Raw genomic sequence first — 54920 nt, forward strand, 5'->3', positions numbered from 1 at the left:
TGTGTGTGTGTGTGTGTGTGTGTGTGTGTGTGTGTGTTCGTTCCTGGTTAGGATGGACCTGAGAGGGATTCCACGCCAGGGTGGGAGTGGGAAATGTGCCGGCGGCCCTGCTTGCAGCCCACGCTCACTGTGGCATGTCCGCTGACTCAGTTTGCCGGCACCAGCCGGGATGCCAAGGGTGCAACCGCTCCCCAGGCCCTCGGCCCACCTGCAGCTTCCCCACTCCTGGGCCAGGTGTCTGACAAAGGGGTCCAGCCTCTGCAGGAAGCCTTTGTCTCCCTTGGCAACAAGAGGGGACTTGAGGGGAGTGCCTGGGTGGCTCAATGGTTGAGTGTCTGCCTTTGGCTCGGTTCGTGGTCTTGGGGTCCTGGGATCCAGTCCTGCATCAGGCTCCCTGCAGGAGCCTGCTTCTCCCTCTGCCTGTGTCTCTGCCTCTGTATGTGTGTGTGTGTCTCTCATGATTAAATAAATAAAATCTAAAAAAAAAAAAAAAAGAAGGGTTTCAATCAATCCATGTGGGCTCCAGCCAGCCGGCTCTGGATCATCCCTTCCACTTAGCATCCACCTTCCCTCCAGACTCTCTGCCACATGGACCTCAAGCTCCGCCATCAGATGGAAGACAACAAACAGCCTTACAGCGATCTCTTGCCCAGCTCCCCAGCTGCGGGTTCTCTGATGAAACCCTGATTGATAGATAAAGGACACATTATATGCAAGAGAGTACAGAGCTCAGGGTCCAGCTCAATGAACTCATCCAAAGTGGACATGCCCAGTTGACTACTACTCATGTCAAGAGACTGAACAGTACCAACCCCCTCACCCCACCCCCACCATTCCATCCCTTCATCCCCTTCATCCCCGGGTTAGCCACTGATTCCTCACACTAGCTTTCTGTGGTTTTGTACTTTGAATAGATGGAATCATAGAGTAGATCCTCTTTGGGTCTGGCTTCTCTTGCATGTTTCTGAGATTCATCCATGTTGAAGCACGAGGCTGTCGACTTTTTCCCCGAGTATCATTCCATCAAAAGAATTTATCTGTTTTCCTGCTGAGGCACATTGGGTTGGTTTCTAGTTTGGAGCTATAATGGCCAGTGCTGTGAACATTCTTGTACGTGTCTTGACACACAGATATATGAATTTATGTTGGGTAAGTTCCCGGGAGCAGCACTGCTGGGCATGAGGCATGTGTGCGGTAGCTTTAGTAGATAATATCAGCTTTCTAAAGTGATTCTAACAGTTGACATTCCCCGGTAGGAACGTATGGCAGTTCCATTTTGCCATATCCTCACCAATACTTGGAATTGTCAGTCTTTTGCATTTTGGCTATTCTCATGGAATGCACCAGCATCATTTTGTGGACTTATTTTGCATTTTTTTCTGACAACCAGTGAAGCTATACGCCTTTTCATATGTTCATTGGCCATCTGGAGCACCTCTTTTGTGAGGTGCCTATTCAAGTCCTTTGCCCATTTTCTGTTGGGTTACCTGGGTTTCTCAAATTGATTTGTAGAAATTCTTTATTCTAGGTAAGAGTTTATTGTCAGTATAAATCCTGTAAATACTCTCCCACTCTGTGAGTTGCTTTAATGACTTTCACTGTTTTAACGACGTCTTTTGTTGAACAGAAGCTTTTTTTTTAATAGAAGCTCTTAACTTTAACGTAGTCCCATTTATCAATTTTATTTAGTAGCACTTTTGCGTCCTGTTTAAGAACACTCACCTACTCCAAAGTTATGAAGCTCTCCTGTGTATTCTGAGAAAAGCATTATTGCTTCATATTCATAATGAGATCTACAAGCCACCTGGAATAGATTGTGCACGGTGTGAGGCAGGGGTCAGGATACACGTTTCATGCAGATATCCAGTTGACTCAGCACCATGTGTTGAAACAGCATTCCTTCCCTCTGCTCTGCTGTGTTCCCTCTATCAGAGGTGAGGTGAGTCTCTCTTCTGTCCCATTGCCCAGTTTATCTTTGCGCCAACACCAAATTGTCTTACTTATCAATGATCTAATTACTTAATTACATAGCTTGCTCTTGATAGCTGGTAGTGTGAGTCCTCCATTTTTTGTATTCTTCAAAATTGCCTGGGCTAGTCTCGGTTCTTGGTGTTTCCACAGGAATTTTTTTTTAAATAAACAATTTTTAAAATTTGTTTTTTATTTTTATTTTATGATAGTCACACACACACAGAGAGAGAGGCTGAGACACAGGCAGAGTGAGAAGCAGGCTCCATGCACCGGGAGCCCGACGTGGGATTCGATCCCAGGTCTCCAGGATCGCGCCCTGGGCCAAAGGCAGGCGCCAAACCGCTGCGCCACCCAGGGATCCCTCCACAGGAATTTTTAGAAGCAGCTTGCCAATTTCCACCACAAAAAAATAAAAAATAAAAAATAAACTTTTAGGATTTTTATTAGGGTTGCGCTGTCTCTCTAGATGAATGTGGGGAGAATGGGCATCCTAGTCCATGAGCATAGTATGATTCTCCATTTATTTAGGTCTTTTTAAAATTCTCTCAATTATGTTTTATACTGTTCATTGTAGAGAGCTCACATACCCATGTTAGTTTTACCTTTAGACTTTGATTTTTTTAATGCTTTTATGATTTCAATTCCAGAAGATGTTTTCAATTTGTGGCTGGTATGTAGAAATATCATTGTTTTTGTGTATTTTCCTTGATTCCAGCAGTCGTGTGAAATCCACCTATTTCTAACGGTCTATCTGTAAAATAGCTACAGCTTTATGTTCTCCTTTTCAATCCTGTGTCTTTTATTTCTTTTTCCTTAATCTCATTACACTAGTGAACACCTCTCTTCCGCTAATGAAAGGAAATGATAACAGCCACCCGTGCCTATCTTGGTCTCAAAAGGAGTTGGTCTCCATCTCAGAAGGAAGGCTTTGTTTTGTTTTGTTTTGCCACGAAGTATGACATTTTCTGTAAAGGTTCTGCAGCAACAACTTATCAGATAAAGGAAGTTTCTTTCCATTTATAGGTACCAAGGATTCTTATTGTGAATGCAAGTTGGGAAATTTATCGTACGTTTTTCTGCATATATTGAGATGCTCAATTCCTTTTTCTTTGTTTTTATTCTGTTAGTACATTAGCATGACGGATTATATTGCTTGACTGTCTCTCGTGCAACCAATCTTGCACTCCCAGAATAAATCCTAATTGGGGGACATTTGGTTTGTTCATCTTCCATTTCAGAGCTTTACATTTCTGTCCATGAATGAAATTGCCCTCTACTTTTCTTTCTTTCTTTCTTTCTTTCTTTCTTTCTTTCTTTCTTTCTTTCTTTCTTTTCTTTCTTCTTTCCTTTCTTTCTTTTTTAGATTTTATTTATTTATTTGAGAGAGAGGAGAGCATGAGCAGGGGGAGGGGCAGAGACAGAGGGAGAAGCAGAAGCCCTGCTGAGCAGGAAACCCAGCTTGCCTCTGGATCTCAGGACCCTGAGATCATGCCAAAGCTGAAGACAGCAGCCCTATGCCCAACTGACTGAGCCACCCAGGCACCCCAGAGATTTTATTTATTTATTTTACAGGTGGAGGAGGGGCCTCTACTTTCCATTCTTGACATTTCTTTGTCAGGTTTTGTTCTTAGGATGATGCTGGCTTCATTTAAAGCACTGAGCAATGTTTCTTTCCTCTTTTCTGTTCTCTGGAAGAGTTTATGTAAGATTGATGTTTTTTCTTCTATCAGTGTTTGGAAGAATTTACAGAGGAAGCTTCTGGGCCGGGAGTTATTTACTTTGTCCCTGTGGGGGTCTCATTGTTGTTTTTATTGGCGAGGCTTATTTATGAGGGAGGTTGAGTAACTTTTTCTATGATAAAGCAGCCATTTGTATCTCGCTTTCTGTGGTCTAATGAGTCATATCCCTGTGCATCTTTCTAATGGATACTCGGTCTTCGACTTTAAATATTTAAGTATTTAAATATTAAAGAAACCAACCCCATATCGTATTATGTCCTGAAACTATCTTCCTCAAGTTTTTCATTGGTCTTTTAAATTTTATTTTTATGTTTTATTTTTAAGATTTTTAATTCCACCACAACTAACATACGGTGTTCTATTAATTTCAGGCATATTATATAGTGATTGGACAATTCTGTACATTACTTAGTGCTCATCACTGTAAATGTCCTTTCTAATCCCCACCACCTAGTTCACCCATCCCCACCCCCTCCTCTGGTTACTACCAGTTTGTTCTCTATAGCTAAGAGTCTGTTTTTTTGGTTTCTCTCTTGTTTTCTTTGCTTGTTTGTTTTGTTTCTTAAATTCCACATATGAGTGAAATCATATGGTATTTGTCTTTCTCTGACTGGCTTATTTTGCTTAGCATAATTCTCTCCAGATCCAGCCACATCGTTGCAAATGTTCATTGGTCTTTAAAGATGTTTTCTGCATCAAAATTTTTACTTTTTATGTGTTAGAATGCATCTGTCTTTTTTTTTTTCTTTTACGACTTCTTGTTTTTATGTCATGCCTGAAAAGGCTTTCTCCACTCTAAGAATGTAAGTAAAATTTCCTAGTGAGGTTTTATTTTAGTTTGGTTTTTGGTTTATCTACAATGGTTTCATTTTTAACCCTTCAATCTTGATCCGACTGGAATTTGTTTTGTTGTAGATAAAAAGGTAGGGATCCTGATGTAGGTTAGGTTTCGAAGCCAATGGCCAAGAAAGAATTCTTGAGACATCTTTGATGTAAAAAGGTGATTTTATTAAAGCACAGGGACAGGACCTGTGGGCAGAAAGAGCTGCACCTGGGGTTATGAGGGGCGGCCTGTTATACACTCTCAAGGTGGGAGGGGGTTAGGGAGAGCATGAGTCTCTAAGGGATTTTGGAAGCAAGGTTTCCAGGACCTTGAGGGGGCTAGCTATTTTTGGGAAAAGGTCACTTATTACTTACTGTCTAATAAAACCTGAGTCATGAGACCCTTCAGATGTATATCGATGGGCCGTATGCTCGGGGGATAATCGCCAACATGCATAAAGAGATAAAGGAAATTTCTAAAGGAATTTTTATTTTTATTTTTTAAAGATTTTATTTATTCATGAGAGACACAGAGAAAGAAAGAGAGAGGCAGAGACACAGGCAGAGGGAGAAGCAGGATCCATGCAGGGAGCCCCATGTAGGAATCAATCCCCGGACTCTGGGACCACGCCCTGAGCCAAAGGCAGTGGCTCAACCACTGAGTCACCCAGGCATCCCTCTAAAGGAATTTTTATATGGTAAAGTAGACTTACAGGATCCTATGGGTTGGGCTAAGGTTGCCTTTTGCCCTTAGCAAAGTATTGACATTGAGACAGTTGAGTCCCTAGAGGAAGGTCACTCTGCCTGTTTCAAGGACTTGTCAGTGGGCTGTAGGTAGTAAGGAAATTTAATAATTTTTCTTCCACCTTTGTTTCCCACATCAATCCCACTTCATTATTTTCCTAGATGGGTGCCCACTTGTTCCAATAGGTATTGCTAACTATCTTTCTTTTTCTTACTGCTTTGAAATGCTCCTTTAGCAGAGACAAGATTTCTGTATTTATTTACATCTCTTTGTGGAGTTTGTATTGTGTCTGATTTCTTAGGTTTATTCATATACTGCTTTAACAACTGTATATTTATAATTTGTTTTAAAATTTGATGGATTTGTTTACTTGATTTTTTTGTGGCAGAATTCAATGAGGAAGATAAAGGTCCTACTAATAATTAATGCTAGAGCAATTTCCCCATTTAGGCCTATGATTTGTCTTAAATGAATTTTTGAATTCGGTGTGAGGTAGTAGTCAAGATTCATTTTCTCCACCAGTGTATCCAGCGTTCACTTCTGGCATTTATTCTGCATGACCCTTGGTGCATTGTTACTTCAATATCCTCATGTCTGTAAAATTGGGATAATTATAGCTCCACTTCATTAAGGAGAATTATATGAATTGAGTTAATACACATACAGCAATAGAATAGTACCCAGCCCATGGTCAATGTCCAACGGATGTCGCTATTGCTGTTTTGGGATATATATTCATGTTAAAGAAATATCCATTCATTCCCATTTTATTCAGTGGGGGTGTTTTTTGGTGGGTTTCTCTCTTTGTTTCCTTTGTCTGTTTTTATCAGGAATGGGTATTGAGGGACACCTGGGTGACTCAGTGGTTGAGCGTCTGCCTTCGGCTCAGGTCTTGATCCTGGGGTCCAGGATTGAGTCCCACATCAGGCTCCCTATGAGGCGTCTGCTTCTCCCTCTGCCTATGTCTCTGACTCTCTCTCTCTCTCTCTCTCTGTCTCTCTCCTGAATAAATAAATAAAATCTTAAAAAAAAAAAAGAATGGGTGTTGAATTTTGTCAAATGCTCCTTCATTCTCTATGGTGATAAGGCTTTTCTCCTCTGGGTTAAAGATAAGAAAGAGGTAAGAGTCACACCCAGGGGCATACCAAGAGAAGACCTTCCTTGCAGTGCTGGTGTCCACTCCACTGGGGTAGGCAGGACATGTGATTGTTTTAATGTGTGGCTAGGGGATCCCTGGGTGGCGCAGCGGTTTGGCGCCTGCCTTTGACCCAGGGCGCGATCCTGGAGACCCGGGATCGGGTCCCACGTCGGGCTCCCGGTGCATGGAGCCTGCTTCTCCCTCTGCCTGTGTCTCTGCCTCTCTCTCTCTCTCTCTCTGTGTGACTATCATAAATAAATAAAAAAATTTAAAAAAAAAATTTTTTTAATGTGTGGCTAGATTCTCTTTGCTAATATTTTCTTTAGGAACTTTGTGTTGAGTGTCATAAATGTAACTGGTCTGTGGTTTGCTTTGCCAGGTTTGGGGTCAGTGCTTTGCTGGCTTCATAAAGTACATATGGACATTTTCCTTCTTGCTCCTCACTACAGGAACTTAACTGGCAGGACAGGTCTCTGGCTTTAAGGGCAGGCAGGACACACTTCATCTGAGAAACTTTCTAGACGGGTGTTAAAATAAGCTGATGTTCCTGTAATGTTCTTAATTTTTTTTAATGATTGTTGACACACCTAGATTTTTGCCCCTTCTTGGATCTGTCATCTATATGTAAACTTGTCAGATTTAGCAAACAAAAATTGCCTGATTAAATTTGAATTTCAGATAGGCAATAATATTTTTAGTGCATATCCCATGTGTTGTAACCCTACTTACATTGTTCTAGAAAGTAACTTATTTTCCTTCTTTTTTTTTTTCAGGATGTTGACATTTTTTAATAGTTCCTATTTTGGAACAATTTACATTTAGACAAAAATTATGACAATCACACAGAGTTCCAATATATAACTGCACACAAAAGTAACTTATTTTCTTGAATTTGCCAAATTTGTTTGGATGAATGATCTTTTACACTTTTAACTTCCTCTGTATCTTAGCTCATTTCCCCACTGTGATTTCTTCTGAGACAAGAGACTCCTGGATTTATCTGGATGGGCCCTATGTGCCCACAGGTGTCCTTACCCCCTCACCGCCCAGACTTTCCCAGAACAGAAGGAGCCTTCACAGGCACAGAGGAGAAGCCACATGACCACAGAGGGAGGAACTGGAGTGATGTGGCCACAAACCGAGAGACTCCAGCAGCCACCAGAAGTGGGCAGAAGAAGGAAGGATTCTCCCTAGAGCCTCCGGAGGGAACTCAGTCCAGCCTACACCTTGCTTTCAGCCCAGTGCTACTGATTTCAGACTCCTAGCCTGTGAGAGCATAGATTTCTGTAGTTTTAAGGCACTCTGTGGTAATTTGTCTCAGCAGCCACAGGGAAATAATATCCACTCCCATCCTGCTTGGCCAAGTAGGCCAAGCAGAGGGGGCAGCCATGGCTCAGCAGTGAGACCAATCCTCAGACTCTGACAGGGGGAGGTATGCCCCTGTGGGACATTTGGATAATACCCAATGCTCCCAGGAGCCAGTGTGGGGCAGGATCCCCAGGTCAGTCCAGTGAGGCACACCAGGAAGGACAGCCCACCCAGCAACTGGCAAAGCCTTCTCAGAAACTGTTGAGAATATCAGTTCTCAACTAGGGATGATTTGGACACTGGTGGTGGTAGAGGGGGCATCTTGCAAGTAGAAGCCAGGGATGCTGCTCGACATACTACAACGTGGGGATAGCCCCCCCACAAAGACTATTTCACTCAAAATGTCAACAGTGCTGAGGGTGAGAACACGGGCAATTGTTGGGGCTGGGGATCAGGGTGGAGTCTTAGGTCTGATTTCATCCAACCTTTTTCCAGGCACAGAGGACAAGATCCAGAGATGGTCCTCAGCCCTGGTAAGAGTCAGGGGCAAGTGTCCCCTGACCCCAGCCCTGCCTTCCCAGCAACAGGCAGGGCCCAGAGAGCCGCATTGTAGAGGCCTGGCAGGTGGTAAGGGTGTTGCCTCTGTCCAGGGGTGGCCTGGGCAAGGCCAGCCAGTCGCTAGGTCTGTTTCCACACCTCCGTGCTGGTGTGTTGTGGAGGACTGTAGGAGCTCAGTGTGTGTGCTTTCTAGGGGTCCCCTCCCACACTTAGACCCCAAATCAGGCTGAGGTCCACCCTGCTCTTTAATCTTGGACTAAAGGGTATACAGATGGGGAGTGTGGCCTGGGGGGAAGGTGGGCCACAGTCCTGGGTGAGAGGCTTAGTGAAGGCTTGGGGGGCCAGGGAAGGGCTGCAAGGGGCTCTGGGAGATGGCTCATCCCTCACAGTCATCCGACTTTCAAGCTGTCCACACCTCTTGCAGCCTCAGGCCAACCCTCTGCCGAAGGGTCCAGATCCTGCTCGAATGCTTGGTCCTGTGGCCAAGGCCAGCCTGCGCACAGGCTGATGGGGGGCCAGACTGCAGCTCTCAGGAGCAGTCTGCTCAGTAGCCTGAGGCCTCCCCACCTTTTCTCGGGTCCGCTGCGGCATACACACAGGCCCCGTCCTGGGACACGGCCTGGACCACGTTCAGGAAGAAGAGCCTCTCAGTCTGGTTGTGGCCCCTGTCCTGGAGCCCCTTCTGCACCTCCTGGAAGGAAAAGAAGGCCAGTGCACAGGTGAGGACAGCTTAGCTCCACCTGTCTAGGGGGCAAGGCCACAGGCAGAGACCTGAGCCCCAACGGAGCCAGCAGGACTGGGCGTCAGTGGCAGTGACAGTGGGACAGCACTGGAGGCAGGCCTGTCTATAGGGCATGGAGTCTGTGGTCTCCCACAGAAAGTTCAGTGGAGGAGCCAGGCTCCAGGGAGCACAACGGGGAGGACACCAGTCAGGCCAGAAGGAGCTCGAAATGCAAGATCATTTCTGGCCTGGATCCAAGGACACCAGGGCCTGAGCACAACATCTGAGGACTCTAGGGGCTTTGGCAGAGAAATGGCTGCTGGGAACTTAGGCTGACAGACCTCTAATTTTGAGGACCTTGAAAGCAAAGCCTTCTAGAAGGTAGAACCTGGGGCCTTTGGAGTAAGTCTCAGCTCCTCCATACATAGGAACTGCCCAACTCAACATCTGGCTCCCTGCCTCAGGGTCTCAGTGCCCAGGGACCCTGGGACAGGGAGGAGGAAGGTCCTGGTACCAGCAGCTGAGCTACATAAGACCTTCCACCTCAACACTGACCAGAGAAGACTAGAGACCCTGGCTGCCAAGAAAATGGTAAACTTCTTAGGGTCTGAGGCCCTAAAAGCTTAGGGCCCCATTGGTTGAGGAAGCAGCTGAAAGGAGGATCCAAAGCTTCAGATCCCATTTTCTCTGAATGCCTATGAGTTCAAGGACATTGATGCCCAGGTTAAAGGCACCAGTGCTCCTGGACGGTGAGGCGCTCAGTGCATGTGGCTCCGGTCTCAGAGAGCGAGTCTGTGGAATTTGAAGACATCAGGGACCTAGGTGTGGGTTTCTAAGAACCCACAGGGTTCTTAGAGTGTTAGGGTGCTCACATATTTGCCAGTCTATAACCTTTACATGGATTCTGAAGTGTAGAGGCCTGTGCTACTCGGGCCTCACATTTTCACTTAACATTTTGGACCAGCCCCAGGCCAAGGATCTCAGCCCACAAGGGCCCTAGGTGCCAGTGATTTCTATGTACAAAGACCCTGATGCTCTGCAATCCATAGGACCAGGGCCTCATACTTGATGTCACATGGGTAGGGTGAGATCTCCAGAGCACCCTTGGGTTATGTTTCTCTGATGCACTAATTGTCCAGGGTCCTTAGATTTGAAGGCCAAGGTCCCCATGGCTGAGACAACAATAGGACCAGTGGTCATAGAAGACTCTGTGCCTTAGTATCTAGTGGCCAAATTCCGAGGCCCTGAGGGAGGAGGACCCTTCTGGCCTTAGTCCCTGGGCTTGCCTATGAAGGCCTTTGGACAGTCAAGGCCTCCACCCAGATGCTAGTCATAGAAGGCCCTGGATGTACGGCCAACACTAACACTCCAAGCCAGCTGAGGATCTTGGCCTTACAGTTGGTCGTTGGCTTCTCCGAGTCCTCAGAGAATTGTCCACAAAGTAAAAACCTCAGTCAAGGTTCAGGAAAGATCCAAGATGAGCCCTGAGGGAATACTCTCCATCTTTCTGCCATGGGGAGGATCCCATAGCAGGGACTCTGAAAATCCTTCATCTCCAGCCCCCAAGACTATGGTTCACAGGGGCTACACACACACTCCTCTGGAGTAAAGGTTCCTCACACTGTGGTGCTCTAAGGGCCAGGGGAGGCAGCCTTGACAAGAAGAGCGCCTCACCACAGGAAAGGCAACTTTGAGGACCTTAGACCCCAGCTGGCTGAATCGATGCCAGGCATGAGGCTCAGGGCCTCGACATGCCGCCAGGCTTTTATTTTTACTTTTTTAAAAGATTTTATTTATTTATTCATAAGAGATACACGGAGAGAGGCAGAGACACAGGCAGAGAGAGAATCAGGCTCCCTGCAGGGAGCCCAATGCGGGACTCGATCCCAGGACCCTGGGATCACGCCCTGAGCCAAAGGCAGACACTCAACCGCTGAGCCACCCAGGCGTCCTCCTGCCAGGCTTTTAAATTAGACCTCAGCAAAGGGTACCTGCCAGCCCAGAGAAGCTCTGAGGGAGGTGACTGTCTGTTGGGACAGGGCCATGGGGGCAGGGAGTCAGACAAGAGAGTTTAGCTCTGGGGACCTGCCTGTGTGTGTGTGGAAACCAGGAAATGTTCCTAAGAACTAGCACTGATGCAACACCCATGCTGCAGAAGGAAATTGCTATGCAAACTGTCACAGAATACTCTTACAAATAAACTGACACATAAAGGTTACAAATTACACAGGGAAAAAGATCACCATGTGGGAGAGTCTGAGAGGCCACAGGAAGGAAAACTAGCTTCTAGAGAGAATAGGACAGAGCAGAGACCAAGGTGCAGAGGTGTTTGGCCTGGGAGAAGCATGGATAACACCCTGTTTCCTGCCTTGGAGGCCACAGGATTGGCCTGGTGCCTCCCCCGCTGAGCTTCTGAACTCCTGACAGCGCCAGAAGGGGAAGTGTGCCCAGCCTAAGACACTGGAGAGCTGAGACCCCATGGGGGGCTCTGAGCAGCAGGCACCAAGGCATCTGTCCTAGTGGAGACAGGGACAGTGGTCTTACCTGGCTGAAGTTGGGTTCATATTCCACTTGGCCATTGCTGTTGACATGTAGGATAGGGGCTGCAATGGCAGTCCTCAGGTCAAAGCCAAGCCACAACTTCTTTATAATAACCTAGGGGAAAAAAGGAAAACACAGGAGGGGAGGGAGGGGACACCAGTGTCCCTACACGAACACCTCCCATCCCCTGGAGGGGATGTTCCAGCCAGGAGCTCCCTGACTCACCTGTGCCACAGCAGAGATGATGAGCTCCCCACCGGCCCCGCCTATCACCAGCTTTGACCCCTCGGCTGTGTTGATGAAGATGGAGGGAACCATGGATGATGGAGGCCGCTCACCTGGAACTAGAGGCCGGATGGGTGTCACCTGCAGCCTCACTTCCACCCAGCACCCTCTAGACCACCCCTCCATCTGAGTCTCCATCCACTGCTGTGCAAACTGGGGCTGGCCCAAGGGCTGCTTTGTAGCGCCTGGCCTGCCCACTTTCCCTCTTCTCACCAGTGGAGTCCTCAGGCTCACCAGGTTGGGGGGTGACTTTCGAGCCCAGGGGGCGCCTCCAGCATAAGTCCAGAAGCTCGTTGTTGAGGAGGATGCCTGTGCGTGGTGAGTACAGCATTGCTCCAAAGCTGCAGACAGAGGGGAGTCTGGGCTCAGGCTGCAGGCTCCAGTCTCCTACCCCTCACAGGTGCCTGAGCACCACTTTCCAGGAGCCCCTCATTTTAGTGGCAGCCTGCTAGCGTGCTGGAGTCACTATTCTCTCCCTGTGTGCCCCCAAGGATCCACCTGTGCCCCCCATCAGGGTGTCCTTCTGGATAAAGCTCATCCCCAAGCAGATCCTGGCTCAGGGCCACCCATCGGAGGCCTTCCAGCCAGAGATGACAGAGTGGATGGTCCCTCTGACAGACAGGAAGGCCAGGGAAAAAGCAAGGTACTGCCCCATGGACACAAGCAAGGAGAGACCGGGTGTTTTGTAAAACAAGCTGAGGGAGCAAAGGAGTGGGGCCTGGGGACAGGCAGGCACATACGGTGTGTTGATGGTGCTGGTGGCTGCCACAGCACTGCCATCCTCCGCCAGCACAGACACATGCGACGTGCCCATCCTGTGGCCCGAGGGCCCATCCAGGCCGTAGTGGCTGAGCTGGTGGTCACCCCGAGTGTCGATCTGCTGGCGGATATGCTGGGCCAAAGCCTCTCCCAGCAGGTCCTGGGAAGCGTTCTGGAGTGGCCGGGCAGGTGACGGCACCCACAGAGAAGAGGGTCACCTTGGGAGGCCCTCTCCAGTCTGTCCTCAAGCTCGGCCACCCCCAGACCCTGCCCATCCTCCCGCTCCTCTGAGATACGGTGCCAACACTGTCCCTCTAGTACTCGCCACTGGCCTTCCCTTCATGTTGAGCCCTGGGGCCCGGAAGGGGGCTGGCCACTAGCCACAGACCACCTCACCTGGATCTCCAGGTGGCTGCGGGGGTCCCACAGCCGCCACCTCTGTCCCCCAGCAAACTTGAGCGTCTCCACAAGGTGATGGTACAAGTTCACACTCCCCTCGGGCCTGACCACCGACTCCGAGGAGAAGTTGAACCCTGGGGAGGGGGTGGGCACAGGTGGGGGTCACCCAGTGTAGTGGGTAGAAATGTTGGCCCCCCTCAAAAAAGATTTGTCCATGTCCTAATCCCCAGAACCTGCGACCACGACCTTGGCAAAAGAGTGAATTTTACCTTATATGGCAAAATGTGTGATTAAGTTAAGGATCTTGAGAAGAGCAGATTATCCTGGATTATCTGGATGGGCTCTAAACGTAATCACACAATTAAATGTAGTCTTATAAAATGGACACACAGAGAAGAGGAGGAGGCCGTGTGAGCAGGAGGCAGAGACGGGGATGATGCAGCCAGCCTGGGATGCTGGCCGCCACCAAGAGCTGGATGAGACAAAGAACACATTGTCCTCCAGAGTCCCCGGAGGAAGCATGGGTCAGCGGACACCTGGATTTTGGACTTCTGGCCTCCAGAACTAGGAGAAAATAGGTTTCTGTTGCTCTAAGCCACAAGTTTGTGTTGACTTGCTGCGGTGGTGACAGGGAACTGTCAGTCGGCCTCTCCCTGGACCCCCCAGGCCATTCTGCAGGCCAGGCACCTGGCTGCGCACTGGCGGCGCTCACCCCCTGCGCAGCCTGCTGCAGGGAGGATGTCTTGGCCTGCGCCAGAGGCCAGCTCCAGAACGCAGGGTCTTGACCCGGGTCCGCAGCCCCATCTTTGGAGTCGGGGGGGGGGGGGGCCGGGGCGAGCCAGAAAAGGAAGGCTGCCCAGAGCTACAGCTGGGCTCTGGAGTTCCCGTGGGGCCCGACTCTGGGTGGGGGGGCTGGGAGCCTGACCTCTGAGCACATTGAGGACGAAGCTGAGAATCGCGCCCCCTGCAGGCGGCGGCGGTGAGTATAGGGTGTAGCTCCCCAGGGGCATCGCCAGGGCCTCCACCACCTCGGGCTGGAACGAAGCCAGGTCCTGCCGGGTCAGCCGGCTGCCTGAGGAGAGACAGAGGAGACCCCGTGTAGGGATGGAAACACTGAGGCCGAGGGACCGCCCCTGACCCCAGGTCGCGTGGTGGGGCTCTCCACACCGCCCCCCCTCGCCTGCTAGAGCCCTAGGGGTGATGAAGGGTCTGTGAGGGATGGGTGGCCAGAGGCAGGCAGTTGGTGGGAAGAGGATGGGAAGGTGAGAGGGGAAGCTGGCCCTCTGAGGTTGTGAGGGTGGCCAGCTCCAGGCCCAGGAGCCCGCTGCGGCCCACCGTGGCCACCACTAACTCCCTCATTTACTGGGGCTCTGCTCTTCATGGGCCCTGACCCCTGACAGTGGGGTCCTTGAGGCCAGCAGGGGACAGGCCTGGATGCACGGCCCCCCCAAGTCCTGGGAGCAGTTGACATTCCCGCAGGGCTCAGGAAGGGTCTGCCCTCGCTCCTAGCACCCAGAGCCCACCTCGTTCTCGGGCAGGGCTGGGGGCTCCGGGACCTCAGCACAGCTGACCTTGGTTGGCAATGTCCTCCAGCAGCGTCTGGCCCAGCGTCCCCGTGTAGAAGGCCTCTGCACCCTCTGTGGCCACGGTTTCCAGGGTGGCGGCCAGTGCGGGCCAGGGGAATGGGTCCTGAGCCCTCAGGGGTTCTGTGCCGTTGAAAAAGAGCTGCCTGGGGAGTTGGGGGCAGCCTCAGGGTGGGGCCAGGCCCCGGAAGGTAGCCACACTCCTGCAGGGGCTCTTGTAGGTTCCTGGGGACCCTACGGGGAGGCTGTCCTGGTCTGGGGTCCTGAGGGGCTGGTGTAGACATCAGGAGAGATGGTTCCTCTAGGATTGGGTGGGTCTGAAGACTCTCAGCTCTCTCATCACCTGGGCCCAGGGAAAGCACACTCCCTACTCGGGCCTGGGACCCCTCCGGGAAGACACGGCCAGTGGGCTGGCAGGAGGTGAAGGGAGGGTGGCCCAAGCCCTCCTGCCAGCCCAGAGGGAGTGAGAAGGGCAGGGCCAGAGGGTGGCGGCAGAGGCCACATCCACATCCTGGAGCCCATCCTTTGGGTTTAAGCCCCTTCTGGCCTGAGCCGCTCTGATTAGGTTTTGTCCCCTAGCTCAAAGGTCTATGAACTGTGACAAAGTACTGGCCTTCCTGGCCTTCGGGCCCCCGACACCCCCACAGGGTCAACCCTCCAGCTCAAGGAGGGGCTGAGGTGGAACTGGGTGGGAGCCACAGCTCGAAGCCAGGAGCCAAGCGGGAGCCCAGGGGCCCCCTGGCGAAGTGCTCACCTCAGGGACGTCTTGGATAAGGAAGGCCTGAGGAAGTCATTCTGCAGGAACTGACTGAGGACGGAGGGCATGCGGTAGTCCCCTCGGAGCAGGGCGATGGTGGGCCGGAACAGCTGTGCCCAGGGCAGGCGGCCGTGGCGGCGGTGGGCCTCTGCGTAGCCGCGGAGCTCACCGGGCACTCCGATCCACTGGGCCCCTGCAAGGCACAGTGGCATCATGCCCCTGCCCCGGCCCGTGGCCTGCCCCAGGGCTTCTCCACCACCCCCACACTTGCCCCACCAGCTCGGCCCCCCTGGCATGGTAGCCAGAATGAGCTCTCTGGAGGCCACATCTGACCATGTCCCTCCCTGCTCAACCTCCCCCATGGCTCCCCATTGCCTTCCCTCAGGGCCCAACCCAAACTGGCCCCGGGATCCCCCACCCCACCCCCTACCCCATCTCCACTGACCTTCCAGCTCTTGGCCAGGCTGGTCCCTCTGCTTGGATCACCACTCCCTACTGAGAAAGCCCTGTTCCAAGGAAGACTCCCCCAACTCCAGCGGGTCAGGACCTCCTCCATGGGGGCTCCCCATTTGCTAGCTGCCGTCCCCTGGCACCGGGGTGTCAGCCTGTCCACAGAGCCCCCTCAGGGGAGTGCTCTGGTCAGCCGCAGTGGCCTGGTGGGGTGGGCAATGGTGGCTCCTCCAAGGGCCTCACCTGTGCCCAGTGGCTGGGCCTGCTCACACTGGTCCAGCAGATCTGGGATGTAGTTGGTGGGCACTGTCTCCCTGGCATTGATGACTTCCACCTTCCCTGGAGTTGGAGCAGGGCATGTGAGTGCTCAGGGACACTCCTGTGGCTGCCAGGCCTCCCGCCACCATAGCGCGCCCTCATGTGGCCCTGGCCCTGCTCTAGACCTCTCTCTGTACTTGAGCTGGCCTCTGCGCTGTAGGGGCCAACAGCAGGCCACCCAAAGATGGGCCACTTTGGCATGAAGATTATTTTTGAGTTAAAAGCAATTAAAACCCAGCAGAATCCGGAAGAGCTTTTTACCTCACCCCTACTACTGCCTGAGAGAACTTAGAGGACCTGCTCCAGGAAGAGAGCTATCGCCATAGATAACTAGAGCAGGATATGAACTAGGTAGGGCAGACAGACAAGGGCTTGGTCAAAGTCCTCTGTGCCCCATTGTTTCCCAGTGCTCCCCCCACCCCCCAGCCCCCCACTCTCTAGCCCTTCACGCATATTTGTTTAGCAAACATTTGCTCTTCTTTCTTTTCCTGTGAATTGCATTCTTTCCCTTCGAAGTTCCAGACCCCTACTCCCTTCCCCTTAGCTCATTTTGCCTGCCTGTCTTTGGGATTTCATGTCCCCAGATGTAGGGGACAAAATCTGATTTTGTTCTGTTAATTTATCTCGTGTCAATTTAATCCCATCCTCCCCATGGGGTCCCCTATCTGGACTTACCCGTGGTTGCATTGTAGATGGTGAAGATGACTCCTCCGCCCAGGCCCATGCTCTGAGGGTGAACGACTCCGGTGCAGACCAGAGCCGCGATGGTGGCATCCACGGGTGAGCCACGCTTCTGGAGGATGGCTCTAGGGGACACAGCACAGAATGAGAGGCCTGGCTCCCCGGCCACAGCCTCCCAACATGGGTTTGCTCGCCTGGCATTTACTAGGGAATGGTGACAGGTGGGTGACCATCTGCTGCCACCAAAGCCTGCGTGAGGTCAGACACCACACTGGGCTACCCCCTCAAGTCCAGCTGCTTACAGGTCCATGGCCCTCTACAGATTGCAAATTGTCACACCATTTACACCGCCCCTTACCTTATACAAGGTACTTCTCAGTTTGCACCGTGCTTTTGCGGCCATTAATCCCCGGGCCCTTCTAGACCCCCAGGTCCTCCCAGCAGTCCCGGAGCCCAGCCTAGGTAGCCCCCACACCCCATTTCATCAGGGACACGTGGGCCCCAGTCCTTTTAAGACTGGACTTTTTCAGGTGACCTTAGGATCTTGTCCTGCTACCACAGGCTTGGGCTAAGGGCCTCCTCAGCCCCACCTAGGGCCCCGTGGGCACCAAGGGGTGGGCCATTTATTTATTTATTTATTTATGATAGTCACACAGAGAGAGAGAGAGAGAGAGAGAGAGAGAGAGAGGCAGAGACACAGGCAGAGGGAGAAGCAGGCTCCATGCACCAGGAGCCCGACGTAGGATTCGATCCCGGGTCTCCAGGATCGCGCCCCGGGCCAAAGGCAGGTGCCAAACCGCTGCGCCACCCAGGGATCCCGGGGTGGGCCTTTTAGTTCCAAGGTGCTAGTCAGACTGGCCTGTGTTGAGGAAATGACCCTGTTCCTAGGGCACCGCCCTGCACAGTTCACTGGGTGCTCCCTCTTTCTGCACTCAGGAGTCCTCCCAAGCCCTCCAAGGAAGCAAGTATTTATACCAGTTACAGACAGGGAAACCAAGGCCCAAGGAGGGGGTGGGCCTGGTTCCCCTCCTCTACCCCATGGGACCTCTGACCTCAGCACCCTCCCTCAGCTTGGGCACCCTCAGCCTGAGCACTCCACCCTGGGCTCCCACTCTCCTCCGAGCCACATGTCCTTGCTCTGGGCTTACCCATAGGCACACATGGCTACAACATGGACACACATAATGTTGGAACAGGAAAAGGGGCAAAGGCCAGCAGCATGACACATTAAGATGGTCACAGTCAGGCGTAGAAAAACACAGATGCTTCATAAGATTAAAACACCCTAAGCAAAAACAAGACAAACTGGAAAATGATATATATTTTTTTAATTCCCATCACAAAAACCTCATTTTGACTGGCCCATTTTCCCCTGCATCTGGAAGTGCTTTCTGCATTCGGCTTCCAGAAGACAAGTTCCCACCACCGCCGCTGACGCCACCACCACGCTCTGGTTTCCCGGAACCTCCCTGACCTCATGCTTTTGGGGGCCTCTGGCTCAGTCTGCTGTTCCTTGTGCACCTATATCTTCTCTCAGATGACCTGACCTAGGCTCAGAGTTTAAATGCAACCTCCACAATGATAACCGCAAGTTTTATCTCCAGCTCATACTGTCCCCTAAACTCCAGACATATCCCCAGCCATCCACAAGATACCTCCTCTGGATATCTAAGAGGCATTTCACTTTTGTTTTACTTTATTGGTTTGTTTCTTAAGTTTTTATTTGAGGCATTTTACTCTTTTTTTTTAAAGATTTTATTTATTTATTCATGAGAGACACAGAGAGGCAGAGACATAGGCAGAGGGAGAAGCAGGCTCCCTACAAGGAGCCCAGTGTGGGACTCGATCCCAGGATCTCCAGATAATGCCCTGAGACGAAGACAGACGCTCAACCACTGAGCCACCCAGGCATCCCAAGGCATTTTACTCTTAACATGACCTAACCTGCACTTCCTTCACATCTCTGCCCCCCAAAATGGCTCCCTTCCTACCTTCACTATGTTGTGCCCAGATCCAAGCCACCAGCATCTCTCACCTGGGTTATTGCAACGGTCTCCTACTCGGTGCCCCACATCTGCCTTCCCCCTTATGTTTTAACAAAATTATCTGTCAAAATGTAAATCAGACATCCCTGTAATAGGAAATGAAATAGGGATCCCTGGGTGGCGCAGCGGTTTGGCACCTGCCTTTGGCCCAGGGTGCGATCCTGGAGACCCAGGATCGAATCCCACGTTGGGTTCCCGGTGCATGGAGCCTGCTTCTCCCTCTGCCTATGTCTCTGCCTGTCTCTCTCTCTCTGTGACTATCATAAAACAAAAACAAAAACAAAAACAAAAAATGGAAATGAAATAATTCAGATCAAATTTCCCAGACCACTAAAAAAGCCAGAAAAGAGAAAATATCTGCTTAAAGGCATCACAGGCAGAGAAAAAATGCAGGCCTCAAGACAGAGGAGCCTGGCATTTGGAGCTGCTCTACCTATTCAAGATGTTTGCCAGTCCTGAAAGAAGTGGTCAAGAAGCCATGCAGTACTTTTGACATCCTCATGTGACTGCGGCCTGGGCTTGCTGGTAAACCACACTTGGAGATGGGTCCTCACTCTCAGAGTGAAACAAGAAACAGACCAGCCCTGACAAGCCCAGTGGCCCAGCTTCAAATCATCACTGTCAATCAAATTGGATTAAGGCGATTCCTGAATGTTGGTATCCTGAGCCTCAGATTTTTTCCAACAATTATTTTTAACCATTTCAATACATTCTTCAAATGCTAACTTTAAAATAACCAAGCAAACAAGGCAGTAATACAGCATAAACAAAGCCCTAGAGAAAGCACAAACAATGAAGAAAGAGACCCATCGATCTCCAGATTATGAAACTGTCAGGCCACAGACTCTAAATAACTACATTTAAGGATATAAAAGACAAGATTAAGGATTTCCCCAGAGAAATGGCAACTATAAAACATGGAATTAGGAGCTCAGTGCTAACAGTGGATTAACAACAGATTGGACACAAGTTTTTTGGGTTTTTTGTTTTAGATTTTTATTAATTTGTTGAGTGAGAGAGAGAACAAGAGAGCACAAGCAGGAAGGAGGGACAGAAGGAGAGGGAGAAGCAGGCTGCCTGGTCAGAGATGATGCATGATGCATATGCGAAGTGACTCAGTCCCAGGCCCCTGGGATCATGACGTGAGCCCAAGGCAAATGCTTATTGGACTGAGCCAGTCCCGCACCCTGGACACAAAATTTTTTTAAAAGATTAATTCAATATAAAATATCAAAATTTAAGTATGGGGGGAGTATAGAACATACAAAAATATAGTAAGAGACAGGGATAAAATGACAATAAAACTATATATATATAGTTTTATATAGTATATATATGACATAGTATATATATGACAATAAAACTATATATATATCATGTGAACACTATGTATAATTACATATGTATAATTAATTCTGTATTAATACATATATGTATAATACAATATGTATAATTACATTAATTTTAGACCAAGTAGATTTTATTAGAGATAATAGGGACACATTAATATTATAAAAGGCTCAATTCAACAAGAAAAAAAATAGAAAAAGAAAAAAGAAAAAAATAGAATAGAAAATTCTATCCAGAATAGAAAAATCTGGATACAGGTACACTTAACAGTTTAAAAGCACACAAAGTAAAACTTGGCATAATGAAAAGAAGGAAGAGACAAATATACACAGGAGAAGATTTTAACATACCTCACTCAGAATCTTACAAAATAAGTAAGAAAAAAATCAGTAAGGCTATAGAAGATTCGATGACACCACTATCATAAGATGACTGAACTGATGTTACAGAATGCAGTACTCAACAGTCATGCATAGAATATTTATATAAACAGATCATTTTATGGACTTTTAAGCAAGTCTCAACAAGTTTCAAAGAACTGAAATCATATAAATGACTTAGAAAATCCCCATGTATTTGGAAATCAAGAAAAACACTGATAATTAGCCCATGGGACAAAGAAGACATTACAATGGAGATTAGGAAGTGTTCTGAAACGAGTATGATGAAAATACCACACATCTGAGTGTGTGGGGTTATCAACAATGGTGTAAGAGAAATGGGAAGGGAGGAAATGGGTCTGCAAAATTCCCACATCACCAGTGTCTCATAGGGAAGTCGGGAGGGCCAATCAGTCTGAGAACTTTCACTCAGATGAGTATTACAGACTTGGTTTGGCAAGCTCCAGCTTATGCGTGAGTGAAAGGTAGCCAAGGAAAGGCATGGTGCCAAAGAGTTTTGGGTTTTGAGGACTCTCAAAATGAATAAATGAACACTCTCCTCCAAGGCAGAGGGTCTGCCTGAGGAGAAGCTGCTGTAGTAGAAGCAAACTAAACAAGACTGGAACCACAGAGGGAAAAGAAAGAGAAAACAATTATCAGAAAGTAGGAGACGGGGCGCCTGGGTGACTCTGTCAGTTGCATATCCAACTCTTGGTTTCAGCTCAGGTCATGATCTCGGAGTCATGGGATTGAGTCCTGTACTGAGCTCTGCACTCAGCGGGGGAATCTGCTTAGGTTTCTCTCTCTCCTCCCCCTCTGCCCCTCCCCCTACTCAGGTGCACATGCACACACACTCTCTCTCTCTCTTTCAAGTAAATAAAAATAAAATCTTTTTTTTAATAAAAATAAAATGTTAAAAAAAAGAAAGTAGGAGACCATATATATTTTTTCAATCATTTTGTGAAAACAGCAAAAGGAATTCAAGAGCCATGAAGTGATAAAAACTATTTTGACCCACCTTCCAGCATAAAAGTATAGAAAAATTCATCTTGCTTGAATGTGAACAATAAAACATGTTGAAGTCACACCCCAAGCAGAGTTGTTATAAGGGAAAAAGATAATAAGGAGCAGAAAACTCCCAGGCAACCAGAAAGATGAGCCTATAAAGCAAATGTTAGGGAAGCCCGGGTGGCTCAATAGTTTAACGTCATCTTCAGTCCAGGGCCTGATCCTGGAGACCCGGGATTGAGTCCCACCTCGGGCTCCCTGCATGGAGCCTGCTTCTCCCTCTGCCCATGTTTCTGCCTCTCTCTCTGTGTGTGTGTGTGTGTCTCTCATGAATAAATAAGTAAAATCTTTTTTTAAATTTTTATTTATTTATGATAGTCACAGAGAGAGAGAGAGAGAGAGGCAGAGACACAGGCAGAGGGAGAAGCAGGCTCCATGCACCGGGAGCCCGACGTGGGACTCGATCCCGGGTCTCCAGGATCGCGCCCCGGGCCAAAGGCAGGCGCCAAACCGCTGCGCCACCCAGGGATCCCCAATAAGTAAAATCTTTAAAAAAAAAATAAAGCAAATGTTAATGTCAACTTAATATTTCAAAATGTGTCAAAATAAATTAAAAGAATTATAGAAGCAATGAAGGGGCAGTATACATCAAAATTAGAAAAACTGTTAATGAAGAGATTGGAAAAGATGACTTTAGAAAACAAAACTATAGAAAAAAACTCAAAACTAGAGAACTCAGGAAAGAATAAAACAAAAGAAAAATTCTCAGAAATGAAGGCTAAACAAAGATAGAGGAAATCCTTACAGAGGTTCCCTAAAAAAAGAGAGAGAGAGAGAGAGAGAAGATGAAAAGAGAGAATTTTTTAATCAAAAAGAAATGAAAAAGAGATTTTAAAATACAAAAGATAGGCAAGAAGATCAAACATACACTTAGTAGGAGTCCCGGAGTGGAAAGCCAAATCTATGGGACAGAATAAAATAAACACTATAATTCAAGATAACTCTCCTGATTTAAAAAGAAAAAAAAAACATAAAACTTATTCTGTATTGAAAAAAAGTCATTCCACTGCATGGGAAAAATCAATTTGGAATAGTCAATATTGAGGTATATTCTAATAAACTATTGAACTCTAATAACAATAATTATTTGGGCATCTAGATATAAAGATTAGCTTTCTTAGAAAATAAGATTGTCATCAGACTTTTCAACACCAATGAAGTGTTATAATCAACACATTCAAGGACAGAAAATGTGAACCAATGATTTTATATCCAGATAAACCGACAGTCACCTACAAAGGCCACGGACTTTTATAAACACTCAAGAACTCAGTGAATATTTACTCTGTGAAAACTTCCTGAGGAATCTAATATAAACAAACTTCAGGGAAGCCTGGGTGGTTCAGTGGTTTGGCGTTGCTTTGTGTCTGGGGCGTGATCCTGGAGACCCGGGATCCAGTCCCACGTCGGGCTCCCTGCATGGAGCCTGCTTCTCCCTCTGCCTGTGTCTCTGCCTCTCTCTCTCTCTCTCTCTCTCTCTCTCTCTCTCTCTCTTTGTATCTCTCATGAAAAAATAAATAAAATCTTTAAGAAAAAAAAGAAAAGAACAGAAAATTTAAAAAATAAAACTTCAGACAACTAAAATAACATGAGTGAGAGTAGGAATTAAATACATATTTACCTATAGATTTAAAAGTGATGGTTATAATGGAAACAGTACAGCAATGTAATGTCTATTGTTCTGAAAATGTAGGTACAGTACAAACACAAAACTGGAGTAGAGATATTGTTTTGAGGACATGACTGTTGTCTTTTACTTATGGGCTAAATGACAGGCTAAAAAGAGAAAATACTCTGGTTTACAGGCGGCCTCCAGTACTGATAAAAGTAAATGTACCTGTGTTACAGCACACAAAACTGGATGTTTGGATGTGTTTAAGGGAACCAGTGAAAATTTTTCTTTTAAAGATTGTGTGGACAGAAAACTCATTTGGTAGAAGAAAGAAAATTAAATGAAAAAAATAGTAGAAACACCTAAAGCTATTATGGGTGGTGAGACCTGTTGTGTGGATTAAAAAAAGGAGGATGGGAGTGAGAATGGAGAGGCTATATAAGAAATAGAATAAGGTTATTGATTTGACCAGTAGGTATTAACGGAGAGTAAAAAGATATCCCATATCCCTTCAGATCCTATCTTGGGAAAGAGAACAGAGGAAAGAAGAGGTTTCTAGGTAGTTTCAGTATCACTTATAGTAGAGAAGTCTCTCAATCTACTGGGATAGACGGAGGAGAGAGATTTTTATTCTGAGGAATTGGTTCATATTATTGCAGAGGCTGGCAAGTTCAAAATCTGTAGGGGAGGCCAGGAGGATGGAAATTCAGACAGGATTTTTATGTTACAGATTCAAGGCTGAATTCCTTCTTCTCTGGGAAATCTGGTTTTGCATTTCAGGCCTTTAACTGATTGGATGTGGCCCACCCATGTTGTAAGATAATCTGTTTTACTTAAAGTCAACTGAATGAAATGTTACAAAAGACTCTCAGAGCAACATCTAGAGTAGTATTTGACCAAAAGACTGAGCACTATAGCCTAGTTTAACCATCAGAGTAGTAAAGAATTTTCCCCAAAAGTAGAAGAACTAAAGTACCATATTTATATATCTAATATTGTAATTACATATAATATATGATATAATAAAGATATCAACAGAAGTATAACTATTAGAACAAAAACACAAACCTTTCTTTTTTTAAATTTTTATTTATTTATGATAGTCACACACAGAGAGAGAGAGGCAGAGACACAGGCAGAGGGAGAAGCAGGCTCCATGCACCGGGAGCCCGACGTGGGATTCGATCCCGGGTCTCCAGGATCGTGCCCTGGGCCAAAGGCAGGCGCCAAACCGCTGCGCCACCCAGGGATCCCACAAACCTTTCTTGATATCAAAAGCTATGCCAAAAAGAGAAAATAAGTGCTATATTTCTTGTTTTTGCAAATAGAAATTTAAAAAATCATAGCAAAAAAAGAAACAAAGAAAAAAAATGAGAAGTGACATATAAATTAAAAAACACAAGAAAAATAAAAGACAAATGAAAATAATTCCCTCTAAAAGATTGAATAGAAACAAGATGGGGGCCCTGGGTAGCTCAGTCATTTGGGCGTCTGCCTTGGGCTCGAGTCATGATCCCAGGGTCCTGGCATTGAGCCCTGTGTTGGGCTCCCTACTCAGTGGAGAGCCTGCTTCTCCCTCTCCATCTACTGCTCCCCCTGCTTATGGGCGTACTCAATCTCTCTCTCTCTCTCAATAATAAATAAATAAATAAATAAATAAATAAATAAATAAATAAATAAATAAAATCTTTAAAAAAACAAAGGAACAGTATGAAGATGATGTGAATGAGATCCTTAAGGATATATATAGTCTTTTACACAGTTTTGACTTATATTCAAAAATAAAATTAAAAGGAAACCCTAGAATTGAACACAAATTGGAAAAAAATTAAGCTAATGGTATATTGAACTGATAACTACACAGGAAAAATATTTTAATTTTACCATACATCTTTTGTGGGATATATCCAAAGGACAATAACAACAACAACAACAACAACAACAAAAAATAACAACCTGCAAAGACATCTCAAATTTTACTTAGTAGATTTGTTGTTTATAGTAGTACTGTTGAAGTAATTTTGAAACTATTTTGTGATTATTTGGGGAGAGAGCAAGTAAGTAAATATATTAACATTGATGAGAACTTCTCTTACCATGGCAGAAGAGACACACAGGACCAGATAGAGGAAGATGGGAAGGAGCCTATGACTGTGGATCTCAACTGGAGGTCTCAGTACAGACTCATGATATTTGTACATTGCTCCTGGTTCTATGCAGGGACACAATGTAGAAGGAATGGCTTCCCTGTATCAATGAACACTCCTAGCACTCAGATCTTGATTTCTGAAATACCATACGCTCCTGATTCCTGATTTCAGATCTGGCTGAGGGAATATACAAGTATACTTGTGTATATATACAAGTATACTTCTTGGGCTAGAAGTCAAGAAAATTTTCCAAGACTAATGGATTCATGTGAAAGAACATAGTTGCTGGCCTTGAGGAGCTCCCATTGGTCAAATCTGTGACAATTTGGGCATTGAAAAGCATAACAGGGCAGCCCAGGTGGCTCAGCGGCTTAGTGCTGCCTTCAGCCCAGGGTCTGATCCTGGAGACCAGGCATCGAGTCCCATGTCAGACTCCCTGCATGATCTCAGGGTCCTGGCATTGAGCCCTGTGCTGGGCTCCCTGCTCAGTGGAGCCCAACACACTGCATGGAGACTGCTTCTCTCTCTCTCTCTCTCTCTCTCTCTCCCTCTCTCTGTGTGTGTCTCTCATGAATGGATGAATAAAATCTTTAAAAAAAAGCATAATAGTGATGGCTTATAACATATTGAATCAAAACAGTCCTTGAGTTGATAGTGATACTCGAGAACATCTAGGTTGGGGAGAAGGGGATATTTTTTACCGAAGAACGCAAGCTTGTGAATGTTGAAGAGATGACAGGTTTAGAAATCATCTTTTTGCAAACACAAATTTATTTATTCAGACAAGGACCAAAACAGATGCTAAAACATGGATCAGGTGTTTGAAAAAAGGATATTCACCTTGACTCAAGGTATCAAACCGTATGTTACTAATTTAATAAGGAAAATGGTATTCCTTACAATGCAGACATATGGAAGATATCACCTTTTATGAAGTAATCCAACTTAATTAGCCTCACCAATGATGGGAGAGCCTTCGTGTTTAACCAGAGTCTAATAAAGAAGAAGGAATCAGACAAATCAAGATTGTGAAGCAAGGCTGTGATTCAACTGGATGGACTGGCTCTAAAAATGATAATGTCGCAGGGGCACCTGGGTGGCTCAGTTGGTTAGGCAGCCCACTCTTGATTTCAGCTCAGGTCATGATCTCTGGGTCCTGGGATTGAGCCCCGCCTCCGGCTCTATACTTGGTGGGGAGTTTCCTTGAGATTCTCTTTCTCCTTTCCCTCTGCCCCCTTCCCCTACTCACAAGCTCTTTAAATAAATAAATAAATAAATAAATAAATAAATAAATAAACAAACAAACAAATAAATAAATAAATTTAAAAAAATAATGTCATAGAAGATCAATTTTGTTTGTTTTTTTAAGAAGCAAGAGATAGGGATGCCTGGGTGGCTCAGCGGTTGGGCATCTGCCTTTGGCTCAGGTCGTGATCCTGGAGTTCTGGGATCGAGTCCCACATCAGGCTCCCTGCAGGCAGCCTGCTTCTCCCTCTGCCTATGTCTCTGCCTCTCTCTCTCTCTCTGTTTCTCTCATGAATGAATAAATAAAATCTTTTTAAAAATTAAAAAAAAGAAGCAAGAGATAGTTCTATATTAAAGAAAACTAAAAAAACATGACGATCACTGATTGGATACTGGATCTAAAGAGATAAATAAATAGAGGATATAGGTAGATGATAGAGAGATAGAGAGATAGATAATAGATGACAGAATTATTGGATCAGTGGGGAAAATTTGAATTGGATAAGGTATCAAATACTACTATTATATCAAGGTCAAATTTCTTGAGTGTGATAATGGTATCAATGTTATATAGGAGAATGATCTTATTCTTAGTATATAAGTATATATTCTTAAGTATATATCTTCTTAGTAGATATATACTTAAGTATTTAGGGATAAGGTGCCATGATTAATCAAACTTTTTTTTAAAGATTTTATTTATTTACTCATAAGAGACAGAGGCAGAGACAGAGGCAGAGGGAGAAGCAGGCTCCCTGCAGGGAGCCTGTCGTGGGACTTGATTCCAGGACCCTGGGATCACAACTTGAGCCAAAGGCAGATGCTCAATCATTGCCACCCAGGTGCCCCAATTAATGCAGCTTTTAAAAAATACAGATAGATAATATATAAAGAGAGAGAAAGAAAATGAGGTGATATATTAACACTTGGTGAACCGAAGTGAAGGATAAATGGGCATTCTTTCCATTTTTTCTGTGGGTGTAAAACTTTTTCAAAGGCACCTGGTGGCTCCGTCGGTTAAGCATCTGCCTTCAGCTCAGGTCATGATCCCAGGGCTCTGGGATCCAGCCCTACAATGGGCTTTTTACTCAGCAGGGAGCCTGCTTCTTCCTCTCCCTCTGCCTACTACTCCACCTACTTTTGCATGCTCTCTTTCTGTCAAATAAGTAAGATCTTAAAAAAATAAAAAATAAAACTTTTTCAAAATAAAAATAGGAGCACCTGGCTGGCACAGTCAAGCATCCAACTGTTAATTTTGGCTCAGGTCATAATCTAGGGTTGTGGGATAGAGCCCCACATCGGACTCTGTGCTCAGTGCAGATCCTGCTTGAGATTCCCTCTCCCTCTCCTTCTGCACCACCAGCTCATGCTCTCTCTCTCTAAAATAAATAAATAATTTTTTAAAAAAAAATACAAGCATTTAGGGGGAAATAGCCAGAACAACAGCAAAAAACTTGTGAAATGCAGCTAAGTCAAACTTTGAGGGAAAATTATAGCTTTAAATTATTTATTGGGCAGCCTGGGTGGCTCAGCAGTTTAGCGCCGCCTTCAGCCCAGGGCATGATCCTGGGGACCCGGGATCGAGTCCCACGTCGGGCTCCCTGCATGGAGCCTGCTTCTCCCTCTGCCTGTGTCTCTGCCTCTCTCTCTCTCTCTCTCATGAATAAATAAATAAAATCTTTAAAAAAAATAAATAAAAGATAGAAAAATCATTTGATTTTCTTGATAATGCAGAACATGTAAAACCTGATAGGAAAATGGGCAAAAGATTTAAAAAAAATTTTTTTTATTGGAGTTCAATTTGCCAACATATAGCATAACACCCAGTGGGGCAAAAGATTTTAACAGAGATTGCATAAAAGAGGATATTCAGATGGCCAATAATCACAGCCCCTCAGCACTAGGCATGGATTTGTTGATTGTCTGTCTCAGCCACCACAAAGGCAAAGACTTTGACCATCTGGTTACCACTGTGCCCCCAGGACAATGGCTGGCAGACAGTAGGTGCTGCATTCCTATTTGATGAAGCCTCCTGCAGGTAGAAAAGCATGCACGCACCTCACCCATCTGTATACACATGCTCACAGGCATGAGGGCCACCTGGGCTAGAGTTCTTACTCCCCAGCCGCATGATATGGGGCACGCAATTCATCCTTCCTAAGCCTGGGTCTTTTTTTTTTTTTTTAAGTAAACTCTACACCCAATGTGGGATTTGAACTCATGACCCCAAGATCAAGAGCCACTTGCTCTACTGACTGAAACAGCAAGGCACCCTGAGCCTTGGTCTTTTTAGCTGTGAGTGGAAACAGTTCTGACCACCAGAGAGCTACAGTGTAGAACAATCACACATCTCTAACACGTCTGTCCCCAAGCAGCTGAGAGGCTGCTGTCACCATCGCTGCTATCACCCACCCAGGTTTGCACACTCCCACATGTGGATGCACGGTGCCAGGCACGCAGGCTGTTTCCACTAGCATGGCCCCAGAGGGGAGGAAATGCAGTAATTTCCTGGTGAGCTGGCCAGGAGTCCAGAGAGCCACTAGGGTCACAGGAACTGGGACAGGAGGAAGGCTCACACCCTAAACCCGATGAGCCTTCCCCACAGTAGGGTCCCCTGCTCTGACCCTAGCCCTAACTCCAGGTCCTGAGATGCCAACCACATCCAGTACAAGGCACTATAACAGTCAGTGGTCAGACTGCTGCCATCAAGGGAGCACCTCCTATGGGCCAGGCAAGCTTCATGCTCCCCCTCCATGAAGGAAGTGCTGGCAGGAGTCCCATTTCACAGGTGGGGAAACTGAGGCTGGAAGGTTACAACAACGTGCCGGAGCCCCTGCTCTCCTCTGAGCTGAGAGTGTGATCCAGACCTCTGGATGGGGCTGGAGCAGCTGATAAGACCCAGCTCTCAGGGGCCCATCCCCATGCTCACCTCTGCAGCCCAGTGCCAGCCCAGACTCCAATGCCCTAGAAGGTGAACACTCTGGATACTACAACCTTCTTCTTTTATTTTTCCAAATTTTTAATTTTTTGAAAAAATTATATATTTGAGAGAAAGAGAGAGAGAGTGAGAGAGAGAGAGACCACAAGCAGGGGGAGCAGCAGAGGGAAAGGAAGAGGCAGGCCCAGGAACCTGAGATCATGACTTGAGCTGAAAGCAGAAGGCAGACATTTAATGGACTGAGCCACCCAGGCATCGCCCCCACTATCCTCTTTTCCAGCTTCTCCCTTCATGAGTAAAGCTCTGGCCTTTACAGGTCTGCTAGGGGCTGGGGAGGCTTTGGGACCCAGGACAGGCGATGGAGGGCTCTGGGAAGACCCCGCTGCTCTAGGAGCTCAGGACAGTTTCCATCCCTACAGAGGCAGCAAGAGAATGACAGTCCCAGCTGGGCTTTCTCACTCTGTGACACCAGGCAGCTCCCTTCTGTTCAGGCCTAGTTTCCTTAGAACTCAAGTGCAGCAATGAATCCCATTGGATTCTGGGAAAAACAATGAATCTTCCTACTGAGGATCTTGTGGGAGGACAGGTATTTCTTTTTTATTATTATTTTTAATTTTTATTTATTTATGATAGTCACAGAGAGAGAGAGGCAGAGAGACATAGGCAGAGGGAGAAGCAGGTTCCATGCACCGGGAGCCCGACGTGGGATTCAATCCCGGGTCTCCAGGATCGCGCCCTGGGCCAAAGGCAGGCGCTAAACCACTGTGCCACCCAGGGATCCCGAGGACAGGTATTTCTGAGTGGCCACAGCAGACACATGTCACAAACCTAAAAGCTACCATTACCCTGAAGCTCACGCAGTCTCCCTAGAAGACAAGCACTTACTCGGAGCCTTGGAACGCCCAGTTTGCACATAAGCCTAACATGCTGGGACATAACGCTGAAAAAAGACAGACTAGAGGGGTAGAGGGGACGGGACCTCACTGTCACTGTGTGTCTATTTATCCACTACTCATGGTGCTGGGTCCTCACTCATGCCAACCTTAAGAACCCGCCCCCAGGGGCTCTGGCTATAGCAGAAGGCCCAGCCCAAAGGGGCAAACCTGGTGCTGTAGGATAGGAGATTGGGTCTGGGAGGCCTCGCTGGTGAAAGGAGATGGTGGTGGGGGAGCTGGGGACAGCACTGAGGAGGGACAGCAGGCTTCAGACAGGCAGTGCCCTTCAGACCCTGCAGTGGCATGGACAGGAGTCCTCAAGGGGGTGGATTTTAGCCAGGAGGTCCCCCGGCCCAGTCAGGGTCTCTGGATCCATGATCCACAGCTTCGGGGGGACAGCTCCAGGCTCCCTCCCACTCCTGGCTTCTTAAAACAAGAAAAGGAAGTGGAGAGTGCTGTTCTTTGACAAACACACAGAACGTGGGGGTGGGGGGTGGGGAGGGTAGGGGGGGTGGAGATACCACATCCGGCTCTTCGTACCAAGGAGAATTGCAGGGAGCATCACGGACTCAGAACAGAGACCCCAACCCCAACTGTCACATGCACAGCAGACTGTGCCACAGAGAGCCCCCCAACGTCTCGGGGAGATACAGTGGCCCCAAACCCCCCACAGAGAAATGAGGCAGCGGCTCTCACTGCTGGCATCTGTGTCCCTGGCAGTGGTCTCTAGGGCCTGAAGCCCCTGGCACTGTTTGCATCTTTACAACTATAGGTTGGGGGGTGGGGAGTGGGGGCACTCAGCACCCCTGGATGCTCTCCAGAGCACGCAGGGAGGGGAGGCTCCCCTGGGGAGACCAGGTAGCCTGTCCTCCACTTGTCGCTGTCCTCCTAGAAGGAGCCCCAAGGGAGGGGAAAGAGGACCAGGTCAGGAGAGACAGATGGACAACAGACAGAGAAAGGGAGGAAGGAAGGAGTGAAAAGGTGAATGAATGAAACAGAAGGATAAAGCATGTAGGGACGGTGAAGCCAGAACAAAGGTGGAACAGAATGCCACCTGCCCAGAGGTGCCTTGAACCGGGACTTGGCCACACTCTCCCTTGTTCTGGGACTGTCCCCTCGGTTTACAAAGCACTTCTGATCCTGACAATGATCTATGAGGCGGTTATTCTGGGAAGCAGACCCAGCCAGCAGGGAGGGGGATGGTGGCTCAGGTTCCTTGCTGGCCTGGGCTGGGGGCCAAGGGCCAGGAGGGGTGTCCTGCTATGTTCTGCCCTGGTGGGCAGCGGAAGCCTCCCACTGGCTGGGCTTCCTGGAAAGGAGTTGGAAAACATCAGCGGGGCCCCTTTCTACCACCCACCCTGCCCCTGCCCTGAATGAATGTCAGTCACTGGTCGGGCCCCAGGCAACCTCAGAAGGGGAGGCAGTGGGGGACATGGTGCTAGCAAGGGCAGGTTTCCCTGGTCCTGGGCCAGGGTGAGAGACTGGCTCTGGGCAGCACTGAGTGCACCCTGGCAGGCCAGGACTCGTCCATGCTTCTGGGGAAAAAAAACCCAGCCTTGGAGAATGGTCGTGGCTTCTCCGAAGGGCCAGCACCTATCATCAGGGCCAGCCTGGCCCAGATCAGTCACACCGTGGCCATGCCCTCTCCGGGCCTCCAGAGCCCTGGAGCTAGGGATAGACTCATGCACCACCTCTGGCAATATCCCCTGACCCCCTTGTGCCCCATACACACAGCTGCCTCCTGCTCTGTGCCAGGGTCCTGGGCCTGCTTCCTTGCTGGAATCCAAACCCACGTGGCCCCCACTACAAGTGTGCACGCACACACACACATGCACCTTCTCCACACTCTCATCACAGGTCACAAAGTCTCCGGCAGGGCTGGCCACCCAGAGCCACCCAGCAACCACCCACCTCTTACTCACCGCCCAATGTCTGAGCAGACCTTGGAGTCAGCGGCAACCGCGGCATGGACAAAGGCCTGGGGCCCGCAGCGGGCATGGCGGCGAGAGAGGACCACAGCGGACACAGTGATGGCCAGGGCCAGCCCCAACCCCAGCAGGACCATGCTGACTGTGGCCTTGTGGCCTTGGGCCATGACTCTGAGGTCCCAGGTGGAGACAGAGGGCAGATGGGCACACAGATAGGTGGATGAATCCACAAGAAGATGGGCAGATGGATGCACAGGTGATTGGACAGATGAACAAATAGGTGGGGGCCAGAGATAGACAAACGGATTGATAGTCTAGACAGCTGGATATAGGATAGTAAGGGAAGGATGGTCAGAGAGACAGTTGGACAGAGACAGAATTACAGACAGGTGGACAGACAGGTTTACAAAGAGAGGCACCCTGGAGGACAGGTGGGTGTATGGACGGACAGCTGGCAGCAGCGGGGCTGCTGCCCTACTCAAGCGCTCGCTAGAGAGGCAGAGCTGGCCACACGCCTGAACTTCCAGTTTCTAGCCCCTGTTCTTGGCCCTGGCAGGAGGCCAGGGAGCAGGGCGTTTATGGGGAGTTTTCTTTCCAGAGAGGAGCAAGCCACTGCTGTTAACTCCCTCATTCCCACAGCCTGCCCCCTACAAGCCTTGAGGGTAGCCCAGCTCTCCCAACCCATGTGCTTGAGGACTTGGCATCTCCTGTCCCCAAGGGAGCCAGGGTGCAGGGGTACAGGCTGCCCAGAGTACCCACGGCTGCTCTCCAGTCCCCAGCAAAGCTGGGACAGCAGGGCTCAGGCTCAGAGGGGCAAGGAGCCACAGTGGTGCCCCGATTCCCACCTCCTTGGTGTGGTTCCACTCAGCAACAGCTTGCTTTGGCATCCCCAGAGCTGGAGGATACTGAGGAATTCTGGGGCAAAAGGGTGAGGCTGGAGGGGGGCAGAGTCAGAGGGTAGAGTGGACCCAAGGCAATGGCACTCAGGGCCTGGGTTCAAGTCCCCGTTTGGCCGTAGCCTACTAGGAAACAAGGGTGACCAGGAGGGGGCTCAGCTCTCCAATCTGCATCAGACACCCGGGACTACAAGACAGCTGTGTGAGGAAAGCAAAAGGGGCCTGCCTCCAGCCCTTGGCACCCAGTGCCCACCAGACCATCCACCCCTGGGTCCTGCTGTCCCAGAAACACCACCATGGGCCTCCTGAGAATGAGGATGCCCTCCCATCTGCATCTCTGCGCTTCCCTGGCTGGGTGTCTGCTCCTCTGTGCTCCTCTGTGCGGGCTGTGCCTCCCCTCCTGGGGACACTAGCTTAGACCTTCCCCTGCCCAGACCTCAGGGTATTCAACAGGGAGGCGGCTGGAGGACGGGGACCCTTCTCGACCAGGTTTAGCAGGAGTAAAGGGTGCAGGGTCCTCAGGCTGGACTCCCACCTCCAGAGCACCCACAGCCCCCCTGTGCTCTCTGGCTTCCTTTCCAGTTGAGCACTGCCAGTCCCAGGCCTCTCTACGCCTCCTGGTACAGTAGAGAAACTGCCCACGCAGCCACACAGCCCGCCAGCCCCCATCCTGAGCCCCCGGTCAGCCTGGGCAGACTCTCCACTAGGCCTGTCCCCGCAGCTGCCACGTGGGGTGGGAAGCCTATGGGCGCCTTCTTCTGTTCCCACTGTCCCCCCTGCCACAGTGACATTGCTCAACCCAGAAACAAAGTGCATTCCTGGGCCAGGGCCAGCCCATCCGCTGGGAAGGCAGGGACAGAGACAGCGGGTCTGAGTGGGGGCTGGGGGGACACCCCCCCCCCAGCCATTCTGGTCAGGCTGAGGCCAGGGTGCAGGGAACAGAGGAGCGAAGTCCCAGGAAAGGCAAGAGCATCATGCCAGGCCTACCTGGCTAAGTGTGGCTGGACAGGCTTAGCAAGGAAAGGCCCTGAATATCCTTGTCCAGGAGGTGAGGGGCAGGAGATGATGGGAAGGAAAGAGAGGAAACCAAGTCCCCCAGCACCCAACGGAGCCCTCAGCTGAGCCCCAGGGGGCCTGGGGAACTGGGTGCACTCTGCCCACAAGCAGGAACCCACAAGCTTTACCTCCACCCGGAGCAAGACTAACCCCTCAGGCTTCAGTCTTCTCTCCTGCAAACATGGCCTTTCCTCTAGGGCCAAAATGAAGGCTGAGGAGATTGACACACCCCACCAGCCCAGCCTCCATCCTGTCCCCGGGGGACCCAGAGGTACCGCCTTCCAGGGCACAGGGCCCAGACACTGCAGACACAGAACCCTGCTTCCTGTGGGCCCTTTAGAATCGCCAAGTTTTCCTGTCTCATGAAGGAGAGCCCAGACCTGGCCTCCCCTGGCTCCTGTGCCCCTGCCCTCAGGGGTCCCTGCTGATGCTCCCTGGTCAGGGGGCTATCTGGCCATCAGGCTGTGATCCCTCCTCCCCTGCCCACACCCGCCAGCCTTTCAGAGCTCCTCAGCCAGACATGACAGGAGTACAGGAGTTTGCAGACTCTGGGGGAAGGAGGGAGGGGCGGGCTCATGGGGAAGGAGGCGGCAGCTGCTCCTCGCCAGGCCCCTCTGGCTGGGCTGCGCTCTCCAGCCGCTCACCACTCCAAGCCCTGACCCTTGGGATCTGGGGACCTCTTCCAGTTCACTGTTCCCTGAGAACTGGGCCTCCTTCTGGAGCTGATCACAGCTTGGGTTTCATTCTGGGTTTGTGCTTGGAAACTCCCCCCAGGCCTGGCTCCGACCAAGACGTCTTGCTCCAGCCTCTTGCCCAATCCCACTCTCCAGACTGGAGGTCCACCTCCGTGTGTCCTCCACAGTGTGAGCAGATGGCACCCCCGCCAGGCTGGAGGGGTAGCAGGGTTACAAGCATCAGCTGGCCGCTCTCTGCACAAGTGAACCCCAGGGCTGCGACGCCGCCTGGTGGTCAACACTAGGAAGTGCCACTGGCCCCACAAGAAATGGGACCTGGGGGATCCCTGGGTGGCGCAGGGGTTTGGCGCCTGCCTTTGGCCCAGGGCGCGATCCTGGAGACCCGGGATCGAATCCCACATCGGGCTCCCGGTGCATGGAGCCTGCTTCTCCCTCTGCCTGTGTCTCTGCCTCTCTCTCTCTTTCTCTCTGTGACTATCATAAATAAATAAAAATAAAAAAAAATAAAAAAAAAAAAGAAATGGGACCTGGGGCCCCTGGCCCAGCGACTCAGGGTGAGGACAGTGCTGGGTATGGGCTGGCCCTGTCCCCCACTCCCCTACCCACCGCGTTCTCATGAAAATTCTCAGGCTAGCTCCCTCACCTAAGGTGTAAAGACCTCTGAGTCCCACGTCTCCACCGTTCCCACTGGACAGCTCCATTTCACACACAGGATCCTGAGGTCCAGGGATCTGGGAGCCGGGCCAGCGAGGCTGCCCAGAGCCTCACGCTGCGACCGCCATTTATTGCACTGCTATGTCACTCACAGGGGAAGCAAATCCCTCAAAGTTCCACTCTGCCCCCAGCAGGCATCTCATCCCTAGGTTTGCCTGCCCTGAGCACTCAGTAGCCAGCAGGCTCCCCGCCTTTCCTGGAGTCTGAGGCAGCTGCCCAGCCACCAGCCGTGTGGACAATGGCCTGCACCACAGCGATGAAGTTGGACGTGAGCTCAGTGTTGTGGTGCCGCATCTTCAGGGCCTCAGTCACTGCCTGGGGGGCGGGAGGGGATACAGAGACCTCAGCAGGGCCTGGGATGCCACCCAAACCCCACAGAACAACCCTGAACCATGCAGGTGGTGCCATTTCCAGCCCAGTGGCCAAAAGAACGAGTTGGAGGCCGCTGGGCCTAGTGGGTCTCACTGGAGCAGGTGGCCTTACTTATGTTGCACGGAGGCTCAAGATGGCCCAGGCAGTGGGTATGAAGGTCATCTGCCCCAGGCAGAGGACACCAGCTGTAGCCTACTCTGTGATGACTCAGGAGATCCAGGCCTCCATCCAAGGACACCCTGTGGCCACCACCCCCCGTGATTCAGTCTCCTTGGCCCTGCCCCACCTCATCAATGTCTTTCTCCAGCGTCGTGGTGTTGGGCAGAAGCTGGTTATGAAGTCTGGGTTCCTCTACTGCCCGTTTCACATCGTAGCCAAACCATAGGTTATGGATGATGGCCTGGGGGTGGAGGTTGGGATCAGTGTGGTCCAAGGGAAGGGGCTGGAGGGGAGAGGTAGGTGGCACATACCAGCGCAGTGGCCGTGGTGATTTGTGTGCCCCCGGAGGCACCCACCACCATGCGGACCCGGCCATCCTGGCCCACGATGATTGCCGGACACATGGACGAGAGTGGCTGCTTCCCTGTGGTCGGCAGGTGGGTGGGGAGGGACAGGGATGCTGGTCAGCTGCCTGCCCAGGACCCCAGCCCTCTCCCGTCCCTGATCCCCCATCCCACACCTGGTTTGATGAAGTTGGCTGGCGAGGGGGGCACCCCAAACTGGTTGGTGATGTTGGGGGAGCTGAAGTCATCCATCTCATCATTGAATAAGATCCCGCTGACATTTGATCGTACCTTGGAACCAAAGCTGCAGACCAGCTGGATCAGACAGCTATGCCAGATCCAGCCCCACCCCACCCCCAGCCCCCACCCACCCACCAAAGCTCCAACTTGATCCCAGTGAGGCTGGGGGGTAGGTGCTCTACCAAGGTGGGGCCTCAGTTTCCCACAATGAAAGGGGTTGATGGAGCTCCCTTCTGGGAGAGGCAAGCAGCCCCTGGCCCACCCAGGGCCACCCGGCAGCCCCTACTAGAGGTTGATGGTGCTGGTGGCCGATACAGCGCTGCCATCCTCTGCGACCACGGACAGGTGGGCAGTGCCACCATCATCAGGCGTGTAGAACTCAGGCTCATAGTAGGAGGTCGGGTGAGTGGTGTTGTCAGAGATCCGGGCCCGGAGCTGAGCAGCAAAGAACTCGGAGCTCATGTTGCGGACCACCTGCCGAGACCCCAGAGCTGGCCTGAGGAGGTGGGGGGGGATGGGGAGGGGGCACAGGCTTGTGCGAGCAGCTCTTAGGAAGCCCCCGACATGGCCCTGACCACAACCCTCCTGCACACTCAACCTCATGAGGCCTGTCTAATCCCCTTTCCAGCCTTTGTCTCTGCTGCAGTCCAGCAACTGTTAATATTTGTCTATCCACCCCACAAGCCCCGACTCTTGCCACATTCAATCATCCATTCATTCATTCCTGGAGCTTGTACTGCATGCTTGCAACAAGGAACAGACACACAGGTCCCTGCCCTCCTGGCAGGGAAGACAAAGGCAGGCGGGACATGCTGGAAAGAACAAGCCAGGTAAAGGGGATGGAGAGGGATGAGGTGGGGGCAGAGTGGTCAGGGAGGCCTTCTTGGAGGAGGAGACATCTGAAACGAGCCCTGAATGAGGCCTGAGTGGTAAATGCAAAGGCCTTAAGGCAGGCCTGTGAGAGACAGGCAGAGGATGAGTAGGGTGGAAGAGAGCGGTAGAGGAAGACATTGGCAGGGGGTGACCCCATAAGTCTTTAGAAGCCCTATAAGGAATTTGGCTTTTGCTTGGAGCCACCTGGGTCCAGGACAAAGGATGGAGCACACTGGTAGTTCACAGGATCCCTCTGGTGGCTGTGTGGGGGTAGAGGGAAGAACCCAACTGGGAGGCTATGACATCAACCAAGTGAGAGATGGTGGCTGGCCCAGGTGGGACAGAATCAATGGCCCCAAAGCCTTCAGTCCAGAGTGGCCATTAACTGGGGAGGTAAACACTGTGGAAGGGGCAGTGAAGGGGACAGTCAGAAGCTTGGTTTTGAACAGGTGCCCTTTCCTGTCTCAGGTGGGCGGTGGATCTACATGTGTGGAGTTGACAGACAAGATCAGGCTGAGGGATACACATGGAGCCGTCAGCCTCTGCTGGCTGCTTAAAGCCATGAGCCTGAACATGGTCCCCACGGCGGGAGGACAGATGGAGAAAGAGGAGAGGAGATGAGATAGGAGCCAGCATGGAAGGCCCCTGGGGACTGAGCAAAGGAAATGCCGCCAGAATTTTCCAGCAACATCCCACAGGGAAAATGTTCAGCCTGAATCTACTCCCAAGAAAACAAAAAGTCAAATCCAGGATGTGGGATGGTTCTGCAAGAAGACCGCCCTCGGTTTTATAAATCAGCCAAACAGCCAAGAGGTCTAGTGTAGGTTCAGAGACAGAGGCGATATAACCATGACTGCAAGGTAGGAGTCTGACGGGCTCTGAACCGAAACAACCCTGGGACCCCCGGCAATACAGGCGTCTAACAGGCCAGGGCCTCTCGGTGGAGAGTGTAGGAGTCCTGGGGCTTAGGTGCTACAACCCAAAGTGTGATTTCGGGGACTGGTCATCTGAAACCTGAAAAAACACATGCATGTCAATAAAGAGGCACCCGGACACAGGGAGAGACAAAGGGAATGTGGCATAATGTCCACTTTACAAAATGAAAAGCTGAGGAAAGGAGGTGGTGAACAAACTGTGGGAGCCACTGCTGAGGGGGGCCCGAAGGGGAAACTGAGGCTGGACTCAGGGGGAGCGGTGAGGGGTCCTGGCAGGAGGGTCCTGGCGGGATGGGAGCAAGGAGGGCAGAGCGTGAGAAACGAATGGAGTGGCCAGGTGTGCTCTGAGTGGAAGCAGAGGAATGGGGGCAGCAGCTGGAGACTCTGAAGTGAAAAGAGTATGCCTCTCTCAGGAATGATCTGTCAGGAAGGGCAGGATGGGAATGCCACAGGCAGAGCAGTGCTGCAGGAGGGGCATGCTGAGTCAGCAGGTGGAGGAGCAGGGGGCCAGCCTCAGCCAGGAGGGAGGCCAAGGGGGAGGCCATGCCGTGGCCCTAGGGATATGAGACGCCAGGTCATTGGCTGGGGCGGGGAGCGGGGGTGGGGGCATCGGGAAAGAAGAGAGATCCAGGAGAGCAGAGGGGCTGCAGGGCAGCTGAGAGGCACAGGTCAGTGTGATGGGGTCAGCAGGCGTACCCCAGAATGGGGGGGTCCAAGTAGGTAAGGGGGGCCAGGAGGAGAGTCTCAGTGAAGGCCCAGCCTGGAGCTGGGGCATCTGGCAGTGAGTAGGTCAGCTTGGGGAGGGCCTGGGTGAGGGATCACAGAAGTGTCAGCTCCTGGTTGTGAGCAGTGAGCCAGGGGCCCAGGCCAATGCCACCCAGGACGCTGCCCCGTCCCCACCCTCCTCAGGACCCTTGAGGACTGCCATGCCCCCATGTATTCCTCACTTCAGCACTGAACGCTCCAAGGTGGGAGTGTGGCCAGGGGTAGGGGGCACCCATTACTCATTGCCAAGTCTATCACACTGTGAGCTCCTGTGGCAGAGGGCCAAACTCGAGGTCTCAGTCCCTCCTAGAGCATGGTAGGCCCACCACCAAGGCTGGTGGTAGGAATGGATTAATAGAGCATGTGTGAGGCTGGAGTGGCCCCAGGGAGCCCTTCGGGCACCTCCATGGCAGGACCCCCACCCATCACAAGCCAGCTGCTGCCTCCTCTCACCTCTATCACATTGACAAATTTGGGGTCCCCAAGCAGGGTCCTCTTGGCATAGGCAAACCGGAAGGCCTCCACGATGCGGTGGTAGGTCAGACCCTTCTGCTCGGGTGTCTCCACACTCGCCCGGGAGAAGTTGTACCCTGGTTGAGCAGAGATGGGTGCACGTTGGCGGTCCCAGGTCCCTTGGGACGTCCCAGCTCGGCCAGAACAGCTGGGGGCCACAGGGTAGGCTCACGCCTTCCCTGAATTACTCTGTTTGGCTCAGCTTGAGAAAGGGAACGACCTCTGGGCCTGGACCTCAAATGTCCAGCTGGAAGGGCTACCCAGTCTATGCAGTCCCAGAAGACCACTTGGATTTTCCAGACACATCCTCTGGACCAGGCCCCCCCTCACTGTGAACTTCCAGCCCAGAGTAAGTGGGCAAGCCAGACAGACCCTGTCACCTCTAAGCCTTGCAGGGGCAGTTCCCACCCAGGACACTGCTCGGGACCTTTTGATCTCCCACTCCTCCTCCTCCTCCTCCAGCCCCTGCCCATCGCCCCTCACAGCCCTGGTCACTCTGCACTCATGTCGCAGTGGGACAGCTCACCCTTGAGGATGTTGAGGATAAGAGCCAGCACGGGCCCACTGAGCGGGGCGCTGGGGACGTAGAGCTGGCTGTCCCCAAGGCTGATGTTCAGGGGGTTCTCTATCAGCTTCGCACGGTAGTTGTTCAGGTCCTTGGCAGTCATAATGCCCCCTGCCAAGGGATGGCAGCTCAGTGGGTGGACACGGGGGTGGGGCCCCAAGTCTGACAGAAGCACCGGGCCATCAAACTGGAGGCCCTGCCCATCTTGGGGGTCTCCCCCCCCCCAATTCTCACTGCCAGGCTCAGGCCAGCTGCCCTCTACCTGTTTGCCCCACTGACCTCCAGGTCTGCTCTCTCTCCTCCTGGCAGCCAGAGAGTTTTCTCCAAGTGGAAAACATCTGCTCCCATCTCCCCACCACCTCCAATGACTAATGGGTGGGTGAAAGGAGGCTCTTCATTCTACAGGGCACAGGCTCCAGACAGACCAGGTATTTATAGGCTAATTTCCTGCCCTGTGCTAAGTGTCAACATGCTAATCACCCCCTTCTGTGTCTCTGACAGAAATAACAGTATGAAGAAATCCACAGCTGGGGAGGGAGAGGCCACGGGCAGGCTGCCTGGCCGAAGTTCCTCAGCCCTGTCCCTGCTTGCAGTCCCTCCAAGGCTCCTCTCCCCAAGCCCACCCTCTCTGGGCCTTAGCCTTTTCCCTCTACCAGGAATGTTCTTCTTCTGTCCAGCCTCCTCTGTAGCTCAGGCACAACCTCCTCTAGGAAGTCCTCCCAGATCTTCGTTTCAATGCTCCCGTACCTGGAGCTCTGGCCTAGGCCTGCATTTACCCCCTGAGAACTTTCTCTCCTGGATTGTACTGGTCTCTCGGATTTGCCCTAACCGAGAGCTGTGGATCCATGTGGCCTGTCACTGACTGCAGATGTATCCTGGACACCCCGCTCCCCCATCAGACACTGCCTGAGGGCCCAGTGGCCGGGCTGGGCAGGACCAGAGGACCTGCGGCCTCGGAGCTCTGGCTCAGGGTTCCTTGCCCAGGGCCCCTGTGGTTATGCACTCACCAGCTGCCTGGATGTCCTTGACAATCTGGGCTGTGAGGCTCCCATTGTAGAAGGCCTGGGCTCCCTCCGAGGCCAGCGTCTTGTACGTTTCAGCCAGCCGTGGCATGGTCACTATGTCCCCCTCCTGCAGCACCTTCCCGTTGTGGCAAAACACCTCACTGAGGCATAGAGGCTCCAGTGAGGCCGGCAGGCAGGGCGGACTCAGCCAGCCACTCTCAACCCAACCACACAGGAGATCCAAGGCCAGTGAGCGCCTGTCCACAGGTGGGTGGCCCTCATCCCTGGGTGTCCAGCCTCTGCCTCCTAGAGCCCCTGCCCCTCGGAATACATCGCCGGAACCCCAGGCACCGGGCTCAGGGGTGTGATGGGATCCCACACACACTGGGAAGGGTTCTTATATCCCAGACCTCATCCCTGTATCAGTGCGGGTTCCTGAGAGCACCCTGCGAGACATTCACAGCCTGCAGGGACCTTGGGCCTGTCTGCCCAGCCTGTGCCCCAGGGCAAGTCAATACCCGCAGACATACCACAGCTCAGTCTTCTGCTCGATGATGGCCCGGTTCTTTTTCAGGGCTGCTGCCAAGCCCTTCCCCACAGGGAAGCCCTGGCGGGCCAGCTGGATGCTGGGCTGGAAGAGGCGGGCCCAGGGCAGCCGCCCGTGCCGCTGGTGGGCCAGCTCGTAGCCACGGAGCTCACCAGGAACCGCAACCGACAGCCCCCCTGCACAGGGACAGGGACACAGTGAGAGGCTCCAGCCCGGGGACGTCAGGAGGGATGCTGTCTCAGGCAATGACCCAGGAGGTGTGACACCGCCTGAGCCCTTCTGACCCTGGGGCCACCTATTGCAGCCTCACTGGTTCCTGCGGGCTCTGCCCCTACCCTGCACGGGCCACTTGCTCCTCCCACAGATACCTGCACAGCTCCCCTCACCCCACTCCAGCCTCTGAGTCTTTGCTCAGACACCCCCTCCCAGATGGGATTAGTGAGCTTTGGGAAGGAAATGGAGGTGTCATTTCTGGACTCAGCAGGCAAGAGCGTAGATTGGTTAGGGACGCATGACAAAGTCACAGGAGGGAGAGGCGGTAGCTCCTGTGCTGGGTTCTGCTGTCCCAGGACTACATGTCTGCCTCTGCAGAGGCCATCAGGTTCAAAATCCTGTGCCAGGCCCACAGCTGCTCACTAAAACTGTGGGGAAGCCAGATCCCCACCATCTCCCCATCTGAGCCTCTTCACCCACAGGCTCAAAGGGTCCACCAGGACCCACCAAAGTCCCCAGTGCAAGCCTGGGCCACTCCTGACACTAAGCCAGTGCCAGGGCAAGACTTCCACCATCCTCCTTTCTACTATCCCAGAACAAGGACTTGAGCCCAAACCCCTGCCCTGTACCCTCTCTGGGCCTCAGTTTCCCCATGTGACCACAGAGAGTTTTGTCTCTTCCAGTTGACCTTAGAGGAGCCCACAGTTCCATTGGACACATCCGTGAACCCTGATCCCTACCCTTCCCCACAGCACACTATGCCCTAAGCTGGACACTGATGCCCAAACACCTTCTTGCTTTCATCCCAGGATGACCAGTGCCATTTTGGTTATTCCCAGACTAGGTGGCTTCCAGGTTCATAACAACCTGAAATTGGGACCAAGAGCCTTGTCTGCACATCTCAGAAAGTCTGACACCCAGCCCAGAACTCTTCCCATCTTAAATAAATGCTGTCCTGACCTTGGGTCAATCAGGTCTCACACCACCCTGCTCGCAAAGGTCACCAGTGACCTCCACACTGCCAGACCAGGGTCCCCTGTCAACATCACCTTACCTGGCCCATCACTCCTCCCGGGCTACCTCTGCATCCCACCTGCCAGGCTCTGCTAGAGTCTCCTCTGTCTACCCTCACTCTACTGGTGCCTCCCCCAGATCAGGTCTTCAGGTTCCACTTATTTGCTGACAACTCCAAATGTACTCTCTGGCCTGGCCTGCTCCTCTGATGGCCAAATCTGAGGATGCACCTGCCCAAGCAAAAAAAGGCATCTCAAACTTAATGCACTCAAAACCCAACTCCTGACTGTCACCCAAACCCACTCTCCCACAGCCTCACTGTTCTTTCTCACTTCCTGATGCAGATCAACAACTGGAGGGTCATGCAGGACACCTGGCATATGTGTCACACCCAAGCTATCAGCAAATGCACAGGCTCTACCTTCTAAGTGTGTTGAGTACCAACCACCTCCCAACACCCTCTTCTCTCCCTGATTATCGTGGTGACCTCCTGACAGGCCACCTGATGGGCATGCAGCATACTCCCTGACCCTTCTGCAGCAGCCCAAGGAGTTCTTTCAGATATAGGGTAGAGAGGCCAGCCCCACAAACACCCTAGGGGACACTGCTACCTCTCTGGGACAAGAGGCAGGGTCTTTGCAATGACCCAGGAGGTGTGACACCACCCGAGCCCTTCTGACCCTGGGGCCACCTATTGCAGCTCACTGGTTCCTGCGGGCTCTGTCCCTACCCTTCCTGCATGGGCCACTTGCTCTTCCCCCAGACACCTGCACAGCCCCTCTCACCTCACTCCAGCTTCTGAGTCTTTGCTCAGATGCCCCCTCCCTGAGCAGACTGTTCTCAGTGAACCGCCCACCTTGTGGCTCTTCCCGCCTCTGCTATCCTGACACCACATGGTTTGACTGGGCCACAGATTTTCCCTGGTGCCTTTGTCTTGTCTCCTGGCTTTGGAAACAGTCCTTAACATTTTAAGAGGTGCTCAATAAGTCCTGGTTAAATAAATGACTTCCAAGCGTCCCTAAGGGTTAAGCAATCACACTGAATGATTTCATTTCTACCCATTCAGAGTTTCCCAATGGATATGAGAATTCAAAGATTCTGTATGTTGGAGAGGACTCCAGGGGGGCTACTCACAGGACCCTGCCCAGGGCCCAAGCCCCAGGGTCAGAGCCTGCAGTTGGGGATCAGACCTGTTATGGCCAAGGCCCAAACTTCCTGCCCCCAACCTCCTATGCCGCAATCCCTTTGGGTCCTTGGAGCAGCACCCCCTGGTGGCCACTGCCTTCCCCTCAGCTGCATGGGGTGATTGAGGGCCTCTTCTCTGCACAAGACCTTGTTGAAAAAAGACAGACTCTCCTGCCTCTTGAGAGCTATCACCACAAATGAACAACTAAATGAATGACTTGGATGCCTTTGAAAGAGGCAGGGTTTCAACAGCTCAGCCCAGGGTTTCAATTTTAGCCTCAGCACCATCCAGCTTTGTGACCTCAGTTGGTTTGCATGACCTCTCTGGATCTGTAAAATGAGATCAACACAGTGCTTCCCCGGACTCCCCAGCATATAAGGAGGATTCAAGGGGTTCATCGGTGAAAAGGGCTGAGCAGAGTGCCAGCCCCAGTGGCCCTCGATAGATGAGAGCTGTTGAAATAATAATTATTCTCTCCCTGTAGTAGCACAGGATGGCTTTGGAGGGATCTGAGCAGAAATAACAGAAGCTCCATCTCTTTTCTCTCTGTAATGAAGGTCTGGACTGTTCAAGACCTGTGTTGTGTGGCCAGGAGGGGATGGGAAGGGTGGGCATCAGCACAGCCAGAGCTGTCCCCAGTCCCAGATGCCCATGCCTTCCCAGCAGCTCAGCCCAGCTCTGTACTCACACCCTGAGCCTGCACCTCACCTGTCTGTGACTGCTCCGAGCTGTTGAACATGTTGTCAGAGGCCAGCCCTGGGGCCACCTCGCGGGCATTGATGATCTCAACTTTTCCTGGAAGGAGAAGCAGGTGGGAAGTCTGAACCAACCCCCGTCCCTCACCCCGGGTGAGCTCAGGGGCCACCCAGCTCAAGTCTAGCCTGAGACACACAGCCCCTGCCACTCACCTCCCACTCCCCATGGGCACTCACGTGTGGTGCTGTTGTAGATGGTGAGGAACAGGCCGCCCCCGATGCCCATGCTGTGGACATTCAGGAGTCCCACGCACAGCAGGGCTGCGATAGCAGCATCCACGGCCGAGCCGCCGTCCTCCAGCACATCCCTACCCACAGCATTTGGTGGGGAGTGAACACTCTAGGCTCCCCAGCCCCCCAACATGTACACCCTGCCACCCACCTCCACCCTGTCTGGCCACCTTGCCCGAAGGGAAGAGGAGCCCATAGTTTTCAGGTTTTACATATAACTTTAAAATCAAGGGGTTTCTATGTTCTTCCTTTTCAAGCAAACAGATGTACCCGACTTTTATAATAGAAAGAAAATTGGAAAATTGTTACTTTTGTTAGTAATTTTTTTTTCTGTTTAAGTCTCTAAGTGGGAACTGATCTTTGTGTATAATGGGAGGCAGAGCTATAAAATAGCATAAAACAGCAATTTATCCAAAGACACAAATATCCTTCAGTCTGAGAAAAGGGACCCAGCTGGGCACCAGGAAACCCGTATCCTGATTTTGGAGTCAGTATCCCCTTCTGCCCTGACCAGAGGCTGCTAGAAGTTCCAAGGAGCTCCATTTGCATCAGACACCCCTTGTCTGGGAAGCTCACATACAGCTGGGGAAACCGAGTCTCAGAGGGATGATGGTCTTGCCCAGATCCATTTGCTGTGCTCCTCCTGTGTTCCTATGCTCTGCCCACTCACCTCCCAATCTCCGAGCAATGCTTGGCGTCTGTGGCCACGGCTGCCCTGGGATAGACATGGTTGTTTGACTTGGAGGCTGAGGGCAGCCAAAGGCATAGGCTGATGATGAGGATGAGCACTATGGCCACACCCACCAGGGTCACCACCACGTACAACTTCCTCATGGCTCCCCTGCTGCCTGGTGGGAGTGGTAGGAGGTGCAGTAGAGGTTAACAGGATAAGGAATTGCCACTAGCTAGCCTTTGGGCACACCCTGACCCTCACCTCATAAGGTACAGCCCATAATCAAGCCTCATAAACCTGTTCTGTGTCTCCTTCTATCCCCCTAGAAAACGCATGGGCTGTCCAGCTCCCGGATCTTTGCTCAGGCCATTCCCTCTGCCTAGCTCTGTCTCTGTCCTCCCAAATCTCTCTGCTTTTCCTCAGGGCCCCTTCCCAGTAAAGAACCACATCTCCAACAGAAACCTCTCCTGGGAGCCCCCAGATTCCACATGCCCTTGCTTCTGCAGGGCCTTGTCTATCTCCCACAGTGGGAGCCACTGCCAAACAGGGAACTCCACGAGGGACAAGCCTGGCCTGATCCTTCTGTGACCCCTACCTCAGCCCAGAGCCAGGCACCATCCATGGGCCTCTCAGAGCGGCCTGCCACAGACTGTGGGGCTCAGCTTCCATTGTACACTCAGAGACAGGACACCCCACGGTCTCCTCCTGAAATGGCCAGACGAGCTGCCCGGGGCAGGGGCCTACCTTTGTCAGCAGATGAGAGCCCCACGCTTTGCCTGCAGGGATGGCAACAAAAGCCAGGGGGGCTTGGCTGAGACAGCTGATGATATAACTGGGATTTTCCTCTGTGGTCTGCGGCCACAGGATCTGCTCCAGAGAGATACCCTGACCACGCAGCCTCCTCGTTCTCCTGAAAATCGAAATAGTGTTCCTGAATCAGGCCTAGTCAGCCCTCCCCAGGGAGCTCTGTGAGGAGGTTCTTCTGCCTCTAGATGAACTCTGGAGTTGAAGAGGAGGCTGTTTGTGGGAGATCTCCAGGCACAGCTGAGAAAGGGTTTGCCTAGAGGAAGGCCCGGGTTCAGTGGTGTGAGTGTCATATGACAAAGTGATGAAGCCCACGTGTGCCAGACCAAGGGGTTGGGGCACGCAGTCTCTGGAGTCAGCCCATCCCATCTAAGTCTTGCCCCCTCAACTGGGGCCTTTGGCAAGTCACTGACCACCTGTGCAGCAGGAAGGACACAGGCATCCTATGGGGGATGTTGCAGAGATGAAGTGGATTGGAAAGGGTGAAGTGCCAGGTGAGTGTTGACTGTAATTATTGTTGGCTACCAGGGTCATCCTCTGGAGGCCTGGCTGGGGCAGAAGGAAGATGGTCAGGCTTCTGCTCACTGTTTCCCCATTGACTACCTTCCCAGCCTTGCTGGGAGGGACAGCGGTGAGCCTTTGGATCCCTTCGGTGGTGGCAGCAGGTGAGGGGTGTGACCCGCACAAGGAAGAAGAGGTGTGGTGACAGAGGCAATCTCAGTTACCTCCAAAGAGTGGGTGTCTGTCAGCAAACCCCAGGCTGGGACTCCTTGGGTTCACCCTGTCTGTTCAGAGGGCCTGAGCTCCAGGGCCAGACATGGTGTCCCAGAGATGGTCTAGGAGTGGAGTCCCATCCCACATCGCAGAAATCCAGAAGCTAGTCAGCATGGAAGGGCTTTTCCCTTCCCGGCTCAGTGGGCAGCCATACAGCAGACACAACCCTATATCCCCAGTGGGATTCAAGCCAGTCTCTCTCCACCATGACTGAATCCAGGCACCAGCTTTCCTGGCTGGACTCCTGCAAAGCCTCCTCCCTGCACTCCCTCCCATCAGCATCACTGGCTCCTCAGTGCTCCAAAGGGCCAACCAGGCCCTACCCCTGCCACTGCTCCAGGCATCATCTATACCCTCTACCTTCCAGCGGGCCGGATGGCCCTCAGAGCACACCCTGGAGGCCGGACTGGGTTAAAGATTAAGGATTGAGAATTAAGAATTAAGATTTAAGGCTTAAGGGTTAAGGATTCCTGGTAGAGACAGCTATGTTGGTTGGTCCCAGGGGCCTCAGGAGCCCAGAACTTTCTTATTACATGTGGTGGGGTGGATGGGACAAGGAGGCCAGTGACCCGCCTTCCCAGCATGGGCACAGTCGCACCTGCCAAGGAAGTCCCCCAGTCCCATCCACTAGGCACCCTGGGGGCATTGCCTCATTTCTCCTGGGCTTGGGGCTATGAGCCAAGACCCCCTTCAGGGCCCTCCTCTCTTCCCTCAGGCCTCTGCACTGTCCAGCCACGACCTCCTGTGGTCTGTACTCCAGCCTCCCCTAGCTGCCCATCTCTCTGTCCATCCACTCAAGGGATCAAGTGGGCTTCCAGAAGGACAGGAGGCACCCAGCAAGGCTCAGACTGCCAGGGACTATATGAGAGGGGTGGACAGCCCTGACCCCCATCCTCTCCTCCCTGGGCAGATAGCAGGGAGGCCTAGCCCCGGCCCTGCAGGCAGACATTCCCTGCCCTGCGGAAGACACCCTGCAGGGGACTGGGCTTCCGTTTCCCACTGCCTCTCCCACACCCCACGTTTTTCTCAAAGACTTATAAAATAATGTCCAAGCCCAGAGTCCTGGCTCTCACCCAAATCATGTCAGGAGGAGAAACTGAGGCCAAAGAGTAGGTCAGGCAAAACACTTGGCCTCAAACCCCCACCCCACTCTTCATGCCCCTGGTGGGCTTACCTGAGGCCCAGGGTTCGTGGTGTCCCAGGAAAGCTCCTGTTCCTCAGAAGTTCTGGACTGGGACATGGCCAGATTAGTCTGCCTGGGAAAGTCTGGGCTAGACCTCCAGCTGGGCTCCCCCACTCCCAGGAGTGGCCCAGAGCTGCGCCTGCGCCCCTGCAGAGCTCCTCAGGGGGCCTCTGAACTGGGATTGGGATGGGGGGGAGGGTACCTCCAAGGAGGAGCAGAGGCAGGAAAGGGGCAGGAGAGGGCAGAGAAACTCTCCTGCTCACCTAGTCCCAGAGGGGGCACGCAGCTGGCCAGGGGACACCCAGCAACCCCATGTGGCAGTTGAAGGTGTCTGAGTAGGATAGAAAGAAGGCTGTCCTCTAAAAAATCCAGCCTGGCAGAGAGGACAGCCCCAGAGTCTGACGTCATGGCAGCAGGGAGGCGTAGAGACTTGGCCTATCACTAAGTGACTAAAGTTCACACAGCCCTGGGAGGGCCCTGGGCAGGAGATGGGAGGTGCTATGACAGTAGTGACTTTTGGGGTCCCATGACAATGGTGGGAGGTGAGGGGTTTGGCCCCAACAGGGAAGGAGAGGTGCGGTGACAGAGGCAGAGGGTCCCCCTCTCTTAGACTCAGTTCTCCCCACAGGGTAGTGTCCACTGGCAAGTGCGCCTCCAGCAAGCCCTAGGCTGGGTACTCCCTGGCTCACCCTGTCCCTGTTCAGAGCATCTGAGCTCCAGGGCCAAACATGGTGTCCCAGAGGCAGGACCTGAGAGCCCTCACCACACTGCTCAGGCAAATGCCAAGGGGGCCTTCCTGGAACACAGCCTGAGGCCTTGAGTCCAGACCAGTTCCACTGCCTATGCAGGAACATTAGCACCTCTGGGGATCCCTGGGGACCCAGGATCGAGTCCCATGTCAGGGTCCCTGCATGGAGTCTACTTCTCCCTCTGCCTCTCTCTCTCTCTCTCTCTCTGTGTGTGTGTGTGTGTGTGTGTGTGTGTGTATCTCTCATGAATAAATAAATAAAATCTTAAAAAAAAAAAAAAGAAATGTTAGCACCTCAGGCCCAAGGAACCTTCTGAGCAGCCTGGAAAGACAGGGCGCAGAGAGGGCCAGAGCTGGTCCCAGTCACAGAGCCCAGCAGCGCACACCTGGCCACACTGTACCTGTCTCTAAATTGCTGCAATGTCCCTGACCAGCCCATCGAGGGGCTCTTGAACCACGAACAGGTATATGCCCAGCCCAGGAGACTTTGGACTCTGCTTCCCATTCCCCTTTGCCCTCCATCTGCCAAGAATAAGGATGAGCCACTCCTTAAGACATGGCTTCTTCCCTGGCCCCCCACTAGTGGTATCTAGGCTGCCTGGGAGCCCCCACAGTCCCCATCTGGAATATCTATGACCACCCTACAAGGTTGTGTCAGGGGATAAGCAGAGAGACAGAAGCTGACCACCCTGAGTCATACAGTCAAAACAAGTCTTATCGAAAAAAACAAAAACAAAAACAAGTCTTATCCTCATCCTCTCACCCACAGATGAGATCCACCAAAAAATGCATTCCTATGAAATCCTCCGTAGCCCCAGGATGGGGGTTCTATGACTAAGCTTTTTCCCCCAGACATCATCTGCAGACCAGAATGACTGAGAAGATGGATAGGGCGAGATCTGCGGACCAAGGCCCATGACCTGTCCCTGAGAGCTAGATACCAGCCAGGATGTCAGGGGATTTGCACTGCAGGGCAGTCGGCTGGGAGGGGTCTATAGTGGAGAGACACGGGGCTCTGTCCCTAGTCTGAGCCTGCTCAGCAGTTTTCTCCCTGCCTAGGAAGGCATAAGACACGGCAGTATCAGCAGCAGCAGGAAGGTAGGAAGAATGTGTGAGTGGGCAGAGGGTAGCGCAGACCCCATGGGTGATTCCAACAGGAAATCCCTGGCCTGGGACAGGCGGGGATGGGGAGAAAGCTGCCTGGGGGCTCAGACCTGCAGCTGCAAGTTCCAGGGAGGGGAGTCAGGAGGAAAGGGGTCTCATTAAAGGCTGTGTCAACAGAACCCTATTGGGGGCGTCTGGGTGGCTCGGCGGGTTAAGTGTCTGACTTGGGCTCAGGTCATGATCTGGGGGTCCTGGGATCAAGCCTGGGGTCAGGCTCCCAGTGGGGAGTCTGCTTGTCCCTCTGCCCCTCCCCCTGCTTGTGTTTTCTTTCTCTCAAATGAATAAATAAAATCTTTAAACACACACACACACACACACACAACCCCAAAGGCATAAAATACAGAACAAAGAACCTTCCTCACATGTTGTGTGTGTCACATTCTATTCTGGTCAGCCCCCAAGCCCCTACATGCCAAGAGGCACCCTGAGGGGTGTCAGTCTGGGGAAACCATGTCACCCTAGAAAGGGCTGCAGGGGCTGGCTTGAAAAGTCCCCAGGCCCCAGCGCTCCTGTCCTAGGCATATAAGACAGAGATACTGACTCCACCATCAGCACCACTCCCTCCCAATACAGACAGACAGACGTGCACACACACACAAATGGGCGTGCGCGCTGAATCTAGGCTGAGTGGAGCAGGTTCCCTCCAGGAAACCTCAGGGAGGGAAACAAGAAGAAGCGTTTCTCTGTTGATCCTCCAACCCAACCTGACGGCTGTGTCACCTCAGAGCCCAGGGGTGAAACGGGCACAACCCCAGACCGGTTCATAGACCGGAAACCAAGGTTTAGGTTGAAGCAGCTCACACAAAGTCAGCTGGCCCAGTGGGAGATGTGCGGACCTGCAGGTTGGCCCAGAACCTGTGCCCCACCAGCCCTAACACCTCCACCGGCAGAGAGGACTCCCTCCACACCCCGCCCCAACCCCCGACCCTCTGCATGAGAACACAGCTCTCAGTGGCTTTTTGAGCCCAGCCCACAGCCCTGGATGGGACACTTACCACTACCCAGGCCCAGGGTTGGGATCTGTCTCCCTCGCTAACCCCCTGGTAGCATAAGGTTGAGAATTAGGGAAAGCTCCCTTCCGAAGTGCTTGACAACCCCTAAGCCGGATACCTGTTGAAATAGCTATATGAGCTTGCAATGACCACATGGTGGGCACCCCCTTGCACAACTGAACCTGCCTCACGCCCCATCCCAGCCACAAAACAGAGCCCAGAGGGGCAAGCACAGCCAGGGGACACAATACCTCAGCCCCTGTCACAGGCCCCTCACTCTAGGCTGCTGGATACTCCTGGGCCTCAGTTTCTCCGTGCCTGCACTCTTTCCTCTTAATTCTAAAAGTCCACTTCCCAGGTGTCAGTGGCTTCTTCAAAGACTTCCTCAGAAGTCCAACAGCTCCATGTGACCCTCCACCCACCCCACACCAGTGGCACAGTGAGCCAGAAAGCCTGGAGCCATAGCCTCAAACCGCCTTACCAGACAAAAAAGCACAGCACCCCCCAGCTTCCACCCAAGCCTAGACCTGGTCAGAAAAAGACCTGAGCAACCCCTCTGCAGGATCCAGTCACACCAGCCCGGTCTCCTTCACCCTAAAGGTCAGCTCACTCCCATTACTCAGGTGCATAAACTGAGGCTGGAGAGGAAGAGGCCAGCATCTGGCAGAGCTGGAACTGGAATCCAGGCTTCCAACACTTCCGGGAGGCCCGAAGCCTGAGCTACCCCGACCTGCAACGTCCAGTAGCTCAGAAAGGATGAGCTGTACTTTGGGGTCACACAGCACTGAGGCACAGCCAGATGCCCCTCCTGGCTCACCTGGCTCCAGGGCTGGTCTTCCTCTGCTCTCAGCACAGAGCTGAGTCCCCAGTGCCCAGCTATTACCAGCTCCTCCCCTCCCTCTCTCTGCCGGCTAGGGTGGAGGGAGGCTTTAAAGGCACAGGAACCTTTCCAGGTGGGAACGAGGCTGGTTCCTAGTCCCGTCCCTGGAGGCTGTGTGGCCTCTTTGAGTCCCATGGAGTCCCTAACCCTGAATGCAAGGCCAGAGCTTTGAAGGTCTCAGTGGGGCTAAATGAGGCTGGGCTTCAGACAGAAACAGGTCAGGCCAGGGGTCCCTGGGAGGAGTTCGGCTCCCCTGAACTTACGATGTCCAGACAGAGGTCACACAGTGTTGGGATATAGCCAGATACCCACTCCACTGGGGTTTTGGGACTGTAAGCATCTGAGGCTCTAGCAGACCTGAGGAACCTAAGATTCTCTCCACAATTCTGGAGTAGGGGATGCTCCTTCAAATATGCCCTGTCCCTGACTCTTGGGGCTACAGGTGGGTGTCTAGGGGCTGTCACTTCAAGGACCCTGGTCACCCGAACTGAAGGGAGTCACATGACCCAGGAGAGCCTTTCCTCATCCCCTAAGTTTCTAGGAAGCAGGAAGGCTGATGGAGGACACATGGCAGTGAGGGCAGGAGATGCGGTTGCCTGCTCATGCCCCTTCCTGCTCTGGCCTATCAAATGAGATAGGGTGGGTGCCCCCACGGGGCTGGCAGGCCCGAGACTACTGTGTCTCTGAAAGAGATTCACTTACAGCCTGCTGCTTGCCAGAATTGCCACTACCAGCACAGCCCGGGCTGAAACTCGCCCATCCGTTCATTCCCCCGTCTAAGCCTGGCCTGTCCAGATTCTTTCCTCGAGGAGTCCCCAGCAGGACTGGAGATGGGCTAAGTATGGTCAGCCAAGGAGGAGGAGGAGGAGCCCAGGGCCCTGGAAGAGAGGCAGACACCGTGATGGGGGCCTTAGGAACCCAGGCAGAGCTGGGATTGGATTGGGTAAGACACGTCAGGTGGAGGAAACCACGTGAGCCTGAAGGCTGGCACTGGATGCATGTGTCTCTGAGAGTAGTGAGGGCACAAGCGAACCTCTTGACCTCCCTGGGCCCTTCCTGAGCCCTGAGGTGTCAAGGCTAAAAAGGGAAGTGGCTGAACTCAGACCCTGTAGGCCAGGCCAGTGAGTCTGGACTTTGAAAGCCCCAGGAGGCTGGTGAATGTGTCACCTGGCTGGGTAACCCATTAACCCCAGGTCACTCATTAAGACTCTGGTGGGTGACCAGAGGGTAAGGGCTGTGGGAAGAAGGGAGTATTGATGGCTGGGGACTGGCTGAGATGAGTTCTCTGTGTTCTTGTTCCTTGAGGAGTTTCCTGGGTGAGGCTGGCCCCTAGCCAGGGGTAATTGCCAAGGCAGCATGAGAGGGGGGACCACCCCACCATCCTGGTGCCTTTTATCTCCTAATTACTCCTACTGCGCAGGTACCAGCAACCTAGAGTGCCTTGGTCAGACAGAAGGAGATAAGGGGTGGGGCACCTGGCCCATCTCTTCTGAGAAATGAGGAACCACTGTGGCCTTCTGTTCTGACAGGCTTGGTTTGTCCTTGCTCTGCATCTGGGAAACAAGGCATTGGTGGGGTAAGAAGCATGCTCTAAGGAAACCACAGCCTGAGAGGGGAAGAGACTTGCCCAAGGCCACTTGGTAGACAGTCCCATGACTTGGGAAAGGCCCTACAAGCCACTTCCTGAAAGCAGAACCTCTTTGCAGCCTCCATCGTGCCCCACCCCGCTGTCGGGTCCTGGGAGGGGCTGTGACCAAGCCTCAGGAAGTGTCAGGTGAACCTCAGGCCCTGGGTAGGCCTTGGCTGGTAGAGACACCACCTCCCAAAATGCAGTCTGGAGACTCACCATGTGTGATCCAGGAGGGCAGGTCCAGATTCAAGCAATGCCTGACCTATCCTCCAGAACTGCTGGGACAGGATCTCAGGGCCCACTGGGAGCCAGGAAACCTGATGTTGTCCAGACCTTTAGTGTACCTTGGTATCTGCACCAAGGAGACTTTTGGTGAATTGGCTGAACAAAAATGACTTTGATGCTCAACATCATAGCATCTTAATCAACTTTAGGATCACAGAATCTCAAACGTTTGGTCTCTGATGTCTCATCTCCAACACCCCTAGAAAGGTTGGCTTGCATACCTGCCCTGACAGGGACCTCACTACCTTTAAAGACAGCAAGACTGTGATTGCTTGGCTAGTTCT

The 54920-nt window shown here is 51.7% G+C and overlaps 2 protein-coding genes across 5 annotated transcripts; both read right to left on the reverse strand.

Moving 5' to 3' along the window:
* Positions 1–8508: 8508 nt before the first annotated feature.
* On the reverse strand, positions 8509–35828 carry GGT5 (gamma-glutamyltransferase 5). 4 transcript variants are annotated; one of them, XM_055322278.1, is made up of 13 exons: positions 34507–35390; positions 32421–32597; positions 16770–16900; positions 16020–16115; positions 15324–15519; positions 14558–14715; positions 13912–14058; positions 12984–13120; positions 12569–12759; positions 12063–12169; positions 11769–11887; positions 11547–11657; positions 8509–8972 (listed from the first exon to the last, which is right to left on the reverse strand). In XM_055322278.1, the coding sequence occupies exons 2-13, from the start codon at positions 32591–32593 to the stop codon at positions 8826–8828; spliced, it is 1713 nt and encodes a 570-aa protein (XP_055178253.1). In that variant the 5' UTR covers positions 32594–32597; positions 34507–35390; the 3' UTR covers positions 8509–8825. The 4 variants fall into 4 exon arrangements, with proteins under 4 accessions (XP_055178253.1, XP_055178256.1, XP_055178257.1 ...); XM_055322281.1 differs by lacking the exons at positions 32421–32597; positions 34507–35390 and adding an exon at positions 35717–35828; XM_055322282.1 differs by lacking the exon at positions 32421–32597 and having other exon boundaries at positions 34529–35390.
* Positions 35796–52709, reverse strand: GGT1 (gamma-glutamyltransferase 1). Its single transcript, XM_055322277.1, has 14 exons — positions 52659–52709; positions 46921–47086; positions 46174–46351; positions 45450–45580; positions 45226–45312; positions 42088–42280; positions 41561–41718; positions 40515–40664; positions 39929–40065; positions 37189–37376; positions 36839–36966; positions 36630–36742; positions 36446–36559; positions 35796–36102 (listed from the first exon to the last, which is right to left on the reverse strand). Exons 3-14 carry the CDS (start codon positions 46335–46337, stop codon positions 35956–35958), a joined length of 1710 nt encoding a protein of 569 aa, XP_055178252.1. The 5' UTR covers positions 46338–46351; positions 46921–47086; positions 52659–52709; the 3' UTR covers positions 35796–35955.
* Positions 52710–54920: the final 2211 nt, after the last annotated feature.

Source organism: Nyctereutes procyonoides, unplaced genomic scaffold (genome assembly GCF_905146905.1).
Source record: "Nyctereutes procyonoides isolate TBG_1078 unplaced genomic scaffold, NYPRO_anot_genome, whole genome shotgun sequence".
NCBI lineage: Eukaryota > Metazoa > Chordata > Mammalia > Carnivora > Canidae > Nyctereutes > Nyctereutes procyonoides.

What these genes read in the sequence shown, in the direction of transcription:
- GGT5 (XM_055322278.1), bottom strand. Translation starts at nt 32,593, where the DNA reads ATGGCCCAAGGCCACAAGGCCACAGTCAGCATGGTCCTGCTGGGGTTG. An exon ending in GTCTGCTCAGACATTGGGCG is followed by an intron (nt 16,901 to 32,420) that starts GTGAGTAAGAGG and finishes TGTGTCCCCTAG; the next exon opens with AGCCATCCTCCAGAAGCGTG. An exon ending in CGTCCTCAATGTGCTCAGAG is followed by an intron (nt 13,121 to 13,911) that starts GTCAGGCTCCCA and finishes CCCCCTCCCCAG; the next exon opens with GGTTCAACTTCTCCTCGGAG.
- GGT1 (XM_055322277.1), bottom strand. Translation starts at nt 46,337, where the DNA reads ATGAGGAAGTTGTACGTGGTGGTGACCCTGGTGGGTGTGGCCATAGTG. An exon ending in CAAGGACATCCAGGCAGCTG is followed by an intron (nt 40,665 to 41,560) that starts GTGAGTGCATAA and finishes ATCCCTTGGCAG; the next exon opens with GGGGCATTATGACTGCCAAG. An exon ending in TATCCTCAACATCCTCAAGG is followed by an intron (nt 40,066 to 40,514) that starts GTGAGCTGTCCC and finishes CTGCTCAACCAG; the next exon opens with GGTACAACTTCTCCCGGGCG.